Source organism: Sturnira hondurensis, unplaced genomic scaffold (genome assembly GCF_014824575.4).
Source record: "Sturnira hondurensis isolate 20B ecotype Veracruz unplaced genomic scaffold, ASM1482457v3 Scaffold0021632, whole genome shotgun sequence".
In the NCBI taxonomy this organism is placed as follows: domain Eukaryota; kingdom Metazoa; phylum Chordata; class Mammalia; order Chiroptera; family Phyllostomidae; genus Sturnira; species Sturnira hondurensis.
Window position 1 is genome coordinate 5,257,845 of NW_028094263.1, and position 69,346 is coordinate 5,327,190.

General features: G+C 55.0%; 2 protein-coding genes across 3 annotated transcripts in view; both read right to left on the reverse strand.

The window, feature by feature from the left end:
• Positions 1-1,349: 1,349 nt before the first annotated feature.
• On the reverse strand, positions 1,350-23,202 carry TNS4 (tensin 4). The gene is made up of 13 exons (XM_037033568.1): positions 23,079-23,202; positions 19,074-19,604; positions 12,509-12,932; positions 10,991-11,421; positions 8,355-8,441; positions 7,932-8,057; positions 6,718-6,810; positions 6,553-6,630; positions 5,429-5,500; positions 4,452-4,620; positions 3,702-3,770; positions 3,430-3,456; positions 1,350-2,990 (listed from the first exon to the last, which is right to left on the reverse strand). Exons 2-13 carry the CDS (start codon positions 19,510-19,512, stop codon positions 2,849-2,851), a joined length of 2,157 nt encoding a protein of 718 aa, XP_036889463.1. The 5' UTR covers positions 19,513-19,604; positions 23,079-23,202; the 3' UTR covers positions 1,350-2,848.
• A 41,011-nt stretch (positions 23,203-64,213) lies between these two features.
• CCR7 (C-C motif chemokine receptor 7) overlaps positions 64,214-69,346 on the reverse strand; it is an 11,258-nt gene continuing 6,125 nt past the window's right edge. The window contains exons 1-3 of one of the 2 annotated variants that reach the window (XM_037033440.1): positions 69,250-69,346; positions 69,015-69,064; positions 64,214-66,227 (exon numbers count right to left, since the gene is read on the reverse strand). The exon at positions 69,250-69,346 is cut by the window's right edge and continues 796 nt beyond it. In XM_037033440.1, the coding sequence (XP_036889335.1) occupies positions 65,148-66,227; positions 69,015-69,056 (1,122 nt within the window). In that variant the 5' untranslated portion in view covers positions 69,057-69,064; positions 69,250-69,346 and the 3' untranslated portion in view covers positions 64,214-65,147. The remainder of the gene's footprint in view (positions 66,228-69,014; positions 69,065-69,249) is intronic. The other variant, XM_037033439.1, reaches the window with a different exon arrangement.

The following is a 69,346-nucleotide window of genomic DNA, read 5'->3' on the forward strand; positions in this document are numbered from 1 at the left end:
GCCAGAGAGGAGGCAGGGTTCGTGGGGCATGGGGGTCTGAGTCTCAAATAGTTGGCGGTGCGGGCAGCTGCCACCTTCCCTTGCCATCTGTCACTCTAGCAGCAGCTGGGCTTTGCTCTGGGTCCAGCCATTTGGGACAAAGGGGCAAAGGAATCAAATGGGAAAAGAGTGAGTGAGAGGGAAGACTTTTCTGTAAACACGGAGGAGATGGGTTTGGGGGTGGGTGGGTGGGCGGAGAAGGTGTGATGAGGGAGAAGGGAGGAGAGAGAGAGGAACTAGCCACAGGGAAGTGAGAGGAGGTGGGCAGGCAAGGCCTGTGCATGTAGAGAGAAGGGTGGAGAAAGGGATGGGGAAGGACAGGAAGGTGGAGAAGTGACACCGGAGGGGGTACTGGGGGGGCTTTAAGGGCAAGAGCTTCCAGGCCTGAAACCTTCTGGAGAGAAAACTCCTGGGCGTCCATGTATGGGGGCAACGTGCCCTCCCCTCCTGGTTCCTGGGTTGGTGACAGTCCTTCCTCTCCTCTGCCCTCCAGCTTCCTACCCACCCTGCTGGGCTGGCTGCTTTGCCCACCAGCAAACGTCCAAGTCAAGTTCTGTGTTAAGTTCTCCTGGAGGAAAGATGAACGACAGCACACGCAGCAGAGATTCTTAGCTTCTGTAGACTCTGTCCACGGCCTGGTGAGGGGGGCAGGCTGGGCCAGGGGCTGGAAGTGCAGTTTGGTAGTGGGAGGGAAGGCAGGGCTATTCACAGCTGTTGGGGGCACGTCTTTCAACACCTTCCAGGGCAGCACCTGCCACTGGGGCCCATGGCTCAGCCCAAAGAGAAGCGGCAGGTCTCCCCTTCCTTAAGGCTCTTCAGGAAAGTGGGTGCCCCCTGCAGCCCCCTTGGGTACCCCTTGGACTTGGACTGCCAGCAGCAGAAGCCAGGTAGAACCCCCCAGGCCTAGGGTGGGATGACAGGGCCCCTGTCCAGTTCTCCAGGACTGGACTGGTCGCTTGGGGCTCATCTGGGTGTAAGGACTCTTCTGAATCCCTCTTGAGTGGCTCATGTCCCATTCACCTCTCCTTGCCCCTCAGGGAACCCGAGTGGGGCCCGGGAACCAGTGGGGGTACCACACAGGAGAAGTCCTAACCCTCTGTCTTCCTGGCAGAGTGGCAGGAACGGGATTGTGCTGGACACAGAGGGACAGAGCGTGGTTTAAGCGATGGTTTATGAAGTGGAAGCCAGTGGAGACTGTCCTGCTGGGAGGGGGTGGGGCACAGGTGGGCTCCTCTAAGACATAGCCAACTGGGTCCAACTCAGGTCCCCTTCTCTGTTCAGGTCCCCGTCCCAATTGCCTCAGAACCAACTGTTGTGTGAAGACAGATACTTTATTTTCCAGGATGGGAGCTACACAGGCACCCATGAGTATATGGAAGGCTCTCTGCCAGCTCCTCCTTCTCCCGCCCCTTGCCCCTGGGCTGTGACCTTGAGAACTTGGGCACTGTGAACTTGGGCACTGTGACCTTGAGAACCTTGTCTAGCATTCTGCCTTCTCTGGGGGTGGGGCAGTGCCAGACCACAGGCTGGGTGGGCTGGTCTCAGCTGGTCCACCAGCTCAGGGCCACTTCAGTCTGGTTTGGTTTCCTGGGTTGAAATCATAATCTGTGAGGCACAACTTTGGCCCAAAATAATGATGCTCTAGCCAGGCCCACAGCTAAAAGACAGCAGGTACTTGTCTTCATAGAGCAAAAGTGAGCTTCTTCGCTGAGCCTCCCTTTCCAGCCTCATGGCGTGGCTTCCTTAGGCCTGCTAGACAAACTATCCCAGTTTCTGGAAGGCTAGGTGGGGGTGGGGCGGGAAGGACCGCCCAGCTTCTCCGAGCCTGTTGGAGTGGAGGCCTGGCTGCATTCCTGACTCTCTGCTGCCCCCCTGTGGCTGTAGGGCTAGTTGCCTCCACACCACCATGGGTGTGTGTGTGTGTGTGTGTGTGTGCGCGCGCGCACTGTGGGCCAGGGGGACTCAGACTGGAGCTGAGGCAGAACTGGAGAGATCCATTCCTTGTGTCTGTTCTGGAGGGATCTCAGACAGGGATCTCTCTGGCCCCACCCCGTGTGGTCACACCAGCAACACTGGGACCGCCGTGACATCAACAGGAGGACACTTGCTTTCCCCAAACTTAAAAGAACAGATGGGGCTTCGGAACTTATTTGCAATGAAGGGGCTTAGGCATCAAGAGCGTGAGGACAGCTGGGTCTGCTCTGACCGTGGGGGCAAGTCCACTCTGGCTGAGCTGCCCTAACAGCCAAGGCCTCCTGGCTGGAAGAACCCAGGGCAGAGAATTAAGCTTTGTTCTGGGAACAGCTGCCCAAGAAGCCTTTAGGGAAATGTGGAAAGGAACAGATATGAAGGGGAAGAGAGTCAGCCCATCTCTGCATCCACCAGCTCCCAGGCCGGCCACTGGCCAGGGTCCCGCGGTCCAAAGAACCAGCCCTGCTGTTTGCCGTGAACAGGGGTGCAGGCCTCTAGCATCCAGGCTGATGGGGCCAGGTGTCCTCAGAGGTGGGAGTCTCAGAGATGGGCGTGCTTCAGAACCTCAGGAACCTCGTTCAGACGCCCGCCAAAGTCTCGGAGGAACAGTGGGTCCTATTGGCCTCCTTTCCTGGATGAGGAAACTGAGGCCCAGGGGGGTGTGAACGAAGGTCACGGCGGAAAGGTCATAGGACGTTCAAAGCTTTCCACTTAGTACCAGTCTCCTTCAGTTCAGTACATTGGCCCATCAGTGTGGTACAGCAGCGTGTTGAGGGGTGGATAGGAGTTCTGGGCAAGTCCCTTGGGATATCTGGGGACATTTGCAGGGAGCGCCCCTCTACACCCTTTCTGTGTCCTGTAGCAGAGCAGTCACCAGGCCGATGACCTCTGAGGTTGGCTGGACCGTGTCATACTCTGCGAAGAGGTGGCACACATTCTCCTGGGATTCAGTCTGGCTTTTGGCCACAAACCCAAAGATCCTGGTGAGAGAGGGCAGCCTGAGTGAGGAGGGGCACCTAGGGAGGCCCCCAGAGCCCCTCCCTGCCCCTTCCCCAGCCAAGCGGCCCTGGCACCTCATTACAATTTGCGCTCTCTGAGACGGGGTGTCAGACTGGGAGGTCCCTGAGTTCAAGATCTGGGTTCTCCTCATTTTGAAATGGGGGTGCCCGGGGACAGGGCCTGTGTATTTCCCATCAGAGTGGGGAGGGCAAGGATGTGTCTTGCCCATCAGTCAGGAGCCTTCCTAGAGACTAAGGGGCTCCCTGAGGTTAGGGCCTGTGATGCCCCCATCAAAACCACAGGTTTTTAAGGTCAGGATGGGCCCCCATTCTTCCTTAATTCCCTCCCCGTGCTGGGCGGGAGGCCCTGCCTCAGGGAGACCTCTTTTGGTGACCGACCGAGTGGACAGGAGGGCCTTACCTGGAGGGCTTTCGGTACTTCTGCCACCTGTGGGAAGGGACACAGACAGTAGTGAGTGCTGAGGCCCTGCTCCATGCCTCCGACTCCGGCCCCAGCCCCTGGCTGAGCAGGGTGGAGCATGCCCAGTTTTGTCCCCACCCCCACCACATCCCGGCTGCCCCTCCTCCTGCTGCCCCTGGCCTGTCTGGGATCCCAATCCCAGAGCCAGAACGAAACTTCAGGGGCAGCGGGGCCCTGGATGGCCTTCTTCGTGCAGCCCAGCTTGGACTCACTTTTGTTGCTCAGGGTCCATGCCACAGAAGCGGAGGGTGGTCAGGGGGTAATGGCGCCGGAAAAACAGCCTGGGAGGAGCAAGGAGAGAAGGGAAGCAGATGAAAGCTGGTCCCTGGGGCATGTGCCTCCACCATCTCCAGCTCCCTGTCCTCCCGGCCTCCCAGCTGGTCCTCTTGCAGCCCACCGCGATCCTTCCCACCGTGATCCTTCCCACCTCGATCCTTCCCACCGCGGTCCCGGGGCATGTGTTTGTACTTCCTGCCTTTCATGGGGGGCTTCTGCCAGGTGTCTGGCCTACACATTGGGGTTTTCTGGTCCCTTTCCCTTCCCCGCCCAACCAGTTATCTATTTGAAGACAGGAATTACGTCTTGGTCATCTCTTGCTTTTCCACTCCAGGACCAGGCTCTCGTTAGACTGTAAATCCCTGAGCCCAGGGAGGAGCAGCCTCATCCCACTGAGTCCGAGTGGCAGGCGGATGTTCTGTCAGTGGGTGCGGACTTAATCAACACCCAGTGAATCCTGGTAGATTCTATGTCTATCAGTCACAGTGAAAAGGGGCTTTGGCAGGTCCACAGAGTGAGGCTCAGTGAAGACACAGAACTTGCCTGGGGTCACTCAGCATGTCACTGACCCTGTGGGGTCCAGGACACGGAACTCTGCCCTCATCACCGATCCGGAACCATCTTGGCCATGCCCTCCAGCTCACCCTGCCCAGCCCTGTAGCCCCAGGGTAAGGGGAGTCCCTTACTTCCTCTGGAGGTCGGTCAAGGTGATGCCCTGCTCGGTGACTTTGAAGTGGACCACGATGGGGGTGGGGAGGACGTCCCTCTCCAAGGTGGTGGAGATAGCCTTCCGTATGGCCAAGGCTCCGGTCAGGGTCTCCACACTCACAGAACTCAGGTAGAGGGCATGGCAGCCTGTGGGACGCAGACAGTGTGCTGGGGTCCAGCCAGGATCCGTGGAATGGGAGGGGGTCACCCGGTCCCTGGTCCTTCCTCTGGCCAGAGCCAGGGGACAGGGTGGCCTGTCTTCTTCAGAAAGCCAGTAGGGCTCCTCTTTGAACCACTGGGCAGACAGACTGAGCCTGTGTGGGTGACTCTGATTTGCGGCTGACAGCTGAGGATCATCTGTTGCTTTCTACTGCCCTGGCCCCTGGCCCTCCAGGGTGGGACAACGTTGCCCTCCTTCTGCCCAGACCCCTGGCTGGTGCTGTCTCCACCTCCACCTCCACCCACCCCTTGGAGCACCTGTCATTGTTGAGAGAAGAGAGAAGGATGGGGAGGGGGCTATTGTGCTCAGGGGCACAAAGTAGGAGATGTCACTCAAACAAGTGCTGATCTGTGATTGGCCTCTTCATGTGAGGAGGTGGGACCTTCTGCCTGTGGAAACCCCCAGGCCCTCACAGAACATGGCAGACACAGATACCATGTTCGGTACCATGGGTCCGAACAGACCCCAGCACGTCCGCCTGTGTCCCTGTGTGTGCAGGATGCGGTGTCAGCCTCCCCAGGGCCCCTGCTCTCCAGCCCCTCCTCCCCTCGGCCCACTGCCTGCAGCCTCTCATCTCCTGGTTTATAGGGAAGGGGAGGAATGTGGCACCTTGTTAAAGATGAAGAAATAAAGCTGTGATGAGAAACACGTGTGGACATGCGTGTGCGTGCATGCAGGGCTGGGAGGCGCCCTCCAGGGGCACGGCCAAGCCGGAGCCTCCCATGCACCACTCACCCGCAGATTTCTTCAGGCAGGAGGCCCCGCTGTCTGTAGAGGGGTCTGAGGCTCCGTCTCCACCTCCTAATTCTGGGCCAAAGTAAAGGAACAAGCCCCGAGGGGCCAGGGGTGGAGTGAGTGGAACCCTCTCCTAGGAACAGGCTTCTTTAATGCCTTTGAACATCTCCACCTCCGCCCACACCTCCAGGAAGTGACTGGGCTGAGAAACCAGGTGTGATTACGGTAATCAGGGGAATGGGGCCACTGGGGGCTCCCCAGTGCCCAGCTCACAAGCCTCTTGATCCATCCTTCCCTTCCTAACTCCTCCAGCCCCTGCACAGCTGCAGTGACCTGGTCCTTAGAAGCTCCTGACCCCTCACTTCATTCCAGTCCGCACCAACCCATGCCTTGCTTTGCTGCACGTAGAGAGCCTGTCGCCATCCCTCCACCAGGGCCTCCCCCGTCCTTGCTTCCTCTCCCAGAAGCCCCCTTGCTGCTCCTCCTGCGAGATGACCCCCTCCCTTACTCTGTCGGGGGTGCTTGGGGGTGCAGCTCAGCTGTAAACTCTGGAGGGGGCTTCCTGCTCTGGACTTGAGGCCTGACTCTGAGTGCCTTGGGGTGAGTTACTCAACACCCCGAACCCTACTTTTCTTGTCTGTGAAAGGGGGGTAACAGCGACATCTACTCTACAGGGTGGAGTGAGGTATGAATGAATGAATGAGGGAGTCCCCAATAAATGTTAGACCTGGGAGGAAGAAACCCCAAACCTCCCAGACTGGCTAGTTTAATGTTCTTTTCATTTTCTCAGAGAAGGCTACTATTCATCAAACGCCCACCGTGCCAGGCATTGTGCCGAGAGCCTTGCCCGAGTTATCTCATTTAATCCATGCACCAGTCCGATAACAGCCTGATGACAGCTGTCCCCATTTCACAGATGAGAAAACTGATGCTCAGGGATAAACACCTTCAAATTCTCATAGCACGGAAGTGGAGATGTTGATGGATCCTAGAGTATGTACTCGTCACTGTGGCACTGAAATAGCCCACAAATCAGGGGAGACATGACCACCCAGAGCCCTTCCCTTCTGGTGAGACGCGCAGACCCGGCGCCCAGCCTCTGCCTCCACGGGGCCCAGACCCACCTTTCTGCGGGATGGCGAGTTTGCAGGGCAGGGCCAGGGCTGTGATGGAGTGCTGGCGCACGAAGGCTGAGAGGCTCCCTGCGAGGATACAGGTGGTCTTGTGTGAGAAGGCCTTTCCCAGACCACCCTCCTGCCCAGGGCCCACCCCCAGGCCTGGGGGCTCACCAAAGTAGGGCTCCTCATCCGCCCCTTTGAGATGCACCCCTTTGGCGGTGGACTCGATGAGGAAGTGGCGGATCAGGTCACTGCTGTCCTCACCTGGACAAAGAAAGAAGAAGGGAGCACGGGTGCCGGTAAGTGACCCAGAGCCCGCTCTGCGTCCATCCGGAGGCCAACTGGTTCCTCTGCCTCCTGCCTCTGGGGCTGCAGGTGGGAATCCGTCTCTAAGGCCTCCTCCGAAGGAGGTGCCCGCACTTTGAGCACTTCTGCTCAAAGACTTCTGCGTCCAGTGACTCTGCCTTCAGGAGACCTTTCTCCTTGTCTCAAGAACTCTCAGGGATGGTTTAGATCAAATCTCAACTCTTCAGCCTGGCTCCTCTCTCCCCCTCCCCACCCCCTCCCAGCACCCATGATTCCCCACCAGACGGTCTCTGCTGGAGCTGGCCTGGGAGGGCAAACCATGCCCTCGGAGAGGGCAGCCCGAGGCTCCCTCCTCTCTCCGGGCTCACGGGCGAGGCTTCCTTGATAACCAACAGCACCCAGGGCTCACTTTCTCATTTAGTCCGAGAGGCATAGGGTAGAGAGATCCCGCCGGCTTTTCTTCCTTGGGTTTCCATTCTACCACTTACTTGCTCTGTGGGGCCATCTGCTAACTCTCGGTGCCCCAGTCACCTCACGTTCATTGTACAGAGCTGTACGCCTGGGGTTTGGGGAGGGGCTATGACCAGGCACCTCCTAGGGCAGGGACCTGTTTTTAACCTCTTTCCCCAGCAAGGCACCCTGGTGCCTTCCACAGTGCCTGGGGCAGGGTGGACGTTCTGTCCCTGTGTGTTGCGTATGCGAGACCACAGGCAAGCACGTGATAAACTGTCACACACGTGTTTTTACACATGTTCCGATCTGGAGGGAGGTGGGCACGCAGAAGAAAGCAGCCTGGAGAGGGGCCGGGACCTTCTTCCTCCTCTTCCCACCATGAGAGCAAAGCAGGGAATCTGGGGACTTGGGGAGGGCTTCGCAGCTCAGGCTGGCTGTGACAGGAGCTCCTCACAGAGCCCCAGGGCTGGAGGGCCGCTGGGGGAGGCTGAGGTGGACCCCGCTCCCAGGGGTCACGGTGGGCCCGGCCAAGGTCACCCTGCAAGCAGCAGCAGAGCTGGGACTAGACCCCACCATGCGCTGTTGCCTCCGACAGGCCTTGGGGGAGGACTGAGACAGGCGCCTACCTGACACGTTCTGGGCAGCTGCGGGGGCCTCCTGCACCTTCAGGGCGAGGCCAAACGAGCCTCGGTATGATGAGCTGTCCCTCACGACGAAGGTCCCGGGCCCCTCCTTCCTCAGCAGCTCGATGGCTGGAACAATCCTCGGGTCAGAGACAGTGACCACCCCACCTGGACGCCCTCTGCCCACCTGCCCCACAGGGTCTTTGTGGAGCGGATATTACAGAGCCACCTGCTGTTCCCAGGAAGTCCTTGCTCTGGTGTGATCTCCACCACAGGCGCTGCTAGAGCCTGGTCCTCAGGTTGTGGGGTCCGCAGGACACGCCCTTCTCTGGACCTGCCCTTGGTCGTTCCCTTCTCTGCCACCACCCAGGGCCCCAACTGCAGGACCCAGGCCTGACTCCCCCAAAGCACTGTGCTTCCTCTTACCTTGCTCTCGGGTGATGCTCGGCTTAAACCAGTATTTAGAGGTGTCCATCACAAACTTCATGGTGGGCTGCATGTCCCTGGTGGGACCTGGAGATGGACAGAGAAGGGGGGCCCTGTAGGCTGGACAGAGGGGAGCTGGGAGACATTCGACGTCCCCTGCCTAGTGGTCCCAGTCACCCTACCCTCTCCTGCCCTGGCCCCACTGTGTCTCCACCTGCCTGAAGGGGCAAAATGCAACAGAAGAACTTCAGGGTTCACGCATCTAGTATTTAGGGGTCTTCCCTTGTATCCTTGGTAATGGATTAAAAAAACCCCAAATAGATAAAAATCTCGGTTTAATGAGAAACAGTTTCTCAAACCTAGTGCTGCCTGCTGGGGACTGAATAAAGGATAAATGAGGGATTCTGAGATACATCACTCGTCTGATTTCACACTCTTCTCCTCCTTAATAAGCCTGCAGGTTCCTTCGGGGTTTATTCAGTTTGGAAAAGAAAACGAAGGAGAAGGTGAAGGAAAGGAGAACAGCAGGTCCGGGCAGGCAAGTGTGTGCTCAGGGGTCAGGAGATGAGACTCCTGACTCTGACTGGGGACCACCATTCGGCCCCCAAAGCCCCGAGGGGTGAACTCAGTGAACTCAGAAAACTCGGGCGGCGCCTTATGCTCCAATAGCCTGTGAAGTTACAAGGAATTTTGTTGTAAGAGTATTTTGCCAAATCGAGTAAGACCCCAGGGTATGAGGAGTGATCATCCCAGGCATCACCAAGCCAGGACGGGACTACCACTGTATGAAGTCCGTGTGCTGTTTGAGGTGCCCAGATGCCCATTTTCTGGGTCCCCAAGGCGGAGAGCAGCAGCTCTTAGTGTCCACATCGTGAAAAGGTGTGTTGTGCTCAGCTGAGAGTGACCCACAAAAACTGGACTAAAGTCTGCCGATGATTTGTCCTAGGAAAACGGCCCGAGCAGATTCAAGGGCCTGTGCATTTCTCTTGCATTGACATGGCTTCGAGAGTGGGTTGGAGCACCCGGCTGGAGTCAGCATTTCATCCCCCTTGTCCCCCACACCCTCCTGCTGTCCTGCGTCACCTCGACACCCGTTCGCCAGCCCAGGGAGGGCTGCGAGGCCAGCCCTGGGAAGGAGATGGCCGAGGGAGAAGGGGCTCTGCTCATGGCCTGTTGTTTGCCGCCCTGGGCTCCAGCTGGGTTTGCTCTTTTGGAGGCCTGTAGTCACAGACTCTGGGGAGGAGGGTGTTTGCTGTTCCGTGGTTTTAGCTGTCTGAACCGGCGTGCCTCGTCTCCCTTCCCCTGTGGGCCCTCATCCACCCGTCCGTCCACCCGAGTCAGAGTTACCGCCGACTGACTCGCCCTCGCCCTCTCCTGAGTTTAGTCATCGAGGCGGCTGCTTCCACGGCCCAAGGGTCTTCAGGCTCTGTCCCCTCTCCTCCACGCCCCCACTACCAGCCTGGTTCAGGCTCCGTTTCGGCTTGTCTGGGCCACCTCATGATAAGAACCCAAACAGAACCAAACAGGCCTGGCCTTGCACGTAGCTCATCTGCCAAGCGGATCTGTTGGCTGCCCCATCGCTCCCCTGTTTTAGATGCTCCGATGCTCCNCCGTTTGCCAGCCCAGGGAGGGCTGCGAGGCCAGCCCTGGGAAGGAGATGGCCGAGGGAGGAGGGGCTCTGCTCATGGCCTGTTGTTTGCCGCCCTGGGCTCCAGCTGGGTTTGCTCTTTTGGAGGCCTGCAGTCACAGACTCTGGGGAGGAGGGTGTTTGCTGTTCCGTGGTTTTAGCTGTCTGAACCGGCGTGCCTCGTCTCCCTTCCCCTGTGGGCCCTCATCCACCCGTCCGTCCACCCGAGTCAGAGTTACCGCCGACTGACTCGCCCTCGCCCTCTCCTGAGTTTAGTCATCGAGGCGGCTGCTTCCACGGCCCAAGGGTCTTCAGGCTCTGTCCCCTCTCCTCCACGCCCCCACTACCAGCCTGGTTCAGGCTCCGTTTCGGCTTGTCTGGGCCACCTCATGATAAGAACCCAAACAGAACCAAACAGGCCTGGCCTTGCACGTAGCTCATCTGCCAAGCGGATCTGTTGGCTGCCCCATCGCTCCCCTGTTTTAGATGCTCCGATGCTCCCCTGTTGCCTGAAGGGTAAAATCTACCCTTCAGCTCAGTGTTCAAGGCCTTTTACAATCTGGCCCTAAATGACTCTCAGCCAACATTCCAGCCATTCCCGAAACATGCCCCGAGCTCCACACCTGCACACAGGTGGGCGCTGCTCCCTCTGCTGGAGGTGCCTTCCTCTCCTGCTTTGGCTGAGGACTCCCGATCTGCACCCAGATGCAGTGGAGGTGTCCCTTCCTCTGAGGAGTCCTCCCGGTTCTCCAGACCGAAGGGATCACCCCTCCCTCTGTGGCCCCCTACGACTTCGAATGTTTCTTTACTCTCGTGTTTATCCTATTCTACAGTTATCCTTGGTTTGGTCTCTCTTTCTAGACTAATTCCCTCTCTCCCGACTCCCTGGCATGGTGCTTGGCACACAGTAGGCACTCAGGCAGTGTGTTGACTGACTACTGCAGAAGCCCACTGGTGCTTTGTCTGTCCCCTGTAGCCAAAGTCTGCAAAGCTTGAGGTGTTGGCTTACCTGTGCCTTCTGGGAATGGGGTGGGAGAAGCATCTGGCGGGGTCTGGCTGTGGCTCCTGGTGGCCGGACAAGGGTTGCTGGCAGAAGGAGCCCCAGATCGAACAGAGTCCTGGTGTCCTGGCATCCGCTGGGGTTGGGGAGACCCTGGTTCTGGGCAGCCGTTGATCAACACGATGGGTATGTCCACCATGGAGTTGGCGATGGACGGGGGGCAGCTGCTGGCATGTTCCTTGGCCAGTGGTGGGGAACAGGCGGCTCTGGGCTGGCCCATGCCTGTGATGATATTGCTGGGGACCTGGCTGTCACTGGCTTTTGTGCACAGGGACACGGGGCCCAGGCTGTGGAGGCTGGAGGAAGAGCTGGCTGGGCTTTCCAAGGACCTTGAACATGACTGTTGTCTGGAGAGGCTGGAGTGGAGGAGGGACTGGCTGCTGTAAGGGCAGAGAGCAGCAGATGGGCAGAGGGTTAGGGTGTTGGGGTGGACGCTCGGGGGAGAGAGCCAGGCTCTGTTACTTAGTGATCTAGGTGCCCATGGCCTTGGCCAAATAAAACCCCGCAGAATCCACTCTCTGTAGCCCAGAGCAAAAGGCATGCCTGCCTGACCCCCAAGGGGTGCTGAAGGACACAGAAATGCCCCTGCTCTGTGGAGTCTTTGGTCGATTAAAGTAGCTGAATGGGCTGCCCCTCCACCATCACAGGGCTCAGGCTGGACGGACTCCCTCTTGCTTCCCCAGCAAGGCAGGTCTGACTGAGTTGTCACGCCAGCACCCCCACCACTCTGTCTCTCCACAAGCCCTGCACCCAGGCTGGACCCGCGCTGGACCGCATCCTTGCGCTAACGCAGAGGGGATTCCCCAGCTGGGCGCGGAGGAGGTCGCCTCTGCACCCAGCCGGACTCTCCCTGAGCTCACAGGCCCGTGCCAGTGGGCATGGCTGTGGGACCCAGCTGCCTTGCCGGGGACTGGCTCCGCACAGCGGCTCTGGAACTGGGGTCGGGGGACAGAGGCCCTGAGGCCCTGCACCCGTGCAGGGTGCATGTGTGAGCGGGGACAGGCTGGGCACTCGTCAACAGTGCCGGCAGGTCTGCCTCCCTCCTGCTGGGTTTTGCCAGCAACAAAGAGGAAGGAGTCTCTTCTTTCCTAAATGGTTCATCCTAGGCCCCTCCAGTCTATTTACATCCTTTTTTAAAAAACAAAACCAAACAAGAACCAAACCCTTCCTCCAGACAGACTGTATGAAGGCTGGAAAGGATGCAGGTGGGCCTTATTAATACACTTCTTTTCCCCAAGAGGTGGATGTAAGTCAAGATTTTTGGGTATTGAATCATATTCTAAATGGAAGGCATGAGATCCCAATGGCTGTGGTGGCATAAAAGAGAACATCCACTCTTTTATTTTTGGTACATTCTCAGATTTTGCTCAGAGCAGGGCTCTTCTCCAGTTTCAGGCTCTGTGCGTGTGCACGTGTGTGCGTGTGTGCGGGGGGTAAACGTCAGAAGCTATCCTGGGAGGGACCTACCTTCCAAACACATAGCTGATGTCAGATGCTGGGCTGGCTGAGAGCGCGGACACCCTGCTGCCTTGCTGTGGGCCAGGGCCCCCCAGCCCCTTCTCCAAGCCTTCGGAAGCCTTCATTGGGGAACCCAAGCCATGGGCGCCTGAGGCCTTGCTCCTCATGCAGGGGATGGAGATGCTAGGAGAGGGTGGGGGGTGAGAGGACGGAGCCCCAGATGGGGGTGGAGGACGCTGGTGGCCCCTGCCTTGGTTCCCGGAGAAGATGAGGCTTTCACTGCTGCTCCGGGTCTCTCGGGGGACGTCTCTGGAAAGGAGGAGGCCGCCACTGCGCGGGGAGCCGAAAGGCGGGCTGACAGACGGGCTGGAGCAGCGCTGGGGGCAGTCGTGGCATGTTGACCTCGTGGAAGTCACCTCGATGTACTTGATATCTTTGGGGATAGAGGCAGAGCACTGGTGAAACTGGGAGGTGGGATTCAAAGGACAGGGATGCTGGGAGAGCCCCCCTCTCTTATACGGACCAGACTGAGACTCAGAGAAGAGAATCTCATTGGAATCAGGATTGGTATCCACCTCCACCTTCAGGGCCCTGTGCCAAAGCCACCTTCTTTTTTTTTTAAAATATTTTATTTATTTATCTTTAGAGGGGAAGGGAAGGTGAGAGGAAGGAAACATCAATGTATGGTTGCTTCTGGTGCATCCCCTGCAGGGAACTAACCCCTGCCAGAAACTGGCCTGCAACCCAAGCATGTGCCCTGACTGGGAATCGAACCGCGATTGTCTTGTTCGCAGGCCCGCGCTCAATCCACTGAGCTACACCAGCCAGGGCCCAAAGCCACCTTCTTTGTGACATCTTCCCTTGGTGGGGACAGACCTTGCCTTGGAGTCAGACAGACCTGGGTTTGAGATTGGCTCTGCCACTTCCTACCTGAGAGAGTTTGGCTAACTGACTTCATCACCTGGAAGCTCAGTTTCCACACCTGTCAAGTGGGGCAGTGAGGATGAAATGAGATGAATATAGGGGGCTCTTCGCCATGCCTGTCACATAGTTAGGCCTTTAAAACCGGCACATAGTAGGCCCCTTGTGTATGCCCCACCCTGCAGGCTGAAATGACTGCTTACCCGAGTGTGCCAGTCACCTCTTCTGGTGCTTCTATTACTCAGGGTGTGAGAAAGCTATTTCTACATCTGTACCTACTGTGAAGCCCTGGTTGCACCCTAGAATCACCCAATGAGCTTTTTAAAGTGCTAATGCTGCCCTGGCTGGTGTAGCTCAGTGGATTGAGCGCGGGCCTGTGAACCAAACAACTGCGGTTCGATCCCCAGTCAGGGCACATGCCTGGGTTGCAGGCCAGTTCCCAGCAAGGGACGCACGAGAGGCAACCACAGATTGATGTTTCTCTCCCACTCGTTCTCCTTCCCTTCCCCTCTAAAGATAAATAAATAAAATCTTTTAAAAAACACAAACAAAGGTGCTAATGCCCAGGCTCCCCTTTGCGCCCATCAGACCAGCAGCTCTGGGGTGGGCTCAGGCCTCAGGTTCCCCTCAGGTTCCCCCTGTTTAGTTCCCCAACTGAATCCCACGTTGGTGATTCCAACGTCACCGTGGGCCCTGCCCAGCAGCTCACTCCACGTGGGAGCTGGCCTGATGCGCAGAATCTCAGGCTCCACCCCAGGCCTATTGCATCAGAATCTGCGATTGTAGCAAGAACCTGGGGTCCGGGTCCACTGCAGAGTTTGAGAACTCTGCTTCAGAGCAGGAGTTCCCAGAGGGCGGGGCAGGCCATGCTGGTGGTTGGTGCATGGCGGCTGGTCGTCGCACTTGGCCCTGGCTGCCGGCTCACTCCGAAGCCCTTAAATTCCCCAGTGGGGGCACCTAGGACTTTTGTCCCCAGACCGTGTTCCTCCCTGGAGTGGGGTGCCCTGAGGTTCTCTTCATGGTGGGGATGGACACCCCTCTTCCTGGCCTGGGGGAGAGGAGCTATCCTCAGTACTTTTCCAGCAAAGGTGGTGAAAAGTGGGGGTTACCGAGGGCTGTGACCCCCTGCCTCTGGCTTCCCAGGATGGAAACTGAAGCAGAGGCAGCAGGAAACTGCTCCCTCAGCTCCCGTCTGCCCACCTCTCACCTCCTTGGCCCTGGCATACACAGCCCGCCTGCTGTGACTCTGGAGTCCCTGCCTGCCCCAGCCCGCTCTGGGGCAGGGCCTTCTGGCTGTGCTCACCAGCGCTGCCTCTGTCTGAGCCTGCTTGGGCCGGAGTTGGGGTGCAGGATTGCGTCAGATGGGAGGTGATGGTGGGCCAACTTGGGCTTGTTGCTCCAGACGTGGAGGCTTGGGCCTGGCTTTGTTGTCAGACGAGCCTGGGTGTGGGTCCCGGCTTTGCCACTTTCCGGCCAAGAGGCATCGGGTAACTTTCCTAACCACCCTGAACCTCAGTTTCCTCGTGTGCGAAGTGGGGATGTAAACCCAACGACTGCGGTGAGGATAAAGTACACGGATGAATGGAGCCTGGAGTCTGGCCCGTACTGGGATTCTCAGAGCCTCTTCTCCCGCCTGCTTTGGGGGGCAGTATCGGCCAGGTGGCTAATTCTCTCTGGCTAAAGCGTGGGTCCCGCTGTTGACGGCAAGAGGAGACTATCTGGCACAGTGTGCTGTGGGCTCTGAAAGAAATGAGGTCTTGGAACGGGGTGGGTTCTTCTGGAAGTTTGGCAGGCACAACTTGTATTTTTATAGGACTTTATAGTGTTTATACCCATAATCCTTTCAAGCTTCACTTCAACGGTCCTCCTGCCCAGTGCCAGCAGGCATCACTTTTATAGAGGACACTGAGGCCCAGAGAAATGGGGGGAGGGGTGGAGCTAACATTTACTGCACGATTTTTAATAAAGGCTGGTATTTATTAAGTGCTATGTGCCAGCACTCTTACGAACATGTTACCTGTATTAATTTACTCAGCCCTCATGATAAGAACTCCATGGAAGCAAGAAATACTATTAATTCCGTATAACAGATGAGAAACGGAGGCACAGAAAGGTTAGGTGAGATGTCCAGTGCCGCACAGCCAGGGAGTAAGAGGAACCAGACTTCTGCGCCTGTGCGCTGACTGGGGGCCTCTTGCCTGGAGGAGAGGCTCCTGGGGACCCTTTCCCTGAGGCCTTGCCCCGTGAGAAGGTGCTTGGCTGCTTTGGGGAGGGTCTGTTGGTCTGGGGAAGCTCTGGGCCACTTCCTTACTGGGTGGCTCAGACTCTCCAAAGGCCCTACCTGGGGGAGGAGGAAGCCAGTGCAGGGTGCAGGAGGGGCCCTGAAGCTCTGAGTCACTTCCTGCTGTTGCCCTGAGGTGCCTGCTGCTGGGGGAGGGGGAGGCCCCCACCCGTCACCTGGTGCAGTCATTGTTTACCAGCCCCTGGGCGAGTCTGAGCAGCTGCAGTGGAAGCTGCTCAGCACCCAGGTGGGTGGGTGGGGTCATGGGGGTGGGGGGAGGAGAGAGAGTATTTAGGCACCTTTCACTTGGGATTGGCAAACAGCCTTGCCTGGCAGAAACTGCTGGAAATTAAAAGGTGGGGGTCTGTTCCAAAGATGGGGAAGGGAGGAAGGGAGGGAAGATATAGAAGGGAATATGGGGTTTGCTTCTAGGAGCAACATCCCCGGTGGGATGGGGACCCTGCCGGGTCACCACCCAGCCTGAGGAAAGGTGAGCAGGAGGCAGAGGCAGAGAGCTCCTGGCTATCTACCCCCCAGGGCAGATGCTGGGGTTGGGCAACACCAAAGTCTTTCTGTACCTGCAGGGGGGGGCACAGTAGGCTTACAGCTGTGAGCACTCAAAACACAGAGTTTATTCTTGTGTTATTATTTATGGATTGATTATTATATTGTTTTCCAGACAAACAACAGTAAACCTACTTTTGCCCCTGCCTGTATTTAGGGGAGGGATCAACGTGGGATCACCAATGTTTAATTTTTAATTTTGCCAAGTGACGGGAGAGAAACAGCGAACATCTGCGAGCACCATGATGATGGAATGATGTCTTCCCTTCGACGCCCCAAAAGTTGGAGGGATGGGACTGCACAGAGAGGTCCTCTGCAGGCCACCTGACATGACAGCTCACGGCAGTGCCCAGCGTTAGTTGCCACCGGCCAGCTTGCTTTGTCACCAGTAGTGGAGGTCTGAGGGGAGGGACTTTGGAGGTCAAGATGCACAGTGCGGCTCCGCACAGTGACATATGGGCGCTTGCTATTCTGAGCGATCCCACAGAACTTTCTAACAGGGAGCTGACCGGGCTGGGCTGGATGGGGAGGGAGTGAGCTCCCAGACATCACAGGTATCCAAGTGCAGATTAGAGGAGAGGATTTAAAAAAAAATTCTATCAGAAGGGGCTAGGACAGAGCTAGGCAGCTTCTTTAGGCCTCTCTGACCACAGCTGCGTTCTGAGCGCCTGAGTCAGGGGGACACGTCCTCATGTCGGCAGGTTGTGGCCAGGACATCAGAGAACACAGACCTCTGCCCATCAGCCCCTTGGAGGAAGGGCCCATGGTCAATGTCCCCGCCTCAAACATGTGGATGCTCCCCAGGGACTGGTCTCAACACTCCCCGCCCCCACCCCCGGCCTGGAGTCTGTGGAACGTCTGTCTTGGGGCAGGAACATTAAAGTCCTGGACTTGCTCTTGTCCCTGGCAATTAGGCCCCAAGCACCCTCCCTGCAGAGGCATGCCCGGGACTGGCCGTAAAGAGCAGGATGACTCTTGAGGGCGGGAGGCAGTTCTTTTAACTGGCCTGGCAGGCAAAGCTCAGTGGGAGGAACAGAAGGCAGGTCAGGGGGCCCTGGCGCCAGAGGACCTGGGTGGCCGGCTCACTTTCGCCCTGGAGCCTGACCCTGTCCTGGGGCTGCTCCTAAACGCAGCCCTGGAGTTTAATAAAGCAGCCACCATTTATAGTGACTCACTGCGCCAGGACTGGTGGTAAACACCCAACGAGTGTTATTTCTTTTAATCCCCGCAGCACCCTTTGAGGTAAGAACTCATTTATATTTTACAGATGAGAAATCTGAGACACAAAGAAGTGAAGTAAACAGCTTGTGTAAGGTTTGCCTGACTCCAGTGATTAGGCCAGAGGGCCTCCTTACTCAACTCCATCAACCTCAGGTTTTTCGTCCGTAAAAAGAGGATGAAACAGCCCCCCCTCGGGGCGTGCATTGGGAGGATTAAAGGTTCTACTATAACGTGCTCAGCACAGTGCCCGGATGTAGTAAGCACTCCATAAATAAGTAGGAATCCTCACGGATCCTATCCTGAATCCTAACCACACTCCTTGGCCCACACGGACTGCTTAAATCCCTGGAAGCTTCAGGTCTCCAGCCTGTCTAGTGGGGCTGCTGCTCCTCCACCTTCATTTCTGAAGTAAACTTAAAACTTTTTGTTTGGGAAACTGAAGCCGGATGTAAGGGTTTCTAGGCCCCCGAGGATTCAATGGTGCGCTGGAGGTGACTTGTACCAACTCAGGACCGCTGATGGTTAAATCTCCAGGATTCCGTCGGGCTCGGCCATTATTAAAAATTATATGAAAATACAATAAACTGACATGAAAAACAGAAGTAGTAGATATTCCAAATTCATCACATCCCAGCGGTTTTCCTGCCTTTGACTCTGACCCATACCCTTGAGGTTGCCTACATCTGCTGGACCCGTCTGGTGCAAACACCATGTAATAACCTGCCGCTGGGTAGCTCCTTCCCAGGTCGCATTCAGTGACATCATGTCGGTGGCTTGATGTGGGAGAATCGATGCCATGGAAGCTGGTAAAGGCCTCATATCGGGGCTGTCCTGCAGCCCACCAGGAGGCCAGAGTCAGGTCTCTACTAGCCCACTACCGCTTAACGCCACAGAGCCGCCACCCCGGAGAGGCCGAAGTCTGGGCGTCTCCCACTCCATCTGTCCAGCTTGGCCCTCCCCAGAGTAATACTCCCCTATACAGGGACAGGGGGTCGTATAGACACCCCACAAAATTTGTAAGAGGCCCAGGTAAGGACCTAAGGAGAGACACCACAGAATAGCGAGGTTCTGGGGCTCCACATTTACTGCGGTATTATTTATAATGCATGGCATTGTACAAAAGTATATATATATGTATACATATAAATAATGTATGGCATTATATGTATGTATTATATGTATTATATGTATTATATGTATTATGTATTATGTATTATGTATTATATGTATATGTATTATTATATGTATATTATATGTATTATATGTATTTATATATATTATAAAATATATATAAATATGTATATTTAAATAAATATGTTAGCTTATTTAAATTCTCTGAAAAATCACACAAAGCAGATATCCATCACTTTCCAAACTCAGGAGCCAAATAGAAGTGGATAGTGAAGGAAACTCGTATTTATCCCTTTCATATAGCAGCAAAAATAGAGAAGTTAAGCAAATTGTTTAAGGCTGCAGGTCATCTCCCAGCAGGACATTGCCCCCTGCTCCTGTTCTGTAGACAAGTCCGCCTTCCTGCAGTCTGGCCCCCTGCCCGCCTCCTGGCACCGTGCCGCCGCGGGTCCTTACCCAAGCCTTCAGGCTCCTCTTTCTTTCTCCTCGGGGAAGCGCTCTGGGTGGGCTCAGCCCAGGGGCCACCAGGCCCTGGAGGGAGCAGTTGGAAGGTGGGATCCAGTTCCAGAATCATCTGGTTGAGGCTCTCCAGGGAGAAGTCAATGTAGGAGTTCAGGTCGCCCAGGGCGCCTGAGGTCTGCTCACCCAGGGACGGTAGGAGGCCGCTGGCCTTGGCTCCAGCCAGGGGTGCCTGCTGGAGCCTGTTGTGGGGCTCCTTGCAGGGCATGGGGGCCATCAATGTCTGTGTCCCCCAGCCTTGTGTGGTATAGTAAGGATACTGCGGTGGCAGGTTGGGGCTGGGTGCTGGGTGCAGGGCCCTCCTGGGTTCCTCACAGGGAGCCAGATGGACTGCATGGCCTCCTGCCAGCAGGGAGCTAGACATCACCTGTGACATAGTGGGGGCACCGTCTGCGGTTGACCTCTGCCTTCCGACCAGCTTTGCTTATATTCTGGAGATGTCACCTGCCAAGCAGGAGCTCCCAGGACCTGAAAGAGACCAGGGGTGGGAGCTGAGTACCTCGTATAGGGGAAGCCCTTGCTTCCTCTCCCCCCCAACAAAGACATATTTATTCCTTCACTGAGAGACGTGGAAACCGGAGCCAAACCATTTGGGTTTGCATCTCAGCTCCACCGCTTCCTAGATGTACAACATCGGGCAGGTTAGATCACTTCCCTGTGCCTCAGTTTCCTTATCTACAAAGTGAGTTAATATTTGTCACATGCTTAGAACAGCCTGGCACCTACTAAGCATTATGCAAGTTATTGTTAAATAAAAGAACTTCAATTGATGTTTATTAAATGTCTACTAGGTACCAGCCTTATTTATTAAATGCTAGCTAGTATTTATTGAGTAATCACTGTGTGCACAGTTACTGGTGTTTACACACAGAGTCTTAAAATCCTCATAACCACCCTATGAAGTAATATTATAATTACACCGTATTACCATGTGGGAATGGAGACACAGAGAGGTAAATAACTTGCCTGGGGGGAAGTTGCCAACAAGTGTCAGAGGAGAATGGACCCCGGGCTGCCTGGTGTCAGAGACCCTGCATTTAGCTGCTACTCCACGTGGGCCAGTGTGTGAACCAGACACGTGAGTAGGTGAGCAATCATGTAAACAGTGACACTAGGGAGAAGGGGAAGTGGAGGGGACTCTGTCGGCACTGGTGGGGAGGTTAGGGAGGACTTCCTGGAGGAAGGAACATGTATAAAGGGAGGCAAGAAGGAAAAGCAGGAGCTAGCTGGCCAAGCAGGTGTTCAGAGACCCTGACAGAAGGGGAGGTTAGGAGGCATTCCTGAGCACGTGGGAACAGGATGCACCTAGGGTGGACGGAGGGAAAGGTGGGGTGGGGGAGGCCAGCTGGCCCGCCTTGCAGGCTGGGCTCAGTGGGACGAGGGGGAGGAGCTGGAGACTGACATCATCAGATACTATTCACTCCCTGGGGGCTCATCCGGGAAAGAGATGCCTCAACTTCCTCATTTTCCTCACTGTGGAAAGTCCTTCCTGTTGTCTAATCACAGTGGCACATATTAGTACTTTGCTACAGGTGGGGCTGGGCCGGGGGAAGAGGCTGTGGGACTCTGGCTGCCAAGGAAACTGTGAGGAGCTGGCATGTGCTGGTCACACTCTCACTGCCTGCCCTGAGCCCCGCCCCTCATCCCCGATACTCCCCACCTCTCCTTCTCCTTTTTCCAAGACACTTCCGTGAGACCCCCTTCAGAGTCAGACCCCCAGTGCTAGAAAAGGTGTTGAGACCAGCCCGGGGCAAATGAAATAAATGTGGACTCTGGAGCTCGGAAGATTCAGATTTGATTCGAAGCTCCAACAGTTCCTTAGGGGGAAGGCCAACCCTTAGCATCCTCCTCTGTGAGGTGGGCATGAGAGTTCCTGGCCTGCACCCTCCCCGAGAGTGACCTGGAACCCGTGAAGTGCTGTTTGGGAAAGCAGTTGGATGGCTCGAAATGCTACTTAGAAATAAGGGCTTGTCTAGGGCATACCAGCTTCATAAGAGTAGGTAAGGACAGTTTCCATTTGTAAGCGTTCACCATGCGCCCCGTGCTCATCTATGTGTGTTACCTCCGGTAACTCTCCTCTCACAATCCCAGGAAGGATGGCACCCGTAGTACCAGCCCATTTTACAGATGATGATACTGAGGCTCAGAGAGGTTAAGAAATCTGCATGGGCTGCACACCTGGGTAAGGGATATAGCAGGGATTCAAACCCAGGCTGAGTGCCTTTGGACGCTTAACTCCTTGTGCTACACGAAATTCAAATGCAGAGGGACACCTGAGGTCCAGAGAAGGGATGTGACTTGCCTCAGTCACACAGTAAGTTAGTGAGAAAAGCCAGGCCCCTCTCCTCGTTCTCGAATCCTGTGGGCCTCTGCCAGACTTCCCCTTGGCCCAGTCCTGGAGGGGGTGGCGCATCCCAGGCTCCTGAAGCGTGTCTATAAATGGCAGTGGAAGGGAACTGGTCTCTGAGCTCCTTCCTGGGGGCAGCTGAGGACACGGAGCTGGGGCTTTTCCCTCACATGCTCCCAGAGGCCTGGGTTTGCTGGGACAGGACATTGGCAGGGTTCTCGTCTGGGCCCCGCAGAGGAGGCTAGGCTTACGGACTTTACGGAGTACACTGGGGGCCTGGACCTCCCCCTGGGTTGAGGACCCAGGATGCCTGCCAACTGATTTGGAAACTACTTTTGTGCCACCCTGGGAAGGAAGTCTTTTCTTCCTTTCTGGACCTCAGTTGTCCCATCTATATAACAGGGATATTGCAATAACAGACAATTCAAATTTACTCATTTCCTTTTCTCAATGGTTCTGTGAGGAGGGTACCCTTATGGTGGGGCTAGAGAGGTTAAGGGATTTGCCCAAGGTCATACATCCCACAGAACCAAGTGGTGGGACTGGGACTTGAACCTGGGTGGTCAAGGCTCCCATACCCCGTGCCTCTGCCTCAGATTTAGGACCCCTTTCAACTCTTCCCCTCCCAGGATTCTGGAACCCATGGGACAGGCCTGGGAGGGCTGTTCTTCAAATTCCTCTCACTTTCATGTTCCTGAATCTCCCTGGCCCTCCCTGGGCAGGGCCTGGGCGCATTCCTTTATTCCTGGATGTCCTGACCCAACTGGTGCCCTTTGCTAACTCTTTCCTGCTCTAAGGGGAGGGTCGGGTCCCTGGGGCTCAGGACTTTGTGTGTGTGGGTGGTGGTGGTAGGGATAGAGCGTGTAGTGGCCAGAGAGGTCTCCAGCCAGCTCACCCCTATTTATAGGTCCTTCCCACCCAATCCCCCTTCAGATTTGGACTCCAATCTCTTTGTTCCCAAGGCCTCTGGAGGCAGGAGCATCCTGCTACCTGGGCATTTTGCCTCTTCTTCGTCACTGCCAACCTCTTTTCCCCCCTGCAGGCCCAGGTTCACGGAGGGAGAGGGTGGACGAAAGTAAGTCCGAGTGCCCCTCAAAGCTACTTGCCTCAACCCTCACTCAACCCCCATCCTGGAAGAGTGGTTTCTGATTGTACCATCCCCTCCACCCAGGCCCAGGGACAGCAGGGACCTGTGGGACCACTGAAGGCTATGGTCCCCCACCTCTGGGTTCCTAGCAGCCTGAGGGGCCCAGCACCAGGGCTCGGGCCGGGCTGAAAGGCGGGAGGCCTGGTTCTGTGCCCATTCCCTTCCCAAACCTGCATGGCCTTGGGCCAACCTCTCCCCCCTCTGCACCTTGGTTCTCTCATCTGCACGCCCAGGGGCACAGAGTTTTTCCCTCAAAGTGCTACCCTGTGTGGCCTGTGGTCCCGAGACTGTGTCTCTCTCATTCACAGCCCCTTCCCCCTTTCTCTCCCCCTTCCCCCTGAGCCCAGAGCCTCAGAAGCGGAGAAGCAGAGGACTCAGGGTTAAATGAGTCAGGGCTGGAAAGGTGCTGAGTCTCCCTCTCTTCTCCCTAAAGAATCAAGGCACCTACCTGGTGTCCAGGGCAGACAGGCAGCTGCGTTCACTCCTGGCTCCGGGGATCAAGACAGCTCAGAGACCAGGTGAGCAGTCAGGGGAGGTGCAGCTCACCTCAGACCCGCCTTAAGAACCCCCGCCTCCCTCCTTCCCTCAGGGTCCTGCACGTGGCCAACGGCCTGCAGGCCCCACCCCTCCCCTGGCCAGACGCTCAGGTGGGGCTGGCCCAGGCCCAGAGAAGGGAAGCACTGGGTGGTGGTGGCCTGGCCTGGCCTGGCCTGAGGTGGGCTGGGGTTGGGGCTGTGTGTGAGGGGCTCCCCAAACTCCCTCCCACCGCCGACCGCACCTTGCCCCCACGTGTACCACTTGCTCAGCAGAGCCTTACTGGGTTGGGCAAGGACCTGTTAAAACCAAGGTGTGCTGGCTGTGGGATTTCCTGTTACCACGTGCCAGCCGGGGGAGGGACCTCGGGTAGGCAGAGCTGGCAGAGAGTGAGGTTCTTGACCTGGGGAAAGCAGGATGCCAGTGGGCAGGGGACCCTTCCCACAGCCTCATCCTGGGTCCTCTGGGCTGGTTTGCCCCATGGCAGCACAGGGGGAGGGCTCATGGCAGTTAAGGCTGGGCACAGGTCCTGTCTTTTTCTTAGTCTGGGAATGGGGCTTTCGCTCAAAGTGGGGAAGCTCTGAGTGTCTGGAAGCCTTTGAGAAGGGGCTCATAGCCATGCTTCATTTCATTCATTCATTCATTCATTCATTCATTCACGGCTCTCCCTTGGCAGGGTCTGGTCTGCGCCCCAGGGTGGAAGTCCACCTGGGGTGATAGCAGAGAGTCCAGAAGTCCAGGCATTGCTTCTCCCTGGCTCCACATCCCTCCCTGTTCTGTGCCAGGGTCCCAGAGGGTTGTGAGGGGTTGTCCAATGGGGCGAGTTTGTCTGCAGTGAAGGGAGCCGGCAGCCACCAGCTCAGGGACTTGTGGCAACCCCAGCAGTGGCTAATCTTGGTGATGAGTGGGCTGCCCAGATCCCCCATTAGGCTCAGTGGAAGGACTTCTGGCCTTAAAGTTTTTGATGCCTTGTGGCTTCTAAGAGGCACAATGAAGCAGTGTCTTGGGAGGCCAGTAAGCACCACTGCGCAAAGTTGTAACAAGGTACCTCTTCCTGATGGTGGCATTGGGCGGTGGCCCTGGGTGACCGTGCAGCCCAGGGGGTGCATGGCTTGGTGAGCAGTTGTGTCTTTAAATGAAGAAAATGATGTCCCTTCATTGGGGCGGTGGCAGGGGCCAGGTGGGGTGCACTGCACACAGTGGGGCTTGGAGGGACAGCTGCTGAGTTTCTTGGGTGGAAGGGGCAGGTTCCAGGGACGCAAAGTGTGGGTCCAGGATTGTGGTGGTTTTGGCGTTAGCTCTGGCTGCCTCCCTGGGGACTGGCATCCAGACCGTTTCTTGCAGCAATTCCTTAGGGTTGGGGTGGGGTGGTCCTCGGGCTATGACTCTGTGACGGAGGGTGACAGTCTGTCTTGGCAGGTTTAGCTTTTTTTTTTTAAGTTCACATCTGGCCCCTTCTTTTGCCTTAAGCTTGTTCCAAGAACATTGATTTCAGCCTCACTCACTTCACAGAGTCTGCCTGCCCGCCACCCCTCCTCCCCCTTCCCTCCCCCTCCCTCCCCCACCCTCACAGGGTCAGCCCCCCCAAGGGGTGGAGCAGCACCTTTTCTTGTGTCCTTGATGTGATCGGGTGATTTTTCTTCTTTAGCTTGTTGATGTGATGGGTTACATTAACTGGTTTCTAATGTTGAACCAGTCTCGTGTACCTGAGGTAAATTGCGCTTGGTTGTGGTATATCATTTTTTAAAAAGATTTTATTTATTTATTTTTAGAGAGAGAGGGGAAGGGAGGGAGAAAAAGAGGTAGAGAAACACAGATGTACGAGAGAGATGCATTAATTGGTTTCCTCTCACATGCTCCCCAACTGGGGACCTGGCCTGCGACCCAGGCATGTGCCCTGACTGGGAATTGAACCAGAGATCCTTTGGTTCCCAGGCCGGCACTCAATCCACAGAGCCACACCAGCCAGGGTTCATCTTTAAATCTTTAACTTAATTGTATCTGCAATGATTCTTTTCCCAAATCAGGTAAAGTTGAAAAGTGATGGGGGCTAGGATTTGATATTTTTGGATGGCCGTTATTCAACCTACTGCATGTAGCCACTGGAAAACTTAGAATTGTATATGTGGCATGCATTACATTTCTTTGGGCAGCTGTGGGCTGCAGTAACCCCTGCTTGAGGGAGCCAGAGAAACTCTCTCAGGTTCATGAAGGACATTCAAAATGAGGGGATTGATGACCGGCATGGGGGAGATCAGAGAGGGGAGAAAGAGCCTGGGGTGTTCTTGGGACCCTCGGAGAGGTCCCCGTGGCTGGAATTCAGGGTGAGTGTGGGATGGGCCCTGGAAGAAGAATTTGGAAAAATGGTGTGTGTGTAGCTTCACCTCCCCCTGCCTCCCCCTGCTAAGCCTTCCTGAATACCCTATTCTCACATTCCATTTCTGGCTAGGCCACAGGTTCCGTCAACCGAATAGGCTGGGGAGGTGGCTTGGGATGCTGGTCGGCACAGTGATGGAGACACTGGGTTTTGGGGGCTGCTGCCTTGTAGCGTCCAGCGTTCAGCTTTGCAGGTGTGGAGCAGTTGTTGCTGAAATGGCTTCTGGCCCTTGTGTTGGTTAAGCGGTGGTTCTTGAAGGCGACAGACCCCGGGTGGCTCCTGATTTCTTCCTGACGATGCCAGAGGGAGCAGCCCCAGGGTGAGTCCCCTGTTTCTCTGGGAGTCATTTCTGCAGGTGCAGCTTGTTTGTCTAACCCTTCCAGTGATTCCGTAAGTACTGGATTACCTGCATGAAATTCCTTTCTGCTTAAATTAGCTAGTGTGGTTTCCGCTTGCTTCCTGCCGGTGACTGAGGCAGGCGGGCCGGGCCAGGGGGAGAGGGACCTGGGGGCTGGCCTAAGAAGCCTGGCTTTTCTGCTGTGAGCAATGGAAACACAGAGGAAGCTTTAAATATTTTTTTAAAAATATTTTTTATCTACTTAAAAAATAACTTTTTATTTTTCAATTACAGTTGACATACAATATTATATTAGTCTCGGGTGCACAACGTAGTGATTAAACATTTATCTAACTTACAAAGTGATCACCCCAATACACCTAGCACCCGTCTGACACCGTACATAGTTATCACAATATTATTGACTGTATTCCCTGTGCTGTACTTTGCACCCCAGTGACTATTTTTGTAACTGGCAGTTTGCGCACCTTAAGCCCTTCCCCACCCCAACTGTAACCATCTGGCAACCATCAGACTATTCTCGGTGTCTATGCGTTTGTTTCTGTCTTGTTCATTTGTTTATTTTGTTTTCTAGATTCCACATGTAAGTGAAATGTATGGTATTTGCCTTTCTCTAGCTGACATTTCATTGAGCATAAAACCCTGCAGAGGACGTTTCCAAGCAGAGCCTGAGAGCAGGGAGGGAACGACGTGAACATATTTGTGCCAGAGAAAAATGACTTTGCTTCAGGCAGGTGACGAGCCCCCTGTGAAGGTAGCAGAGGGGCAGGCCTTGCTTTTTTCTGCGACTCTCCTTTGGGGTTAAGGCAGACGCAAAAGACTGGGGAGGGCTGTTCTTTGCTACGATGGGGCGGCGAACTGACAGGGTGGTCGGCCTCCTGGACATTCTAGGCTCTGTGTGTAGAATACAAGGCTGAAATTAGTGACAGGCAGGGATTCCCAACAGAGACGGCCGTGGGAATTTTGGTAACTCAAAACCAGAATGCGCATCAGGGCGCAGAGGGAGCAGAGCGGGTAAAAGGCCAGGCTGCACTCTGCAGGACGAAATGCTCACTGGTTCTCCCCTGCCAATTTGCCGTGACCACCGGGAAAGGTCCTCTCAGGGCCTTTGGGTTCCCTCTGAGCCGGAGGGAGGTCTTGTTTCCCTTCTCCTGTTGTGGTGGGAAGGCCGAGAAGGAGAGGAGTGAGGTCCTTCTTATCCCCAGGGGAGGGTGCCCAGGTCTTTGTGGTCGGATGCCCTCCAGAAGTGGGACTTGTCTCAGGTCTCTTCTGCACCGCTGACACCTTAGCTGTAGAGTGTTCCTGCCTGAAACCGCACCCGAATGCCAGGTGAGGCCCAGTCCAGGAACGTCTTCCTCATGGACGCCCCCACCCATGCAGGGCAGGCCCCCTGCAGTCTCTAAAGCCGGAGCAGGAGGGGCCCTTATGGGCTCAGTCATCCTTGAACTCAAATTGTAGAAACTTCATTGTTCGCACATCGTCAATAAAGAATGTTAGGCAGGCACTGCTGATACCTATTTATTTATAAATTATATATATATAGACCTTTATAAATTATGTATATGAACTAGGTACATAAATATACATTCATGTGCACATTTAAAAGTGTATATACATTATGAAATACATTGTGTATATTACACAGATATGCATAAATTATACATTATGTCTAGTATGGTAGATACCTTATGAAACTATGTAAATAAAATAGTTTTAAGGTAATTTTGGTGGCACTTTGCTTAATAATGGTAAAAATCCCCTTTTTGTTCTTATGATGAACAAAAAGGGGATTTTTTGTTCATCATCTGATCACTCTTCAGCAATGCCATTAGATCTGCTTCTTTATTTTTGAAAATCCTGGTTGCAGTTCCTGCGGAAGAGTGACTTGAAGGTCTGGTCCAAAGTCTGGCTCATTTCAATACTCAATCCCACAGGCCGGCACCGCCGGAGGGAGGCCTGACAAAGGGAGGTGGATCCAGACGGCCCGGGCGCGGCGGGCTTGGCTCGTTCCACCTCGGCGTTCAGTGCTGTCTTCCAAATGTGCAGACGTTTTGTTCGAAATTGACTTTCAAATCTCCATCTTCTCTCCTGTCAGTTGGTTGTTCTTGCAAAGCAATCGGAATACATTGTGTTTCAGTGCTTTTAGCGAATGAATTTTAAGCCCACTCAAACTCTTCGTTGGGAAGATTTTAAAGCAAGTTAAAAAATGCCTTTGTTTTCTGTACATGTGTTTTTTTTTTTTTTTTTTGAAGGGGAGATATAAAAGATCTTGGGAACACACAAGATTTTGAACAGCAAAGCCGTATAACAATGTGAACACTTTCTAACTTTATTTCTGAATCATACTATTTTCCTTTCAAAAAAGGTGCTTCCTCGACAGCTGTTTAAACTTCCCCTTTACCCTGATGACGAGAGACGTCATTTTTGGAGAGTCATCTGCTGTCGCCCTCAACAGACAATCCTGTTTTCCCTTCACGGAATGTTGGATGAAATCAGGCGCTAGGATGCAGGTGAAGCGCCGCTACTTCCTTGCTGTTTCTTTGCAGGAATCTTTTGAGGCTGCTGGTCAGTTTTAAAGGCAGATTAATTTAGTTTGACCCAGACACTACCATCTGCAAATTCCACTGAACTTGACGTACGTAAATGGCAATGTCACATGCTGAATATTGAGCAGTTGAGCGCGGAGGCCGCCCTCAAGGTCTCTGCCGACCGAGCGCCCACATTGCCCTCCAGACACTGACTGGCGTGGGGACCCAGCCGGCCCAAAGCACGCTGTGTGCCCAGGTCAGTCTGGGCGTGAAATATGGTAGGGCTGCACTCCCTCCTTACTTTTAGACAGGAATGCCTGCAAATGCATACACTGAGTTCTGACATCACGTGCTGGTGGGTCGTTCTGTGTTCCTCGGGTACCTGCACTTCACTTTGGAGGTCAGTTCTCACTGGACCGGTGGGTCAGCTGAGGCTCAGAGAGGGAGGGGGCGTGGCCGAAGGGCCCACCGCACGTGGTGACAGAGCCAGACCGGCACCCAGGTTCTCGCCTCCCGGGGCCCTCCCCTGACCCTGATGGAGGCACTGGAGGCGTTGCAGGCTGGTCAGCGTGGCAGCCCCGCCCCACTGCCCGGGGCTCTGTGGTCCCAGAAACAGCTGTCCCGCTGGGGTGCAGGGTGGGAGCCTCAGGTCTTGTCTGCCCTGTGCCACCTGGAGAAGCAGGTCCACACCTGTTCTCGGTGTGGACCTGCTTCTGGTTAGAGTGTCCTTTTCCTTCCAGTTCCTTCCTCCCTTGTGACAGACAGTTTGCATCACTCTGATCAGGGGTGAGTCGTGTGCTCTCTCTGGACCAAATAATTTGTCTTTGGCTTTGGGACATTGTTGGCTGATTCATTCACCTCAGAGTTAAATCTGAGAAGAAAACCAGCCACCTGTATCCACAGACAAGCTGGGGCTCAGCACTGCCACTCAGACGGCCCTGCTTGGGTCCTTCACTTCCCTGGGGGAGGGAGACATAGGGACACTCCCAGGGACTTCAGTGCCTGTGCCCTACCCTGACCAGGAGCAGCAATGACCCAAACTGCTGGGTCGTCTGTCCAGGGCTCCGCCTGGAGAAGGGGTCCCCGGAGAGCCTGGGGGAGGAGGAGGGTGCTGCGGGTGATCTTGCATAGCCCTAGGCTCAAGGTGAGCTCGTTGGATGCAAAGGCCTCCTGCTGAGCCCAGCAGTGAGCAAGAGCCGTGTGTTCTCACCCCTCCCTGGCCCCCCACCTACATGCACACCCTTGTCTGCACATCTGGAACTTAGCTCCAATGTCACTGGCTGCACCTGCAGCACTTTGCACACAGGTGGCCTGGGGCCACATGGTCAGAGGGCATGGCACCCACGGCAGTGCCCATGCTATCTGCCCCCCAGGTTCAAATCCCTTCTCCTTCTGGGCACGTAGTCAGACTACACTTCCCAGCCTTCCCTGTCGTTACAGCGGGCCACGGACTGAGTTCTGGATAATACAAGGTGGCCAAAGAGACGTAAACCATGCCATGTCCCAGTCTGAGCCCCGAAAAGCCCCCTGGGCTCACCCTCTTCTCTGCCCAAGGGCCTGATGCAAAGAACCCAAGGGAGGATGTCAGGGCCCTCCCCACAGTGGGTGGAAGGGGCCTGGGTCCTCGCCTATGGTTGTTGCGTCTGTGTGGGAAAGAAATCTCTATAGGCTAAGCCACCAAAATGTTGTAGTGGCTAAGCAGTGGTGGCCTGATGAACAAGTATTTGACCCCAGATGAGAAGTTGAGGGGCTTGAATTTTTTGAGATTTTGTCAGGCAATGTAGTGTCAGAGTTAAAAGTTTAGACTCTGGAGTTGGACTGCCAGTTTCCCCATAGGTGGGGGATTGGTTAATGGATTTCCCTATTTTGCATATTTGGTATCAATGGAATCATACAGTACGTGGTCTTTTGTGACTGGCTTCTTTCACTCCGCATAGTGATTTCAAGGTTCATCCATGCTTGGCATGTCAATGCTACATGCTTTTTAACGGCCGAGTAATAGTCCATCACGTGAAGCCATCACATGTGGGTGGCCTTTCTCGACAGGCTCTAAGATGGTGTTGGGCCGGGAAATGTGGACGCCAGCTGGTGCCTCCTGCTGCATCCCTGGGGTCTGTCACTCCACAATAAACTGCTGGGGCTTGGAGGCCCAGGGAGACAGCCAGTCTCACCACAGCTCCTTGTCTTCGCAACCCGATCCTGAAATCCGCCCAGTGGTGGGGGCAGCGTCACACATGGCTGGCGTGGACCTGTCCCTGGAGAATGCTCCTGTTTCGGGTTCCCAGCTGTCTCTTGTCACTGTGCCCCAGCCTCGTCTGCAAAACACTGGAGCCCTCCTCTGTTGACAGTTTTGAGGTCACGCAGGGTGGGGAGGCTGCTGCGGGTGGGGAGTGGGTGCATAACCTCAAACCTGAGAGTGCTCAACCGCTGCGCCTGCATGGCCGGGGGAGCCCAGCCCGGCAGCAGCGAAGCCGGCCTTGTGCCCTCAGAGAGGCTCAGACCTCCACTTGTGGAGCCTGTTTTCCGGAGAAATTTCATTCCACATTGTTTGCTCTCTGCTCCACAGACGCCTCAGCTGAGGAAACCATGGGAATCTCATTTGAGGAAGAATTTGGCCCCTGGAGCCCCCTCCCCATCAGCTGGTGGGAGGGCGCCAAGATTTCAGTGGCTGCCACCACACCAGCAATCCCCGAACCACAGGAATGCAGTGGGGTCACCTGAGGACAGAGGGAGGGTGGCTGGACAGTGAGCGGGCAGTGAGCCCATGGGCCTGTGTCACGTGGGGGGTCTGTTGGTTTGGGACCGGAGTGCTGGATTCGGAGCCCGCAGGCCCCAGTGGGAATCCAGACTTTGCCACTCTGGCTTGGGATCTTGGTGGTCACATCAGTGGCTAACCACACTCACCTGGCCACTCCGGCCCTCAGCCAGACTCAGGCAAGGAGCTGAGCTTGGCAGCGAGGGAAGCCACATGTGGGGGTGGGGAGGGAGGACAGGACTGGAGGAGGTGAGTGAAGGCAGAATTTTCTAGTCTGCAGGGCCTGCAGGCTGAGCTGGAAAGGCACCCAGCATTCACAGGCGCCTTTAGCTTTGGGGGAAGGGAACCACGTGATGATGGCATCGGTTATGGTAAAGACTGCACCAGGTGCTTCAGGGGATTCATTGCAGTTCTTCTCACAGCTAGCTCGTGGTGTGGCTGCCGTTACTCTCTTTCACAGGTGAGGAAACTGAGGACGGCAAAGGTTACTCACCTGCGTAACCAGGTACGGAGCGCAGGAGCTGGGCAGAGNTTCTAGTCTGCAGGGCCTGCAGGCTGAGCTGGAAAGGCACCCAGCCTTCACAGGCGCCTTTAGCTTCGGGGAAAGGGAACCACGTGATGATGGCATCGGTTATGGTAAAGACTGCACCAGGTGCTTCAGGGGATTCATTGCAGTTCTTCTCACAGCTAGCTCGTGGTGTGGCTGCCGTTACTCTCTTTCACAGGTGAGGAAACTGAGGACCGCAAAGGTTACTCACCTGCGTAACCAGGTACGGAGCGCAGGAGCTGGGCAGAGGGCCCGAATGCCGTGTTCTTTGCACACCATGCTGCTGGTCCCTGGCTTGTTCCTCAGACCTGTTTCTTGGTGGGATTACAGTCGAACTCATCAGTCAAGTGTTTTTGTGCTGGGATGGACCTGGTGCAGGTTGCCACTTTGCAGATGGGGACATTGAGGCCCGGAGAAAGGAAGCAGTGTGTCCCGAGTCACCCAGGCAGGCAGCAGATCTATCTCCTGACGCTCACTGGCCATTTGGTTCGCATGGGGAGAGCCTAGTGTCCCCGAAGCCACGGCTGTCTGTAGTGTCCAATGGGACAAAACCCTTGCTCTGCTAGGTGTGTAACCTGTCTGCTGATCTGGTCCTGCCTCCGGTCCAGGGAGTGCGGATGGCTCAGTGTGCCCTGTCCCTACTGTTGTGACAGCAACTCCAGGGCCTGTTGATGGGGCTCGGGAGCATCACACCAGTGGACAAAGAGCTATTCTACTCTGCCTTCACCTTAACAGGTATGTGTCACCTGTGTCGACGTGAGGCTGGGAGAGAGTCCAGGTTCCCATCTCAGCTCAGCCGCTGCCCAGCATGCCCACCACACGGAAAGGTGCTCCGTAATATTTGCTGAATGCCATCGGTCGGCCGTTATTGACTGAGGATTTTCCGGGAGCCGTCTTTGGGCTAGGTGCTGGGAGAACAAAGATGTAATCGTGCCCCTGACTCCAAGAAGTTCACGGACCCGTCGGGGAGGCAGATCTTCAGTTAAACAACGACTCTGTCGGGGAGTCCCTGCTCTCTAAGAGGATGTGCGAGGCGCACTGGAAGGGCACCTGGCGGAGCCCCGGGCGGGCTTTCTGGGGGAGGCAGGGCCGAGCTGAGACGGGAAGGGGTATTGGTCAGGTGAACCAAGCAGGGGTTGTTGAGTTTCAAAGGTGAGTTCAGCAGGTGCAAAGGAATGCGTATGTATAAGGGGGACCAGGGGGAACTTAGAGTAGCTGGAGCCTGTGAGGTGGGGTGGTGGTAATGAGGGCATGGGAAATTACGTGGGCTAGGGGGCCATGCCCGGTGTGGAAGCCTTGGTGCCGCACGGAACTGTTCGGACTTCATTCCCAGGGAGGGGAGGAGGCATGTGGGATTTCGATCACAGGACTGACTCGACCAGATCGGTATTTTAGAGGTTCACCTGGGCTGCATCAGGGATGGCCTGATTGGGATGGGGAGGGCAGCCAGGGAGCCGATGTAGCGACCTGGCTGANTTACGCGAGCTAGGGGGCCATGCCCGGTGTGGAAGCCTTGGTGCCGCACGGAACTGTTCGGACTTCATTCCCAGGGAGGGGAGGAGGCATGTGGGATTTCGATCACAGGACTGACTCGACCAGATCGGTATTTTAGAGGTTCACCTGGGCTGCATCAGGGATGGCCTGATTGGGATGGGGAGGGCAGCCAGGGAGCCGATGTAGCGACCTGGCTGAAAGGGGCTGAGGCACCTGAGGGAGAGCAATGACGGAGAGGACAGAGGAGTGGCGGGACTGATGGACTGTGATAGATCGGATGTGAGCAGTGAGGGGAAGGGAATTGGTTTCTGGCCCGAGTGATTGGTTCATTGTGGTGCTATTCATCCCAGATGTAAACTGGATTTGTAGGCTTGATGGTGGGGGCGGGACTTATATGAATTAAGTTTGGAGCCTGATGGTTTGAGGTGCTCATGGGCCACCCAAAGGGAGACCTCTGGGTGTGCTTGGTTGATAGGAGGATTTGGAGACCAGAAGAAAAGCGAGAACTGGAGTCAGAGATTTGGGGTTATCGCCCTAAGTCAAATGCAGATGAGTTAAGCGACTACAGAACGCTCTGGAAGTGGTGTTGGCTGATCTTGGCGGAAAGGGTCAGTGTCCTGTCCATGTCCTGTTGGCACTACAACCTTGCACCTCTGCCGGAGGACCTCCTCTGCAGGAGCAGTGTGGCACAAAATAGGTCACACAAATTGTTTGGCTTCCCAGTGCAAATAAAAGTCACGTTGAGCCCTGGCTGGTGTAGCTCAGTGGATTGAGCGCCAGCCTGCGAACCACACGATCGCGGTTCGATTCCCAGGCAGGGCTGCAGGCCAGTTCCCAGCAGGGGACTCACGAGAGGCAACCATACCTTGATATTTCTCTCCCTCTCTCCTTCCCTTCCCCTCTAAATATAAATAAATAAAATCTTTAAAAAAATTTTTTAAAAAAGTCAAGTTGACACTGCACCGCTGTCCACCTACTGTGCAATGGCATCGTGTCTAAAATACACACCCCTGAATTTAAAAATACTTACTATTGTCATCTGCGCCTTCCGCAAGTCATAGTCTTTTTGCTGGTGGAGGGCTTTGCCTTCACATTATTAAAAAACACACTGTCTGTGAAGTACAATAAGTGGCATATGCCTGTATAGAACTGAATCCAGGCTCATCCTTACGTCGGGAACACTGGTGTTTTCCATCCTGTTCCATCTCATCTCATGTTGTTCCACAGCATAATTCAGTTTTTAAAAGAGTCTACGGCCATACTACCTTGAACGTGCCTGATCTCCTCTAAAGTGCTGGCCGTGACTCACTAAAGGACCCGCAGTCTCCGAGTTGGAAAGCTGGTCTGGGCACCCAGCTGGGGGCCTATAAACGCAGGGGAGTAGGGGCTGGACCCATGTTTAACCCCCAAGGTCTCCCTGGGCGCGGCACCGTGCCTGCTACACAGAAAGGCGCTCTATCAGTATTTGCTGAATGACCAGATGATCACTTACAAATACGTGAATGAATGGCCTACCTCTCTCAGACAGGAAAGTGTGGCTTTGATCAGATTCTTCCGTTACTGAAAAAACCAGCCCACTTCCTGTGGCTTTGATCTCAGCCTCAGTGTAAACTGCCCTGCCTCAGCCAGCAGCTCCCTGCAGCTCATTTCCTGCTCTCTGGCCACCTTATCTCGCTCTCCAAATACTACTGCCCAGCTTTCCCTTTCAGGGTGAGTAGCGCACCTCTGAGTTCCTCCTCACCACACCTTTTGGCACAAGGTGGGGTTGACCTCTGGGGTCAGGTACTTCCCAAATCTCAGCCCCCTGGGGTACAGGGCATTTCTGGGTCCCCTGTGGTCCTCTGCTAGGGCTGGACATTGGTCCACATCCTGCTGATGGTCTTTGGGTAGGAGAGTATGGGTTTGGGTATGGGGGGGGTGGATGATGAGCTAACCACGCAAGGTACAGTTATAAACCGTGAGAGATACTACAAAGGAAAAGTCCAGGATGCCCTGGGATGGTGAAATGGGGAACCTGTCCTTGGGGGATCAGGGAGGGCTTCCCCGAGAAAGAGATAATCGGAGACCTGAAGGCAGGGGGACTTAGGAGGCCAAGAGGGTAAAAGAGAGGGAGAGCTAAGGGGTGGTGAGAGCTGCAATCACAAAGGCCCTGAGGCACAAAGAATGAGCGCTGCCCACCTGAGCCTGAGAAAGCTCAGCGCATCAGGCGCCCAGAGCATGAGGGGCTCACACGACCACTGAGTCCGGAGAGGCAGCCGGCGGCCGCCCGTGTGGGCCAGGGCAGAGATTTTGGATTTGCCCCAGGAGCAGTGGAAAGCAACGGTGCTGGAAGAGTCGTGTTGACACGGTCTAGAAAGCTCCTTTGGCTGTCACGTGGCTGACGGATGGGGGGGGGTGGTCAGGTGAGGAAGACAGGGCACCAGTGCGGAGGCTGCGGCAGCTCGGAGAGGGACCCCTTTGGGGGGGGGGGTGCTGGTGGAGGTGCAGCATGTGATCAGCCTTAATACAGTGCTTTGTGGGTTGTTTGTTCATTCAATGCTTATAAACACCTCCTGGGAGTCTGCCCTGCACTCAGCGCCCTGCGGAGCCCATGTCAGGCTGGGCTCTGCCTTCAGGCAGTTCGCAGTCTCTCTAGGAGGACAGACCAGGGGCAGATCAGCCAGCGTGAAAGCGCAAAGCACTCTGGGAGGTTCAGGTTCTGTACAGGTGCCCAGGGGGGGCATGGTTACCTGTCACTACCGTGCTCTCCTGCAAACGCTGTTCGAGCTCTGTGGGAAGTCGGGGCCTTGGAAGGGGAGTTCATGCAGGTTTCCTCCCTGACCCTGCCATCATCTACAGCTCTTGTTCCCAACATTTTCAGCGCCATGGACTGGTTTCCTGGAAGACAGGGTGGAGGTACCAGGAGGCAGGGCTCCTAACAGGCTGCAGACCAATACCAGTCTGGGGCCTAGGGGTTGGGGACCCCTCATCTACAGGACTTTAGGCCCCAGGAACCCTCCCTGCTTCCCTGGAGGGCCTGTCTCCCTTTCAAAGTCTCTTTTCCCGGCGGCTGGAGTGGAGCCGCAGGGTATGAGAGGGCACAGGGCCTTCCCAGTGCCTCAAGGCTGAGTGAGGGCAGAGGTCCAGCCCCAGGGTTCTCACTTTCCTCTTCCTGCCTCTGAGTCACTGTTCTTGGAAGCACAGCCGTTTGTGATCCTGCTTACTCAGGGAGTTCCACCCCCACACTCGGCCCTGCCCTTCTTTGCGGGAGGGAGTTCAGGGGCAGCAGGGAGGCAGCTCAGTGAGCGAGCCCTTTCCCACCCCCAACAAGTAGGGTCTGGGTCTCTCCCTCCCAGCGGGAGCTCCCTGAGGGCAGGGATATTTCTTTGCCTTGAACCTGGGGCTTCTATGCAGCCTTGAGGAGCGCTCCCTCCCAGAGACCGTGTTGACAGTGACCTCTGTGCCATGCCCATGCTCCGCTAAAGGCTCTGAGGGACCCTCCCAACGTTGGGGGTGCTGGGGCAGGTGTGTGGGGCTGCAGCTGCTGCCTCCCCAGGTGTCCCCCTGGTGCTGAGGACTGCTCTGTTGGTGCTTCTCCTGCCCGCGCTCTCAGCCTCGGGAGGGAGCACCTGGAAGCTGTAAGGCTTTAAAGAAGGCAGTGGGGTTTTAGCAGCTACACAGAGGTGGCAAATAGAAAAGGCAGTAAATGGCCAACGAGCATTCTAAGTGGAATCTTCCGCAACTGGTGGGACTGGGAGACAGTGGCACAGGCTCCGATGTGCCAGTGAGGAAAAAAGACCATGTGGGGTCCGAAGGTGCAGGAAGGGCTGCGAGAAGATTAGAGGGCACGGGTGCAGCCTGTGTCTTTGAGGGCCTCAGGCATAGCCGTATACACTCCCTTCCAGAAGGACTGAATGAACTGGACATACCAATGGGCGTAAGAGAGTGGGGAGGCTCAGACAGTGAGGGGGCTGCCCAGTGAAGGGGGCCACAAAGAGAAGCTTATGGGACAATTACCAGGGGAACCCAGGGGCGTGAAGGTGAGGAAACAACCCCCCCGTGCTCCCCCGACCCATCACCAGGAACCTCGTCCTAAATCCCAGTTCAAACACACTCGGTGGCAAAGGACTGCAAACAAACCTTGCACAAAGATATTCCTAAGAAGAAGGTAGGATGCCAGGCTCTTCCTTATTCACAAAGAAGTTTGTCGATAAGTGTAGACTGATAAAACAGCTAAGTCAAAGCTGATCCATTTGAAGGGGTTGCGGCTTGAGAAAAGAGATAAGCACCCCAACTGTTCAGTCCCTCCATCCTCCTCCACTCCCCCCACCCCAGGGTGCTGTGCAGTGTGGTACATCCTTACTTCCTCCCGGGCAGCGAGGGAAGGCCATCCTGGTGTCGCTTTGTGGCACAGCAGCAAGAGGTCCCTGAGCACTCATTCCTGCCGGTCCACTGTCATTGCCTGAATCCCTCCTCCCACGGAGTTCCTTTTCTTCCATTTTCTTTTTTAAAAAAAAAAGATTTTATTAATTTATTCTTAGCGGTATAGGAAGGAGAGAGAGACGGAAAGAACCCTCAATCGGTTGCCTTTCGAACATGACAACCAACCGACGGAGCCACAGCGGTCAGGGCGAGTTCCTTCTTGCCCAAACCCGAGCAAACAGCCAGTAGAACAAGTTCCCCTGGGGCCACTCTGAGGAGCCCAGGTCCACAGTCACTTGGTGGTCCCAGAAGGAAAACAGAGGAGTGTCGAAGTCCTGTCTGAGGTCTCATTTTGGGGTGGGCTGGGAGCCAGAGAAGTGGGGTACAGCACTATCAGCTCCAGAAGCTTGGGCTGGTGGCAGGGGAGTCGGGAGTCCAGGCGGAAACCTGGCCCTGGCTTCTCTAGGACGATGAAGCTCCTCTGGGCCTCAGTTTTCTCACTTGGAATATGGGGTAACACTTTCTGCCCTCCCAGCCTTGGCTCAGAACCTTCACGTTCTGTGACAAGATGCCCCAAGTAAATGATACTCTTAGCCTGGCCTCTAGAAGTCCCCTGGCCCACTCCGACCCTTGGTGGGAGTCTCTGGGTGTCTTCCTCAGTGTTGGGGGCATCTTCGTAGTCCTTCCTGAGCCTCTTCAGAGTGCGTGGCTGCCCGTGGAATGTGCTCCCACACCGTGGGCCATGGGAAGTGGACCAAGGCTGAGGGGAACTCCCTGTGGTCGCCTCACCTAGGTCCCAGACACCTACGGACATGACAGATGTCCTGAGACACTGGAGAATTCACCACACCCTGACGATGTTTTCCTCAGAACGTTCCCTGGAAGCCCTGAGTCACCCAGCTCCTTCCCTCTGGGCACCCTGCTCACTGATACATGGATATAGACCATATGTCTTTCTGGTGATCCTGCCTCCCCGTGGACAGAGGTCAGAAGTCCAACCCTTTCAAGTCCTTCTTCCATCACTAATAGCATGTCCTTGGTCACGTGTTACTTGCTAAACTTTTTTTGGTCTATGGAATAAGGATAATAGCATTACCCTTATCAAGAGTCCGAGAGGCTTGCGGGAGATAATGTATGTGTGAAAGGGGGTAAATGATCTGTGTGTGAGAGCTCCTCCTGGTTGTTGCCTCCTGCCTGCCTTTTGGAGGGAATTCAGGCTCGGCTCCCTCGGTTCCACGGCCACCCTCAGCCTCTCAGGACGGTGCTGATAGTCAGAATCCTCCTGTGGGGCCTGTGATGCAGACCCTGGAGCAACGAGGAGAAAAGGGATCAGGGGCAAGACCAAAAGAGGAGGGAGGTTTGACAGTGGCCGCCATGTGGGAGCAAGGATGGTGGGTGAGAGAAAGGAGATTTAAGGACCATCCCTGTGGCCACGAGTCCTGTTGTTGGGGTTGAGGAACTTGAGTAAACCGAGTTGCTGTGAAAGGATTATTCATGGGTTGCCGTCTTTGATGGCGACACAGCTTTGAGACTGGACCACCGGGGGATGACCGTGTAAGCGATGCAAATGTCAGATACCGAGCACACAGTAGGGACACAGCAGGCCCCATGACTGGTGCTGCATCTGCTCAGTTATGGATCGTGTTTGTGTGTGCTGACTCCCACTTCGGACTGGGTGTCTCCTGACTGCGGGTGTGACCACAGCAGCCCGGCAGCTTTGGGAGGGCTGGGACGGACGATACTTTGTCTCCCCACCCCCGCCACTGGACTGGGGGGCTCCTTGAGGACAGACACTTGCATGCTTTATCAGACCAGTGACTCCCAGTGTGGGTGCTGTCCTTCTACCCCAGGCCCCAGGACAGGGTCATATCCCTATTTTGCCTGACTAATGGCCTGAAGACCCTGCCTGGGGGGAGTAAAGGTGAAGGGAGGAGGAGGGGAGAGGTCAGCGCCCAAGATATTTTCTTCGGCTGTGTGCTGCCCAAGGGGGTAAAGGGAATAACAGAGAAAGCGCCCTGCCCCAGCCCAGCCCCTGAGCTAAACATTCATTCCTAAGAATGAAGAATCTTCCCCCCACCCAGTGGGTTCCCATAAACCCAGGTGAGCACTGTCTGCTCCTCCTGACTCTCTCATGGGGCGGGGCCAACCAATGTCCTGTCTCATGGAGTTGAACGTGTTTACTTGAGTTTGGAAAAGTGGCAAGGTCGGGGGCGGAGGTCACGATAACAACAGCTCAGACACTCCTGCAGGGAAAGAACAAGGTGTTTGTACTGCGCAGACAAGCCTGTATCTGTCTGTCTGGGTCACAGCCTGGTTTTTGTATCTCAGCCTGGCCTTCCGTGCAGGCTCTCCATAATCCGGTTTAGCTTGTTGCAGTTCAGTTAGACTCCATCATTCATCGAGTGCCTACTATGTGCCAGCTCCCGTACTGGGTGCTGGAGGGCATCCGGGGAACAAGATCAGGACGCTGCCTTTAGGGAATCCTCCCCCAGAGGGACAGAGGTGTGCTCGACTCTGCCTCGAGGTTGGCGCTACCGCAGAGGCGTGAGCAGGTGCTAGGGCGGCGCGGAAGGCAGGACGAGGGCAATGTCTGACTTGGAAGTCGAAGGCTAAGCAGGCCCCCGAGGAGCGAGGAGCGGCGAAGGGCTGAGGGGGAAATAGCACGAACAAAGGGGTGTGGTGAGTAGTTCTGCGTGAAGGAGGGTGGAGGAATAGCAATGAGCATTTACTGAGCACCTACTGATCACCAGGTTCCTCTCTAGGTGCTTTGCCTGCAGATTATCTCATTTAATCCACCCAGGGATCTAAGGAGGTAGGCACTGGCGGAGGAGCCCACGTGGGGAGAGAGCAGATGGAGCTGAACCAGACTTGGAACCGGGTTTGTCTGATTCCAAATCTCATGCCCTCTTTTCACGAGGCCAGTGTTTCCTGAATTATGTTCTATGAAACTTTCAGGATTCTGAGAAGGTACTTTAGGGACATATCTCATTTTAGCTTTGTATTTAAAATAATGTTTTATTTATTTATTTTATTTTATTTTTTTAAAATAAATTTTATTTATTTATCTTTAGAGAAGAAGGAGCGAGGGAGAGAAACATCAATATATAGTTGCCTTTCGTGCATCCCCTGCTGGGAACTGGCCTGCAGGGAACCGGCCTGCAACACAGGCCTGTGCCCTGACTGAGAATCAAACCACAGTCCTTTGCTTCACAGGCCTGTGCTCAATCCACTGAGCTACACCAGCCAGGGCTAAATTTTATTTTATGTTTATTTTTTATATTTAAATAGGATCAAAAGTTTCACTTTTTAAAAGATATTTTATTTATTTATCTTTAAAGGGGAAGAGAAGGAGAGAGGGAGAGAAACATCAATCAATGTATGGTTGCCTCTCATGTGCCCCATACTGGGAATTGGCCTGCAATCCAGGCATGTGCCCTGGGAATCAAACTGTGACCCTTTGGTTTACAGGCCTGCGCTCAATCCACTGAGCTACACCAGCCAGGGCCATGTTTAAAATATATTTTAGTCAATACACACTCAAATGTGTTATGCAATAAAAAATGTTTTCCTTTCATCTCTGCGCATTTTTGAATTTCTTTTAAGCCTGTCATTGATTAGAAAGATTGAATAGTCTACTCAGGTCTATCCCTGTAAAACTGTGACACAGAACACACTCCCACGCCCACCACCCTCCATCGTAAGGCAGGTGGGACTTCCCGTCCATTATGGCCGACAAAACGCACATGGGCTTATCTCTTTTTCCTCCAGAAATGTCTTAGGAATAAATAACAAACACACAAGTCTTTCCAAAGAAAAGAGGTGAGGGGAGGGCCTCTGTGGACAAGAGAAATCTCAGCAAGTTTCTGGAAGAGTGGTTCTGGGAGCAGTGATGCCTGAGGAAGCCGGGCACAGGGAGACGCAGCCCGGGATGCACACAGAGGGGTCCACCGCCACAGAGGGGGCTGGTCTGCTCACGAAAGCTTGGCACTTGGATATGCTGGGTGCATTGGAGGGTGGGAAGGGAGTACGTGGCTGGAAATGGGGGCTTAGTTGAAAGTCTGTAAATGGAATAATAAACTTTTCTGACCCTTGTGTACAGATTGCTCAGCCATGACCCTTGGTTTCCCCTTCCCCCGAAAATGGAAAGCCTTTAAAGAAATTAAACTGTCCAAGCAAGACTAGGAAAGCTGGGTTTTTTAAGGTGGCGTCCTAGAACGTAAACCACATTACAGGCTGACGTGCAGAAGAACCGAAGCATAAAGATCAGCTCATTCTGAAACAAAGCCTGCTATTCATCTCCTCTCTGTGTACACAAAGCTCCGGAAAATTTCTGCTGCTTTATTCTTAACTATAAATAAGGGAGAAGCTATTGAAGGAAACCTGAAATATGAAATAGAAAGAACCAGATAAACTGAAAATAAGACCTCGGAGGAAACAGAAACAGGTTATAAGTAAAAGGAGAACTTAGGAGAATTCAAGAAGACAGTCTATTTATAAAACTTGAGTAGTGCAATGGAAAAAAAAAAAACAATTAGAGAGCAAAAAATTCCCTGGACATAAAAATAAAACTAAAATTCAGTGGAAGTGTTGATTGAAAGTTAAAGTAATTTCTCAAAAAATAAACCAAAAAACGCCCTGGCTGGTGTAGCTCAGTGGATTGAGCACAGGCCTGCGAACCAGTCTATCGCGGTTCAATTCCCAGTCAGGGCACATGCCTGGGTTGCAGGCCAGTTTCCGGCAGGGGCCAGTTCTCTGCAGGGGATGCACGAGAAGCAACCATACATTGATGTTTCCTTCCTCTCTCCTTCCCTTCCCCTCTAAAGATAAATAAATAAAATATTTAAAAAAATAAACCAAAAAGAAAAGAGAGAGAATTTTATTAGAAAAAAGATAAGAAACAACAAAAAAAAAAATGATGCAGGAGGTCCACGTTTGATTAATAAGCATTTTAGGGAAAAGAGAGAAACGGGAGAGGATTTTCAAATAAATAATTGAGCAGAATTTCCTAAACCAAAAAGACTCAAGCCTTCAGACTAACAGAGCTCACCAAGCCCCCAACATAAAGAAAACACAGCATTTTGAAATTTCAGAATACCCAGGAAAATGAGGAGACATCTCTTCAGTTTCCAGAGAGAAAAAAGTTACCCATAAAGGAACAAAAACCAGATTTCCACCCTCGCTGATATACCTCATTGGATTGAGTGAACCAGGGGGTTGTCAGTTCGATTCCCCATCAGGGCACATGCCCCGGTTGCAGGCTGGGTCCCCAGTAGGGGACGTGTGAGAGGCAACCACACATAGATGTGTTTCTCCCTCTCTTTCTCCCTCCCTTCTCCCCTCTCTAAAGATAAATGAATAAATAATCTTAACTCCCTCCGCCCAACAGGAAACCAGATTTCTCACCAGCAGTATTGGATACAAAAAGACAATGGAAAAAGATCTTCAACATTCTGATGGAAAATGACTTTTAACTTAGAATCGATTACGCAGCTAAACGGTCTATTAGGTACCAGGCCAGATCAAAGACATTTGTAGATGCGTAAAGACTGAGGAAGTTTACTTCTCACATGTGGTTCCTTGGGAAGTTAGTTGAAGATGCGCTTCATGAAACAAGGGAGACACCAAGGAAGGGGAAAACCTGGGATTTTTGTCAGTTTGCCGCTTAGCTTGGTATGCAGTTTTGTTAGTTTGTGTATTTAGTGTGTGTTTTTTCTTCGTTAGGTTTAGATTTCAGGGTTATGCCAGCTCTGTAAAATGAACTAGGTTTTCTATCTTTGTATTCTCTGCGAGTGTTTGCACAGAGAATAATCTCTTTCTTTCCTCCATGTCCTCCAAAAAGAAAAAAGAAACCCAAACCGAACAAACCAACCCATTTTGATCTGTTAAAAAAGCAATTCTTTGACAATATTTTCTGAGTTTCCTTTCATCATTGTTTTGTGACCTTTGTGGCAGGGCATCCTGCTATCCAACATTCATTCTTAGTCTTTCTTTATTTGAAGTAACTCAATTCGCCAAGTTAGAAATTAAATTTCATAGGCCCTCTTGCGGAGTTTGGGCGAGTGACACAGTGTGGGCCAATGAGAAAACCCACATGTACTAAATGGAGTTTCCAGAAAAGGGACTTAGCTGTCCCTTTGTCCTTCTCACTTCCTCCTGTCCGGAATGTAGATAGGATGCCTGGAAGTGGAGAAGAAATCCTGTGAGCATGAGGCTGAAAGCCACTTGCTAAGGACGGTGCGGCAGGAGACAGAAGGTGCTTTGCTCCTGGACGGCGTCGCAGAGCTTCACATCTGCCGGGACTGCTTCCCCCGCACTTCCTGTTGCATTAGAAAAATATACCCTTTCCCTGGCTGGTGTAGCTCAGTGGATTGAGCGCAGGCCTGTGAACCAAACAACCGCGGTTCAATTCCCAGTCAGGGCACATGCCTGGGTTGCAGGCCAGTTCCCAGCAGGGGATACACAGGAGGCAACCATACATTAATATTTCTCTCCCTCTCTCTTTCCCTTCCCCTCTAAAGATAAATAAATAAAATCTTTTAAAAAAAGGAAAGAAGAATATACCCTTTATTAGCGCAATTTGCCAATTGTTCGGTTTTCTGCCTTTCTTTTCCCCCCAACAAACTCGCCTTCCACGGACACAGCCTTTAACCTCAGAGGTGCTACCTGGAGCACAGAGGTTTTTATATTAAGCTTAATGACACTGGAGGCTGTCCTTACGCTCTATGAGTCCTCTCCCCATTCTCACATCCTCTTACAAGTACTGGGGAGAAACACGACGACTTTCTTGGCAGCCCCTTCGTGGTTCCTCACTGTGAGCGGAGGAGTGACCTCTGGGATTGTCAGGAAAAGGTATCAAATGCACGTTGCTCAGCCCGTTCCTGGCTCTCTCCCTGGGACTGACCTAAGGACAAGCAGCATGTGCTGTCTCTGCTCCGGCCTCCTCTAGGCAGCGAGCCCGTGGGCGGGCCCAGCCCTTGCTTTGGGGGACTTCCATTGTCCAGCTGCTCTGCTGTGAGTGGGTGGGGGAGGTCACATCAAGGGAGAAGGAAAAGGAAGCCTGTTTGGGCCTTGGGTCCAAGCCCCAAGCTCCAGTCCATCTGGACCAGTAATAAAGCTGACATTTTAATCCCTGCTTGTCTCCTGTGACTATTTCTCAATTGGATCAGAACTTGGAGAGGCAAGGGGTGTGATTAACTAGCGCCCGTAGACCCCAACATCTGCTGAAGACTTAGCCCCCATGGGAAAAGCCACACAGTTAGGTGAAAACAATGCTTGAAAGTTTTGATAGTTACTAGATAGTCCTTCTCTCTACCCAACGGATTCTATAAAATGTGCATCAGGTTATTTTTTTTCTTCTGGGTAAGAGCCTGGGTTGAGACTGAGAAGGCTCGCCTCGACTTCACGATCACTGACTTGCTCTGGAGCTGGGCTTTTGGGGACTCCAGTTTATCAGTTATAAAATGAGTGGGTTAGACTGGATGGCTGATAGGGGCCATCCCAAGCTCCGATATTCTTTCTTTTTAAAAAAATGTTTATTGATTTTAGAGAAAGGAAGGGGGAGGGAGGGAGGGAAGGAGAGACAGAGAGAGAGAGAATGAATAATCCGTTGGTCATTCCACTTATTTATGCATTCCTTGGTTGGTTTTTGTGTGCGCCCTGACTTGGGATGGAACTAGCAACCTTGGCGTGTCAGGACAATGCTCTAACCAGCTGGGGTACCCGGCCAGGGCTGATATTCTGTCAATCATTCAACACATTTTTACTGCGTACCTGTTGATCGCGTATGTGTTGAGCGCTGTGCTGAAGGCTGTTATGTAATACTGTGCACAACAAACATGACCCCACCATCTTGGAATTCAGAGTCTAGCGGGAGAGACAGCCATCAAGTAAACACATGAATCAATCTGTAATTACATTCACCCTTTCATTTGGTCAAAGTTCAATGAGTGAGCGACTGGGTTGTGTATAAGGTCGTTCCTACTACTTCTCGCCCACACTGAGGGAAAGCCGGGCTTGCCGGCCGGTCTGAGAGCCGCACACGATGGTGCCACTGTGATGGTGCCACTGTGATGGTGCCACTGTGCTCAGAGAGACGTCACAGAGGAACCGGTGAAGCGCCGGCCTTTCCAAAGAAAAACAGGTGAAGCAGTGTTTTTGAAGTTACAAATTGATCCCTTGCCTGCTGTTAAGAATTCGAGGAGCACAGAGAAAAAGATAAATCGAAAAGAAAACATCTTTCCCTGTCCCCCTCTAAGCTCACTTGGAAATAAAAACAATGGTTACATGTCTATCCTTTTAGCGAGCTGCATACTTAACTGTGGGCTCCGAGAGGGCAGGGGTGGGACCTGCCTGATGCATTGCGGTCTCCCGGGGTGCACTCTGTAAATATTTGTTGACTCAGTACGTGAATAAGTACTAATCCCATATAAAGGCTTGTGTATGTTTTTTAAAGATCAACAAGGGGATCATGTTTTTTCTAGCACCTTGCTTTTTTTTTAACCTAAAAATTCATAATAGATTTATGTATCAATGTTTGATTTATCCATTTTGCTTGTTGTGGGTTGAATTGTGCCCCCCACCCCCAAAAGAGATGTTGACGTCCCAATCCCTGGTACCTGTAAATGAGACCTTATTTGGAAATAGGAATTTTGCAGATGATATTGAGTTCCGATGGGGTCACATGGGATTGAGGTGGGCCCTCATTCAATGTGACTGGTGTCTTTATAAGAAGGCCAGAGAGAGGGACGCAGGGAGACTGCCTCGTGATGAAAGAGACGGAAACTGGAACTACCAGCCAAGGAATGCCAAGGACCGATGGCTGCTGCCGGAAGCTAGGACAGGCCAGGACGGCTTCTACCCGGAGTCTCAGAGGGAGCCCGGCCCCGGCTGAACTTCTAGACTCCAGAGTCATGGACAGTGCATGTCCGCTGCTTTAAGCTACCCAGCGTGTGGCTTTTGTGACAGCTGCCCGGGGGAACAAATATGCTTTCGTAAAGGATGTTCAGGACGTTCAGTGTGGACATATAATAACGCTTACTGAGCTGCGTGACTGACTGGGGCCTGTCTGGAGGGCCGAACCTAGGATGTGTTACCACCATCCTCCCCCCAGAAACCCTTGAAACAGTCACGGGCCCCAGGCTTGGTGCCTCAGCCTCAGCTCATACCCTGGCAGGGTTGCCAGGCAAAACAGCAGACCTGCGTGTCGCATTTGGGACGTACCGATTCTTTGTTGCTTATTTGAAATTCAGATTGAACCGAGCCCTTGTATTTTTATGCACTAACTGGCAACCCTAACAGTCCAGCTTCCCTACTAGAACCCTGAACACTGGGGTTTCAGGGGCGGCCCGCACCGTATCTGGGGGAGACCAAAGATGTGGTTTTCTGCAGCAGCTGTGGAGGACCCTCCTCGTCCCAGATCCCTGACAATCTCCCTGGTTGTTGTCAGCGGAACCCAGATGCCCTGCAGTGCCTGCACCCCCAGAACCAAGGCAAACCTCTCTCCTGCTCACATCAGACGCAACCTGCTCTTTCACTCCACCCCACCTTTAAAAGGGCCCTTCGCTCATGGCCATTTCCCTCCAGCTGGCCCTCTCCCCCCTGCTAGGCTTGGACAAGACAGATGTGGACCTGGTCCTCAGGGAACGAACTAATTGGTTCCAGGTGTGCTGAGTGAGAAGGGAGAAGGAAGAGAGCTATGAGCCTGTGACAGCTGCAGGCAGGAGCTCCCAAACACGCAGGCCTGTTGGAAATGCTATTTCCGGTCAGAATCCTTGATCTCCAGGGAGGAGCCCCCACCTGGTCTGGAGGCTCAGCAAAGGCCTCTGCAAGGAGGCGACCCCCCCCCCCGCACCAGTTGGGGCCCAGTGGAGGAAAGATCATAAGCAAGGGCAGTGAGGAGGGAATGGTGGGTGTGGTTGGTTCTGAGAGCTGAGAAGAAAGGGGAGAAAGAGTTTAGAGAGAGCAGATGAGGCCACTCTGGCTGGGTCTTGTTGGCTGGTTAAGAAGCAGTGAGCCCTGGCCGGCATGGCTCGATTTGTTGGGTGTCATCCTGCAAAGCAAAGGGCTGCTGATTCGATGCCAGGTCAGGGCACGCGCCTAGGTTGTGGGCCTGGTTCTCAGTTGGCGCGTGGGTGAGAGGCAACCAATCGATGGTTCTCTCCCTACCTTCCCTTCTCTCTAAATAAATAAATTAAATCTTAAAAAAGGGGAAAAAAGCCATGAGATTGCCCTTGAGGCAGAGATCACCTGAGCCTTCCCCAAGCGATGCCTCCCTTCCCTGACCCCTGGCCTCCCGAAGTGTCTGCATCACCCCCATCCTCACGCAACTCCACCCCCACATCTGGCACTTGCTCACCCTCAGGGTGAGTCTGGCGGGAGTTGGCCAGGAGCCCTTGACCTTAATGGCGTGGAGGAAGGGGCCAGGGCACCATGACTTGTGAGAAATAGGTGTGCGAGTTCACCAACCGGTTTAGAAAGTCTCCCTATTAGACAAGTGATGCTTAAAAATGCTGTTTTTGTGATTGAGAAGATGCTGCATAAGCCAAGCACTATTTAGTTTGGTGTTGCTGTTATTACTGCATTTAAGCCTCTCTTCCATTTTTTGGTGGGGCCAGGGGTGGGGCAGGCCATGGAGGCTAAGAATCTGTTTTGAACAGGCATGGAAAGACTCTCTCCCTCTCTGATAGACCTGATTGGTCGAATCCGCCAGTTGGGTGGGTGTGCGAAGGCGGCACATTGTACAGTAAGAGCATTCCTGTGCTCCCATCACACTGATACGGCCATGGGTTTCCAGGACTGATCGCCCACCGTGCCGATGTCCCCACTTACTAAACCACTTCCCTCATCGGGTTCCCAGTTTCTGACCTTTAAAGAAAGACTTCAGTGCATGCATGTATGCAGATAACAGTTGGCTTCCGTTTGAATGATTTCCTTGGAATAAGACCCAGGAATGAAATTATTGGGTCAAAGGAAGGGAAACAGCTTTATGGGTGTTGCTGGGAATGGCTTTATTGCTTTCAAAGGAGTGATGCCAACTCAACAGCAACAATGTAAAGCATCTGAGCGGGTGGCTTCAGGACAAGTTATTTATTTACTCAGAGGAAACCAGCTTCCAGGCCCTTCAGAAACTGCCTGAAAGGGCTTGGAGATGCGGGAAGTGGAGCCCTGGCACGGAACCTGGGCCAAGAAGCAGGCGGTCTGAAGGTCTGCTGCCGAGGAAACAGGGCGAGCAGTTAACGGCACCGACTACGGACGGCTGGTTCTGAGTTCCAATCCCGCTTTGATACTTAGTCTTTCCGAGGCGTTTGTTCTGTCGTCTACAAAACAGGCACTCTAGTACTACGGAGCCTGGCAGGGGTGAGATGAAGATTAAATCATCTATTACCTGGTCAGAGGTTAGACCAGCACACGGGACAGCACACGGTCAACACTAAATGCATATTAGGAAGGACCATTTACTGCCATTTCTATTATTTAGCACCTGGGCCTCCGTTTCCATCTCTCAGTCCCTCTCTCCAGCGGCTGACCCTCTTTTCCTCTGCATTTCTGCACAACAACCCCCGCCCCACCCCCCGCCCAGGTGCCTCCGTTTTCCCTGCGGAGTCCCTCCTCCCTCGGAGACATTGAGTCGGATGGTCTGTGGACGCCCCCTTGTGGACAACCAGCTTTCTTTTGTTCTTCCCCAGCTAAAGGGGGAAACCGGCCCTGCACTTTGGCGGGGAGGATGGGGGGAGGAATGTGTGTGTGTGTGTTGGGGTGGGGGAGGCCTCTGTTTCTGCAGATAAAGCAGGAAATGGCTCGTCGTGGTATCCCCCTCACTGGCTGGCGAGGGGATGGGACTCTATGTCTCTGTACCCTTGAACACGTGCACGGATGGGGGTGGCGTGCACTGGTTTGTGTGTGTGTGCACACGTGCCAATGCTCGATGCCACCTTTCTTGTCACGGATGTCTCCTAGGGTTCCACTGAGACTATATGTTTTGAGAAATGAAAGCACCATGTTACCCGAGGCCCTTATTACGTATAGCAGCATGTCAAGTAGTCACACTATACTCAGTCTATCCACTCATTCATCTGAATATTTGGTTCCACAAATATTTACTGGGTGACTACTATGTGCCCTGTCTCTTGAGGTCTGGGGAGACAAGAGTAACACAGATGACATCTGTTTCTGCCTTCTCCCAGCCTAGTGGGTGAGAGAGACAAGTGAGTAAACCATTGCAGTACAGGGGAGTGGTGAGGGTGCCCGGGGGGCTGCCTGGAGGAGGTGATGCTGGAACTGAGTCATGAAACTGTGGGTGCTCTAGCCTTTCCCAGCCTTGAAGCAGAAAGTGGGTGCAAAGAAGACTGATGGGGGATTAGAAAGGTAAGTTTTATCCCCAGCTAAATGAGCAAGTCCTTTCCTTTGGGTCTGTCTCCCCCTGGGTTAGGCCAGGGTGGGGGTTGGCCACGATACTTACAGTTTCTATTGACTTGGATGTTTTCTGATCTTTTCTTCCCTCAGCCTGTGGAATTCTCTTTCCTTCTCCTGTTCTGTCATACTCCACCCCCTTCCCTGAAGAAATGAAAACCAGACGGGGTAATGGAAAGTAGAAAAACATTCATATATGCATGCAGGACACATGCATGCCTGTGCGTGCACACAGGCACGCACACACGCATTCCTCCATCCCCACCCCTGCCCTGCAGGAAACACCCAGCTGCTTCCTGAGTCACTAGTGACCTGACAAAGGTGGGTGGAATGCAGGTGACGTCTCCGCAGACCGAGGTCCTTCCATATCTGGCTCCTGGGGCAGCTCGCTTGGCTTCCCAGAGTCTGCTCCCAGATCACCCAGGTACCCACCTGGCGGGGCTGCTGTGATGACCCCACCTGACCCGTATGAAGCGGCCCCACTCTCTGAAGCACTTACTGGGCTTTGAGAAAAGGGGAGCCAAAAAGCCATGGCATTTAAAAATATGTAGCGTGGGCCAGATAACCTCCGCAGGGGAGAAGGCTTTGACAAGAGCGCGACTCTGGCCTTCCTGGTGGTGGTGATCCACGGGAGGGAAACGGACGCCTACCGCACAGACTCCGGTTGGCTCTGCACGCGTGTGCCGGTTGGAATGACGCTCATGAAGGGGGTAGCTCTGGCCACGTTACGTAACCTTTCTGAGCCTCAGTTTCCCAGCTATAACACGGGGACCTGACAGCAGCTTCCTCATCGAGGGCTGTGCGGGTTCACTGGGATGAGTGCAGAAGGGCAAAGGGGGCGCTCAGTAAATCCGTCGTGGCTCCCGTCGGTCGGGAGGGGCTGGCGGGTGTAATGGGCAGGCCCAGGAATGAGCAGTGGCTGAGCGACGGTAAATGGTGTCTTTCGCTCCGTGATGGTCTCGGGAAATACTGGTGGGGCCCTTGTCAGCGACTGCTGACAGCAGGGCCATCATCTTCGGCACGTGGCTTCCAAGATCATTTTAGAACGCCAGGCGGAGGGGATGGAAATTCAGAGTCCGGTGTGGCCCCACCGCAATGGGGTCCCGGGCAGTGGGTGGTCTGGAGATAAAGGAGCGGGAGATGGAGGCGAGGTAAGAGACAGAGAAGGATGGGCAGGAAACTTTGGTTCTGTGGAGGAGAGACTAGAAGAAACAGGAGAAGGGGAAAGGAAGGAGTCTTTGACTGACCCCACCCCCATCCTTCTTCCAGGGGCCTGCAGGCCCCCAGTTGTCACCTGGCAGCTTTGTTTCCTGGAGGTCTGCCCCCTGGGGGCCCAGCCTTCCACAGCCCTAGTGCATAATCCCCTCTTTCTACTTTGTTTTCCTTCCAGGAAGGAAGTGGCTCCAGATGCTGTGGGTGGGACCTTCCTTGGCAGGGATCACTGTTCCCAGATTTCTCCTGATTCCTGGTGACAGATTTGGCACCTCTAACCAGCCTCAGAGAGGGGCAGAGCCTTGCTTATGAACGCCCCGTACCCCAGGAAATCAGAGTCTCTGAGTCTCGCTCGGAGCCACCCCAGCCCTCTGGGTGCAAGATCCGTCTCCAGAGAGACACAGTGACAGTTCGGTTCCACCCAGGCCTGATAGGCACCTGCTGCGTGCGCACCTGGGCGGCACCAGGAGCTGCACTCGGGAGCTCAGAGTGGCCTGGGGGTATGAGACTGGCTTCAGACGACTGTAAGCCCTGTGAAGCAGGCCTGCAGGAGCTAAAGGAAGGAGAGCTCACCGTGGAGATGTGGCTTGGAGGGGGTGGCAGTTGTTAAGGGTCACCAGGGAGACACAGGAATCAGACAGGTGGTGATGGCTGGGAGGGGAGTCCCAGAGGGGACTTCAGGGGGAACAAGGAGCACATGCAAAGGTGGAGAGGAAGGGAAACGCAGGCCTCCCTGGGGGAGTGCAGACAGGTCCTGTTTAGCTGAAACAGCAGGGGTGGCGGGAAGTCATGGGGCGCTGAGGCTGGGTGGATGGTTGGGATCAGGTGGAAGAGGGTTCGTATGGGAAGTTTGGGTTTTGTTGGGCAGCCAACTGGGAGCCTTGCAAGGGTTTTGAGCAGAGGGGGAGTAATAAGGAAACGCTGGTCTGCTTTTCACGTGGGATACACCTACCCAGCTGCCCTTGCCCTGGCGGGAGATCCTCCGGCCTTCGGAAGTCAGGCCCAGAGTGGCACTGCCCACGTTCAAGGGGCTAGAAGACTTGCGAACAGGAGACCTAACCCTAACCTTGCCTCTGGTCTCTAGAACGAAGCCAGGCTCACTCTGAAAGGGCAGCAGTCCTGGAAGGAGGACCCGGGGGCGCCTGGGCTTGCCTCTCAGCTTCAGCAGCCCCCGGCGGTGGGACTTGGTAAACCGCTCTGGGCCTCAGTTTCCTCAGAGCGACATGGGGTACCATGTCGCTTTACCATGAACTGCTGCTCATGGTAGAATGAGATGACCACCCCGGCTATCTTGTCACTGTGTTCAATACATGCTGCTTTCCTAAACACTGGCACCAGCACGAGTGGGGGGGGCGCAGAGGGTCAGACGTTTGGTGCTGCGACCCGCGTGGAGAGGCCGCTCCTGTGCTTTGCACCCACTGTCGGCCCTGGTTAGGGGCTCCTTTACCTGCCTTCCTGTTTACCTGGTAGGAGAGAGAGTGAGGAAGAGCCTTCAGGACAGAGGGTCATTTTGTCAGTTTTTGTCCAAAGTCTATGATGAGTGACGTGTTTGGACCGCTCACCTCCTCCACTGGTCTCCGAGTGAGAGAAGGGGACTCCCGGCCTCCACGCTGTAGACCTGGCCCGGAGTGGGAGACACAGACAGATCTTGCTTCTAACCCTTGCTCTGCCACTTACCAACTTGTGACCTCGTGTACATTAGTAACCTCTCCCAGCCTCAGTTTCCTTGACTGTAAAATGGGAATAATAACAGGACGAACCGTGGCACAGTGTGGCGGTGAGAACGGAGTGAGCTAATGGCGACATAGTTTGTGCATGACCTGCACACATTAGGAGCCCCTCAAATGCCAGTTTCCTTCCTTCCTTCCCACCTACCTACTTTTACGGAGCATATGATGGCTGCCTTACAAGCAGAGCTCTGAGTGGGAAACCGTGGGTCGGTGGAGGCAGCTCCCCTCTGCCTGGAACCCCTCTGGAATCCCCAGCCAGGAGATGAGAAAACAGGAGGCCCGTGGTTTCACGTCTGGGCACAGGCCTCTGAAGTGGAGGCTGCTCCCGCAATTCCGCCCCTAGGACCGAGAGTGGCGGAGACACAGGCCTCAGCAGGGCGGGACGGAAGGACATGAGCTGGACCTGCGCTTTCTCCTGCCTGAGACCAGTTCTGAGAAACACGACCGTCCAGATGTCCCATCCGAGACTCTGCCAGCAAACTGGAAAAGAACCAGTAACTAATTCACACTACGATGTTAATGGCAGTAAGTGAATCAATGATCTCCACACCCTAGGGGTGCTGATAGCTCTGGTTCAGCCAAACTGTCTTCTCAACCAACACGGTTGAGGTTCCCCTCCCTGAAGCCGTCTGCCTGCCCGGAGTGGAGGCCCAGGTTTCGACTGTAGTCGGGGGCTGGGGACCCAACTGAGGGGATCTGGAACTAACCTGGGGACACAAGCCAAGGTGCAAGGGCAGGTTGAACTGGAGCACTAGGTCACTTTTGTGACCACCAGGTGTTAGAGCCTGGGTCAGAGAGAGTAGGTCAGAGAGGAGGCCGTGCCTGCGGCCCATGACCCGCGACCCACAGCCCATCACTGCCCCTTGCCTGAAGAAGGGCCAAGTCTGGAAGGTGGAGAGGACACGGAGGGGAGGCAGGCCAGGCCATGGGGCTCTCCGCACCCAGGAGGGGAGGAGGGGGCTGTTGCATCCTGCCCATCTCGGCACAGGCAGCTGAGATCCTCCAAAGTAATGATGGTCAAACTCACCTTACTCTGTTGTCTGGTGACCGAGGGGGTTTGGCTGCGCATGGTTTTGGGTTGTAGAACCTTGGCTCCTAGGAGGCCAAGGTCTAGGCTGAGGAGTCAAAATGCAGATTCTGATTCTGAGCATCTGCATTTCTTTTTTTAAAAAGATTTTGTTTATTTTTTAGAACGAAGGGAAGGGAGGGAGAAAGAGAGGAAGAGATACGCTTGATGTGTGAGCGATACATCCATCGGTTGCCCCTCAGGTGGGGACCCGGCCCACGACCCAGGCATGTCCCCTGACTGGGAACTGAACTGGCGAATGTTTGGTTCATAGACCGGCACTCAGTCCCCTGAGCCACACCAACCAGGGCTCGCACCTGCGTTTCTTACATGCTCCCAGGTGTAGGGTGTGCTGCTGGCTTAGGACCACGCTTGAACAGCGAGGACGGATGAGTGGGGGTGGGGCGCTAGGGACTCTCCAGGCCTCAGACCTGTCCCTGAGGAGCTGGCCTGTGACCTCGGTGTCCCTTCTGGCTCTGACCCTGAGCCTTTCTGAGACCGCACGTGGGCGGGTTGCCTGCAAGCTGAGCTCAGCCACTCAGCCACGCTTCTGGGTACTGTCCCAGGCAGGCAGGGGAAGGTGGCTGCCCTTTGACGGTGATTAATAAAAAGAACAGCTTCCCATCACTGAAAACTTAACCGAGAACTTAGACCTCGTCACTTATGACCGGCAGAACCAGGCTGCAAGATGTATTTGAGGCCTGTGGGAACCTGAGTTTGGAGGAAGTACAAGGATGGGAGACGTTTATTTATTTGGCAAACTCTCCCAGCCAGGCCTCTCGGGTGATTTGTGGGGTTGGGGGTCTTACTAATCCCATTGTTGGGGCCCAACACAGCGCCAGAGCTAAGGGATCTTGGGCCCACCTTGCCTGAGCTCATTGCCAGGCAGGAAGGCAGACGGCTCGCAGAGGCTGAGGTCAGGTTAGCGGCACTGACCCCCAGCGGGGGGGCCAGGCCAGGCCCCTGCAGGATGGCTCAGGAACTCGGGCCCCCACCTCAGGCAAACACTGAGCTGTGTAGTCCAGGAAGCTCCTGGCCCAGAAGCTTTGCCCTCTCCCTCCCTCTCTCTCTCTCCCTCCCTCTCTCTCTCCCTCCCTCTCTCTCTCTCTTTCTCTGTCTCAGGGCTGGGTTCCTGTCAAGGAAACAGAGAAAGTTTCCATTGTACGTTCACATGTGTGTGTGCCTGCGTGTGTGTACCCGCAGCCCGCCCTCAGAAGTGCCCTATTATCTTTTCCTTTGTGCAGAAAATCAGGTCAGTGGTTTGTCTGTTGTTGCTAACCACACGGTGTCCTGGGGAGGTGATCTGAGTGGCCGTGGCCCCCTATTGTCGATGGCTAAGGGCAGGAGGGCGAAGGCTGGGAATGCACCAGGCCTCGGGGTCCCCAGAAAGCAGCGGCCACGGCCGCCAACGTGGGGAGAGCGCGTCTCCAGCCACATCCTGTCTCCCTTTCAGCGTTCCCCTCCCTCCCCTCAGCCTTGGCTGCCTGCCCGGGGTCTGAAGCCTCCCTGGTGGGTGCTGTTGAGTAATCGGGAACCTGGGCCTGAGGAAAGGCAGTCACCCCATCTTCTGCGGTTAAACCGAGGTCGAGTGGAACTCTCTGCACAGGTATCAGCAAGGATGACAACAAGGGCTCCAGCTGCCGAGCACTTTCACACCAGTTTCCTCACGTTGCCCACAACACCCTTGGAAGAGGGCAGAGTGGGCGTCATTGTTGTGCCTCATGCTGCTGATGCGGGCACACGGGTGTTTGGTGCTCCGAGAGACCGTGAGGTCAAGGACCTAGTTCAAAGGCATCCAAACTCCAGTCCTAGCCTCACACTCTGCCTCTGGGGCCCTGTGACCTCAGGGGCTGAAGAGGGAGCTTTCTCTGTTACCTTGCAGGTGGTAGGAGGCAGAGGCTGCAGTCTCCTGGGCCAGCAACCTGAGCAGGTTGGCTGGGCCCTGTGGCTCAGGTCTCTTACAGGCTGCAGTAGACCCTGGGCCTGGCCCGGGAAGACTCTGCCTCCCCAGGCTCTGAGCTTCCGTGGGATGGGGACAGAGAGCAGAGCACCTTCCAGTGAGGACAGCTCCTCTACCTTCTTCTCATCCTGTCCTTTTAAGTTCATCACTGGCTTGTCCACCCATCACCTCCCTTCCCCCACATTCCCAAGCCCTTCTTCACTCAACTTTTGCTTCCCTGTTTCTCAGAGGCTCAGACAATAGAGGCGGAGGTTCCAACTGCTGAGAGCACAGCCTCCCCTCCCCCTGCAGCCAGAAATCATCCCCTGCAGATCGCTGGGGCCCAGGCTGCCAGACGCAGACCTCCCTCCCACTTCTTACTGGAAATGAGCCCCTGTCAGTTCCCCACTCCTCTCCACCACACCCCCCACACCTCCCTGACTCCCTAGAGGAGGTTCCAGGACTCCCCTCCGGCTCCACGTCCCTGTTGGGCACCCCTAGGCTGTGCAGAGGCAGGTGGGGCCTAGTGCCCACAGCCTCTTGTGCCCTGTCTGGGTCACAGACGCCTCAGAGGAGCAGCACACCCAAGGTTATGGTGTTGGATGCTGACGTTGCACAGCCTGAGCTGGAAATGACAGAGTGCCTTGGAGGGAAAAACAGACTGGGGTTTCAGTTCCCATGGAAACGGCGTCTATTTGCAGAGGAGCCCATATCACAGCCTGGACCCTGTGCCTGGGGTGGGGGGTGGACATTGGAGGGCAAGGTCCTCTGTCTATTGTCTGGGGCTCTTCCAGGACTGCATGTCTGAAAGAGGCCCCTACTTTAGCCTTGACTCAGAAGGGCCCATCTGCTGGGCATACCTCTGCAACGCAGGAGTTTTTCGGTACATTTTAAACTTATGAGTCAAGAGTGTGGGAAGACCCCCAATTCACCATTCATACGTTTATTCCCCAAATATTTGTGGACCTATTCTGTGCCGGGCACTGGGTGAGACCAGCCAACCAGGAGCTGGTCTGTCCTTGCTCAGTTTGGTGGTGAGAGCTTCCCTTCCTGGAAGGGGCTGTGGTCAGAAAAGGCGCAGGGAGGGCCTGCTGGGGGGGCCCCACATGACACGGGCGCAGCAATGCCATTCCCCTTGCTCTACAACCAGAGCAGGTGACTTCTGTTCTCTCATCAGGGAGCGGATTCCTACATCCCTTGGGAAAAAAATTATCCCTGAGCATTCGAAGCAGGTGCCTACACTAGGGGGGGCCCTATGCCAGTGACTGCTGTGGGGAGTGTCTGTCACCGCCCTCCACAAAGGTGTCACCACCCACACAAGGCCCTTGTTCTATGTTAATGTTTCAGTTGGATATCCTTAGTCCAGCCAATGAAAAAAAAAGTTGTTATTTTGACATCCCTCTACTCCTATGAAGAGCCCCCACAGCCCGCAGCTCAGCTAAAGCTGCTGGAACAGCACCACGCCCATTTCCAGATGGGGAAACCGAGGCTGGGCGGGTCACGGTTACGCAGATGGTAAACCGCGAAGTTCGTATGGGAATCGGGTGTCAGACTCCTTGCTTCGCCCCCTCCTCCCAGTCAAGGAGCACCTGGTGACCAGGCCACCCACCCTGATTGGCCACTAGCCCACCTGGGGCCGGGAACCAGCTGTGCCCGGAGAGAGGGGGTGGGCTGGAAGGGCCACTCCCTGTCAGTCTCCCGGGAGCTGCACAGTGGAAACAGCGCAGGCCCCAACACTTGCTCAGGTCACTTCACCCTCCAGTGCTTCGCTTTCCTTCTCAGTAAAGCAAGGAAGTGTGTGTGTGTGTGAGCCATCTACACCCTCGTAGGAGTTCCAGTGAAATCAGGGCTCTTGTTGGTGGCCGCTCCGGTGGCCGCTCCCCTCTCCATGTGGGTGACTGTAATGGGGACAGGGCAGGGTGCACGGTAGACGCCCCTTAGATCTGCTCGGTATCTGGGCGCCTCTGACAGACTGTTGGGCCCCCAGGAAAGTGCGGAGTCTGGAAGAGTTTTAAATAGGGAAGATTAGGATGGGGGCATGAAAGTCGAGGAGAAAGAAAAGTTCCCAGGCCGAGGGGTCCTCCTGCTGGACTCGGCGAGCGTGGTGGGATCAGAAGGGGGACCCGAAGAGGTGGTGCGCCGTAGCCTGTGTCCACTCTCCTGTGCTCTCTGGCGGGAAGGGAGGGGCGGGGAAGAGAAATAAACACGTCTGAACATCTGCTGTTAATGAGGGGTTGGGAATTTCCGAGCCAAGGATCAGATTGCGAGGCCCAAGGAGGAGACGTGATGTCTAAGGATCCGTCGTTGGGCACACCTCACAAACCCGCCGTGAGCGCACTGTTGTCCCATCAACAGGGGGGCGGCTGAGGCTGGGGGGTTAAGTGGTGGCCTAAGGCCACCATGTAGCTAATGAGAAGCAGAGGTGGAGCTTTTGTGACCACCCGGTGGGAGCGGGGGGAGGGGCTGCAAGTGCAGGGGTCCGGGTAGGACAGGACCACTCTCACTTTGGGGCGCCCAAGACCATCTTGACTCTTAGGAGACCGCAACTCGCCTGGAGACTCCGTTCTACCCTTCTCTGTCTTTCTTGCTGTCATTCTCCCTATACACCCCAGGGTGTGTGCGTGCATTTATACTTCTGTGTATGTTGTCCATAAAATGTATATGCTTTATTTTTAAGATTTTATTTATTTCTTAGAGGGAAAGGGAGGGAGAAGGGGAGGGAGAGGTACATCAATGTATGGTTGCCTCTCGTGCGCCCCCTGCTGGGAACCTGGCCCACAACCCAGGCATGTGCCCTGACTGGGAATTGAACCAGCCACCCCTTGGTTCGCAGGCCAGCACTCAATCCACTGAGCCACAGGGCTGTTTGCGTGCTTCTTAAACATACTGTGAATGTATGTACTTACGAAGGTACTCATATCCCAGTAGGACTAACTGCAGAACTTGCCAGGCCCAATGCAAAATGAAAATGCTCGGCCTCTTGCTCAAAACTTATTAAGAATTTCAAGGCAGAGATGGCCAAGCATTGACTGCAGTGGGAGACCCTGGTCTCAGGCCTGAGAAGCTGGTCTTGCACACGAGGGGCGCCTTACTTGCCTGTGTGCCTGTGTGTGCTCTTGTGTGACCATGTGGGCCCTTGGCCATGAAATCCGAACTCTCCTCACAGCCCCCCCCCCCCCCCCCCCCGGCCGGGCCCCTCCGAAGCTGCCTGCCGGTGCAGGAGAGGTGTGCCCTGTGCTTTATCTTTGGCGCCTTTGCTGCCTGCTCCCATGGTGCCCTGGGAGGCCTTTGTTTTACTGCCTTTGTTGGAAGGGTAACAAACACTTCCCTCCATCTGCTGCCAAGGTGGCCCCACCAGAAACCGCAGCTGGGGGTGGGGCGGCTTCCTCAGCCCCTCACCCACTCATCCTGCACCTCTTCCAGGCACCAGCCCCGGGGCCCTGCCCAGCCGGCCCCACCCAGACAAGGTACCCACTGCGCATCAACGCTGAGTGGGGAGACAGAAACCACTTGGTCCAGCTTCCTCATTTTACAGCTGAGAGAAAGTGACCCAGCGAGAGAAAGTGACCCACCTGTGTGGCTCAGGGAGTCGGGGCAGAGGCAGGACACCTGCCTCCCAGAGCCTACAGCCCTGCAGGGCTGGCCTGTGGAGGGGCCGGGTGAGAGGCGGGGCCTGGAGGGGAGGAGGGGAGGCCGAGCTCTCAGCAAAGACCTGGCCGCTGCCTGGCTGGCAGGTGGGGGCTGTATCTTTGCTATTTGATTCTCCCTTCTCCCAGATGAGAGCCCTGCATCCAGGAGGTTTTGCAAAATGCTGGCATAAGGCCTGCCACAAAGGAAGGGCTCCATTTACCAGGTCGGTAATGAATAAACAGCTAGTTAGTTGGCCCGTGGAGTCAGCTAAAGAGCAGGACCTGCAGAGTCCAGCTGGAACTAGTTGAAATCGCTTGGTAGCTTTATCAGGTGGTAGCTGTGTGACTTTGGCAAAGTTACTTAACTTCTCTGAGCCTTGGCTTCCTCATCGGTAGAACAGGACTTTGATAGGGTGGTTGTGAGGATTAAATAAGACACAATGCTTGGCACAGTATGAAGTACATGATAAACTCCTAATAAGGCTGTAGTTATTCTGGCTGGCGATGTCACCTCAGGTAAGTCACACAAACCTCAGTTGCCGCATCTGTTGTCCCCGGCACATCATAGGCCCTGAGTAAATGGGGGTCCAGCCCCACTCTTTGGCTAGGCCCCCTCCACTTCCTCACGGTCTCTTCTACCAGAGGCTCTGTGAGTTCTGCACCCCCTTGTGTGACACCCTCCACCCCCACCCCCCCTCGACTGTCACCCAGACCCTGTGACTCGCCCAGCATCAACACTCAGGCTCTTGGCAGTCCATGAGCTCCCCAGGTTTGGGGGTTAGGGAGCATGGGAGGGGGCGGGGTCCCTGTTAGGAGGCTGGGGTCAGAGCAGGGATAGTTCTTGGACAAAAATCCAAGTCCTGCCTTTGACCAAGGATTGAAGGGTTCCAGGTGGGTCTAGGCCGGAAGGTCTTGTTCTGAAGAGGAAGAAGGCAGCCAGCTGGTGTCTCCATGATCCACCCAGGCTCGGTGCTTCCCATTGTTCTCTCTGTTCCTCTTTCCCTGGACTCTGAGAGGTCGCCAGCAGCACCCCTTGGCAGCTGGGGTCCCTGAAATGGGGCTATGAGGAGGTGGTGGCAAGAGACGTTAGTGCAGGCGAGACGGCACTTTCCAGGGGGTCAGCAGAAGCCCAAGCTCCTGGGCAGGAGACAGAGGTGGTGCCACGTAGGTGACTGGTCCCGGGCACCTGGTCTGACCACAGGCCTCTAACCATGCCACAGAACACGCGCCCCCAACCCCCAGCCCAGGCCTGGGAAGAATGCCTCATTCAGTCTTTGCACGCGCTCTGGCCTCTGCTGCAATCACGCCAGGGCCTTTTGCATAAACCGTGCAAGATGGATGTCTGCGCGTTTCCAGGCCTCTTGTCAAACATTGGAAAAAGGTTTGGGGGCATTTCGTCCACAGCATCTGTTGAACTTCAACAACATCAGCTATTTACTCGGATCAAATATAAACTGTTCTGGCCTCAGCGAGCTCTGGCCCAGGCACAAGAAGATGCAAGTTGTGTTTCCTCATCGGCCCTTGTGTCCGTGGGCACCGAGGCCTGACCTCGGGGCGTATTGCGCCACCAGGGAACGGAGCCAGTCAGAGCCTGCAAAGCCAGACCTCGCCCTGCGCCCTGCTCTTTTGGGGACATGTTTACTTACACAGAGAGGAGGCTTCGGGGAGGCCCAACTTTGTAGTGGTCACTTTGACAAGAGAGCAACCCAGCGAGTGAAGTCCCTGGGGTTAGCGAACAATAGACAACAATAAGGTTACGTTTGTCCTCAAAGTAAACCTGGGAGGGAAGGAACCCACGGCGGCCGCGGAGTGTAACTCGGAGGTGAGCACGCACACCGTGGAGCCTATGGGAAAGTTCACGTCCCCTTTTTTTCTGGTTTCGGCCGAGCCCAGTTGAGTTGCTTTAGTCTAGGGCTGCTTGGCTGGTGAGCAGAGGGGCGGTGGAGCCTTTTCCACAGCGGATCCCTGGTCTGGGTCTCTTCCTGGGCCTGAGACGAGAACGCAGGCACAGGGGACGGGGAATGGTTAAGGGGGCTGCTGTTCCCTGCTGTGCCCTTTGGACATCTGCTCCCGTGGAGTGGGGGCTGGGCAGGTGGGCCGGGTCGATCTTTTGAGTTGAAGGTGTGGCCTCGCCCTCTTTCTCGCCCTGCGGTTTTTCTAGGAGCTTAGACCAGGGAAGCTGGGTCATTACTAACCCCTTCGCATCCGAGAAGGCCCACCTGCCTCCTAGACTCATACAGCCCCTTCCTCCTCACTGGGGACTGGGAGGCCCTGGAAGCTGTGTGTGGAGGTGGGGGCATCTTTCTACCCCCTGAGGATGCTGTCCGAGTCCCGCCCCCGCCGCGCAGCCCCTGCAAGCCAGTCGTGTGTCCCCTTCCCCTGCCTTCTGCTCCCGGCTCAGGTCTGCTCCCCTCCCCTCCTCATGGCTTTTGCCTCAACTCCCACCCCATCACTCTTATAAGTCTGCTGTTTCTCCCTCCGGCGGTCCACCCTCAACACAGAAATGCACCTGAGAGCCTACTTCCCAGACAGGATCCTTTCTTTAAACGATCCGATGTCTGATTTCCGTCCCGCCCGCTGCCATATTTCTATGGTACTTCATTCTCCCAGGCCAATGGCGTGGATGAGAACTATAGAAATAAGGGAGAGGGGATGGTCCCCATAGGGTCCTGGCCACCGCCGAAGACGGACAGTGCCCGCCAGAGAAGAGCTGGCTGTGTGTGCCAGGGCGGGTTCGTAGGAGGTCAGCGGAGACGTCTGGAAGGAGCTCAGAGCTCCAGCGTTGCTGAAAGCCCCTGGAAGACCCCAGGTAAGTGATTCCCTCTCTGAGCCTCACTGACTCCCCGGTCAGTTGGTGGGAAGGACAGACTGACTGATCTCAGAGGTGCCCTCCAGCTTGACTCACAGAGTGTACGGGGATGGTCCTGGGGCTGAGGAATCGAAAGTGGTTTCTTCCTCATGGTTCGCAGACTTTTCGTTTCAAGCTACCGTTCATCAGACATCTCAGTGATTGTCACCGACGCTTTTGTAAACATTCCTAAGCATTTTACAGACATGGGTTCTTTTGCCCCTCGCCACAACCCTAGGAGGTAGGGGCTGCCGGTATCCCCACTACGCAGAGCAGGAAACAGGCCCAAGAGGCGCAGTGGTGGTTCAGACCAGGCCGCCTGGCTGCAGAGCCCAAGCTCCTTGCCACCACGCTCCACATTCCAGGCGCTGGGCTAAATGTGCGCCAAGTCCTCTCCACTGCGCAGTTAAGAAATCTGAGACTCAGAGCAGTTGAGCAACAGCTGAAGGTCACACAGCTGGGAAGCAGGAGAGAGGAGATTGAAAGTCGGCTGGGCTCCAGGGCCTCTGTTCCCCCGGACCCACTTCCTTCAGATGCCCTGTTGGGGCGGGGGGGGCTGAATCCGTTACCACTTCCCAGGGGTCCCCCAGAGCTCGGGGCAGGCATGTGAGAGTGCTGGGCAAGGGAGGAGGGCCAGGCCAGGCACAGGCCAAGGTGGGAACGCCGGAGATACAGCAGCGTGGGGAGGAAGCACTGCTGGGGGCTTCATTGTCCTTGGGAATACCTGGAGATGTCCGGTTGTTTGGGGAAATGGCCTTTGGAGCCGAGGTGGCATGTTTGTGCGGTCGGCCTGCTCAGGACTGCTCTGTGACCTTCCTCCCCTTCAGGAACGGAGGGTCTTTTCCCACCTGTCACTTCACTAGGACGTGCACACCAGAGGGCTCACACCCACACACACCGGCACATCCCCCTCAGGGCCCCGCAGGCACGCTGGGATCACCCCTCGCCCCGTGCTCGCTTGCTCACTTGCTCACACACAGTTGCAGCTTTTCACTTTGGAAAATTGATGGGATCACCTTTTGCTCGAGTATCTCAGCCCCCTGAGCTATTGCAGTGTGGGCCCCTTCAGATCCCTCCTCGTACGTCTCAGGTTGGACTGACCTGTCTGGCCTGAAGGAATCGGAGTTCTGGGCCGACATCAGGGTACCCAGTGACATGGATCCCGGGCCTGTGTGGGACAGTGGCTGTTCCTGATCCCTGCCCCTCTATGACGAGTGTCCACACCAGGGAAGGTCATTGCTGCAACTGTGGCCAGTAGGGGGGGCTATCGGTGGCCTGGCTCTCAAGCATTCAGCAAGGCATCCAGCAGCCTCATGTATGGGTCGCATCCCAAGCCCCTTAGTTCGGCATGCTGAGGGCTGTACTTCCCGGCTGATCTGGGACAGATGAGCAGACCAGTGATAGTCCCCACATATGGAGGTTATGGGGACAACTTGGTTCTTTACAGAGCTCTGCTCAGACCAGTGTCTCTGGATCACTGCTGATCACAAGAGCTTCGGTCCTGTCCCATGAGCTCTGGAAGGCTCTTTGCAAGATGGACACATCACAGGTACTTCCTGTTCTCCTATCTCTCGGCCTCTGGGGCCCGTGCGATTGGACAGGCCCAGAGCACAGCTCAGGGGCCTTCTGGCTCGGAGCATCTCTGAGAAATGAAGACTGAGAGGGGAAGAGGGAAGTGGGGGTGGTCAGGTGGGGTGTGGGGTTTGCAAAACAAGAACACACTCGTTTGTCATTTACCAAAAATTTTTTTTCCTTTCTTTTAAAGCTCTTGTTTCCTCAAGGGAAAAACTTTTATTTGCGTGGGTATGAGTAAAATGTGCTTTCTTAATGAATTGAAAACAGAACAGGATGACATTCTTTTGTCCCTGTGACAAAGAACAAAGCAGCAGCATATTGGCCTGTGGCAGCCAGCACGGTCACCCACCCATTGTCACCTGGCCCCTAGCCTTGCTCTTGGCCTTCTCCTCTGACCCAGCAGAGCCGAGACACACGTCATCCCCCCCCTCGGAGCCTTGGCTGGGAACATGGCTTTGGCCGTAGCCTTGGCTGGGAACTTGGCTTTGGCCGTCTGCAGGAACCACCACACCTCTCCCCGAGGAGAGGCAGCAGGCGAGAGGGAAGTGTGCTTTTGGGGAGGCTTCAAGGCTGCCATTTTCTGCGGGCGTGGGTGATCATGGAGAAGGAGAGATGAAGGGAGGAGTTCAGAGAGTGAAATCACCCATTGGCGGCGTCTCCCTTTTCCTGCCAGGAAGTCTTCCTGCCACCTCTGGTCTTGGCGAGGTACCACCGTGTTCCCTGGAAGACCTCCCCACAGCCCCTGAAGGTTCACTCTGAGGCCCCCAGGCCCTTGCACTGCTCTCGCCCTCACCAGCACCTGGCTCTTCTCTTCAGGAGGTGTGAACTTTCTCAACTTTCACTTTTGGTTTTTGGTTTAGGGGACAACAGCTTTGGGGTTGGAGCGTTGCTGGGTCTGGTAGCTTATCCACCACGCCTCTGCACACTTGGTTGAGGTAGCGAGGATGGGGCTCCATCTGTCTTCCGTGGCGTGGGTTTTCACCCTGGGATAAACCTTAAGGGCCAGAACCACCTCTTCCTCAGCAGCTTTTGGGTCCTGGGTCGTGTCATCTGCTCCCTGTCCCTGGCCCCGGGGCCCCGGGAAGGGTCTCTCAAGTCCAGGCAGAGGAGGAGCCTCTACGGGGAGAAGGTGGTGGTGGTCTCGGCCTCCACGCTCATTGAGGAACGCCGGATGTGCCGGCAGGAAGACCAGTGCCGGATCTGCTGCTGGCTGAGGCAGCCCAAGTCCTTGAAGAGCTTGAAGAGGTCATTGCGAAACTTGACGCCGATGAAGGCGTACAAGAAGGGGTTGACACAGCAGCGGACGCAGGCCAGGCTGTAGGTGACATCGTAGGCGATGTTAAGCTGCTTGCTGAGCTCGCAGCTGCTGGCCGTGGTGATGTTGAAGCTGGCCACCGTCTGGGCCAGGACCACCCCGTTGTAGGGCAGCTGGAAAGCTATGAAGACCACCACCACGGCGATGATCACCTTGATGGCCTTGTTGCGTTCGAAGTTGCGCGCCTGCAGGAGGGTGCGGATGATGCCAAGGTAGCAGAAGCTCATGGCCACTAGGGGGATCAGAAAGCCCACCACCATCTGGGCCACCTGGATGCTGATTAAGGCCTCCACGTGCTCAGTGATGAGGGAGCATCGGAAGGCTTGCTCGCTGCTGCTCCTCTGGATGCCGCTGTACAGCAGCTCTGGAACGGCCAGCACCGTGGCCAGCATCCAGATGCCTATACAGGAGAGCTTGCTGATGAGAAGGACCCGGGCCCGGTGGCGGTGGGCCGAGATGGCCTGGACGATGGCCACATAGCGGTCGATGCTGATACAGAGGAGCAGGAGCATGCCACTGAAGAAGCTTATCTTATAGATGCCGAAGATGAGCTTGCAAACGTGGATGCCGAAGACCCAGGACTTGGCCGCGCTGTAGGCCCAGAAGGGGAGGGTCACGAGGAAGAGGATGTCCGCCACAGCCAGGTTGAGCAGGTAGGTGTCCGTCATGGTCTTGAGCCTCTTGAAGTAGATGTAGGTCAGCACAACCAGCCCGTTGCCCAGCAGCCCCACGAAACAAATGGCGGAGTACATGATCGGGAGGAACCAGGCCTTGAAGTTCCGCACGTCCTTCTTGAAGCACACGGACTCGTACAGCGTGTAGTCCACCGTGGTGTTTTCTCCAAGGTAGTCGTCCGTGACCTCATCTTGGCACAGGCACACCTGCGGGGAAGGAGGCAGGGGAACGTGATCCGGCTGAGCTTAAGTGGGTCGAACTCTGGCCGCCTTGGGGTTGCCCGGAGCAGCGGTTTCAAAGTGTGGTCAGCCTGTCCTCAGCATCACCCTCGCCATCTACCACCTGCACATTCTCGGGCCCCACCTGAGACCCACAGCGCCAGGATCTGCTCTTCTCAACTTTCCAGGGGGGTTCTTTGGTTTGAAATCAGTGCCGCTCCTATCTTGACACATACCTGAGTTACCTGGGGACCATGTTCAAGCGCATGTCCTGATTTACTAGGCTGGGGGAGGGGCCTGCGGTCCTGCCTTTCTACCAAGTAGCCAGCGCCTGGTTTTGCCAGCTCTGAGAGACTTGACCTTACACGTGCCGACAGTGGACCAGAAATGTTCTGGGCTTTGGGGTCAAAGGAGCCTTGAGACGGTGAAACACACTCTGTCTCTCTGAGCCTCCGTTTCCTCTGTGAATGGAGAAGATTGCTGTCTCCCTCCCAGGGTGGGTGGGGGGCACCTGACCCAAGTTCAGGCACCGGTTTGTCTGCGCGGAGGTTTTGTTCTGTGGGAGCTGTGACTTCTTTCCTGAGCCTCCTTCAGAACCTGGTAGATAGAGCTTTCCAGGAGGGAGCCTACGAAATACCTCAGTGTTCGAGGGGAGATCCATTGTGGGGTTAAGGTGGAGGAGGGCCTGGAGTGAGAAGAGAGGAAGGCTTCTAGAAGCTCTGTTACGAGACTGTGCAGCTCTGGTTTGGGGCAAGCTGCCGTGCGCATGGCTGGAAAGCGACTTGAAGACTTTTATGGACTCCTCAGGCCTGGGGCGCAGTGTCCGGGGCACAACAGGGGCTCAGGCAGCACGTGCCCAGGGCACCGCACTCCGTGGCTCTCACGGGTCCGCGGGCCGCCACCTCCTCTGCTGGGGCCTTGGAAGAAAGCCCAGCTTTGTCTCCTCCCGCCTCCTCCCACCTCTCTGCCTCTCTCTCCCTCCAGATCCTAATCAGCAGGGCTCAGCTGCTCAGTGTTTTTTTTTTTAAGCCTGTCTGCAGTGTAGGGTAAGGGTTTCATTGGTCTACTGTGATTTTATCAATGAGGGAGGGCTCCCAAGTCTGCTCACACCTCTGTGCACGGCAGTGCAGCAACGCAGGGGCTGAGCCCGGGCAGGGCTGGGGGCTGATGGCCCCTCCCCCTGGGCGTCGGATCCTGGGCAGCTCAACATGGAGGACTCTCATACAGCTGGGGAGCTGGAGGGGTTTTAAAGACGAGGAAAGGGAGGCAGGCACTTGGAGACGCCATGTGGCTTGCTCCGGGTTACAGCCCAGACTCCCGACTTCCCTGTGCTGTTTTGTCTTTCTCAACTTTCAGTTCTGGATCCTGCGTGGGGAACAGGGCGAGGAAAAAATAATAGCCAGGAGCTTTTTCTTTGGGTATTGTTATTTCAGAAAAGTCCTTTTCCCTCATCTGGGTGTGATTGCAGCCTGCAAGTCCACGGTAAAGCCCAAGGCCTCCGGTCTGGGGCCGCTGGACGTAAGGGGGTTCTGGGTCTTCCTGGAGGACCATGCCCATGGCCTCCATGGAGTGTGCTACCTTCTCTTTCCCTCCTTACCAGGCTCCCTCTCCGTGAGCCACTGGGCTCCATGCCCCTGCCGCCCACAGCCCCACCACATCCGGCCCCATCTGAGCCACCACCACCCACCCAAGAGCGGAATGAACCCTGGCTTTCCCTCAGCCCTTCCCCCACCTTCTAGCCTCCTCTGGTAGTAATACAGCCCCTCCGGGAGTCCTGGAAACAGGGAGGAGAGGGGGGAGGGAGTGATGATGGAGAAGGGGGCCAGGCTGTGGGCTGCAGCCCAAGCTCCAGGGGGCCTCTGGGATGGGGTTGTGGGAACCGAGCCCGGCGTGGGGCCCGCCTCTGGCCACAGCTCCTGGAAAGCTGCCCCTCTGGCCTGCAGACCTGGGCAAGGGCCAAATCTGAAGCACCGCCTCTCCGGCTCTTGTCCCAACCGCCCCCTCCCCCTCAAGACAGCTTTCACTCCCCCCAAAATAAGGGAGAGTTGACTGGGACTGTTGGACGGCTCGAGTTACAGTTCCTTCTAACTCTGGCACTTTGAGGGGGTGGGGGGCAGATTTACTGTCTCCACTTCTGGGACTTGGAAGCAAAGCCTTGGAAACCAGAGGCCTTTCCTCCTGCAGAGCTCAGGCCCCTATAAATGTGTGTGTGCCCCTCCACGCCCTCCCATCCCCACGGTCCTGGTCCCCAAACTCCCTTGCAGTGGAGTTCAGATGGGTCTGTTTCACAAAAGGGAACTGGGCTTCTAGGGGAGGGTTTGGCTGGAGGTTGAGGTGGGAGGAAGCCTTGGGGCGCTAAGATGGTAACCAGGCCACCACACCAAAGGTTCTTCTCTCAGTCCACTAAAACACGTGACGTTTTACCAGCACATGTCTGCAAGGCTCGGGGACCCGACAGCCTTGCCTTTTGCAGCTCCACTCTGAGTTCATTTGGGGCCCACATCTCTGTCCCCTGGATGGGGAGGTGGGAAGTGGGTGGGGAAGGGGTGGTAACTTATTTCCCTCATGTTTTAATTTAAATGGAGTGAATGCTCTCTAGGGTCACTCACTCAGCAGACGGAGCGGGGTGGGGGGGGGACCCTCAGCTTAACAAGGGGCGAGGGGGTTAGTGTCTGGTTTGTTTCCTTCCAGCAAGTGTCCAGCTGCTCCACCAGGACCTCGGACTTGGGAGAGGTGGGTTTGGGGGCGGGGTGTGGAGGAGGGAAAGGACCTTACCTGGAAAATGACAAGTAGAGCCACCACCAGCACGCTTTTCATTGGCTTCCCTGCAGGAGGCAAGGTGAGAAAGTTATTGCTCGGCAGGCACAGCGCTTTGTTCTTAAAGAGTCGCTGGGAGGGAGAGGCTGGTGGACCTCTCCTCACAAGCCCCAGGTACTGCCTTGGCTGAAACAGAACTTCAGAACCAGATTGTGCCTTGAGGCCTCTGCCTGGCTGGCCTCGCTGCCCTCACCTCCTCTTCCTCCTCCACTGCGAGGTCCCAGAAAGGAGCAGGTCGAGACCCCAGGGTAGCACAAGGCCTGACGTGTCACACATGTAGGACAGGCTCT

Bases quoted from the DNA above. Each gene is read 5' to 3' on its own strand.
- TNS4 (XM_037033568.1), bottom strand. From the start codon at position 19,512: ATGTCACAGGTGATGTCTAGCTCCCTGCTGGCAGGAGGCCATGCAGTC. The intron at 12,933-19,073 runs GTAAGGACCCGC...CTATCCCCAAAG, and splicing joins AGAGGAGCCTGAAGGCTTGG to ATATCAAGTACATCGAGGTG. The intron at 11,422-12,508 runs GTAGGTCCCTCC...CTGCCCTTACAG, and splicing joins ATCAGCTATGTGTTTGGAAG to CAGCCAGTCCCTCCTCCACT.